A 69542-nucleotide genomic window follows, 5' to 3' on the forward strand; every position below is an offset into this window, starting at 1 on the left:
CCCAGTACGGCAGTTCTTACGTTCTTACCTCCAACACAAGGTGTGACGATGCTGCCCGTGGGAGCCAGCTGAGGTCACTCAATTAGGGTGAACTGCAAACAGAAACGGGGCAGACAAACCCCAAACGCTGGTGGATATTCCAATACTTAGATTTACCAAGCCAGCACAAAACAGCCTCTGTATTACCTCACTGGTTACTCAGAAGTTCAAACAACGCAGTTCCCTTAAAGTGCCCAGCCTCAGGCCTCCATCCAGACACACATGTCAGATATGATGATGATTACTGAAAATCTTCTCTCATCATATAAAAGAAAAGGTTCTTCCAACCCCAAAGGATCAGCCACATACCCAGGTCCAATTATAACTTAGATCTTACCCAGAATACACGCTATAGCCAATTCTTATTAACTAAACTAAAATTTATTAAAAGAGAAAAGAGAGAGAGTGTTGGTTGAAAGATCAATATACATACAGACTTGAATTCAATTATTGAGGTTCAGATACATGGCAGAGATGAGATACATACAGACTTGAATGGCAGAGATGAGATACATACAGACTTGAATTCAATTATTGAGGTTCAGATACATGGCAGAGATTTAGGACTATAACAATGTTTAAAAGGGGACTGGATAAATTCATGGTGGCTAAGTCCATAAATGGCTATTAGCCAGGATGGGTAAGAATGGTGTCCCTAGCCTCTGTTCGTCAGAGGATGGAGATGGATGGCAGGAGAGAGATCACTTGATCATTGCCTGTTAGGTTCACTCCCTCTGGGGCACCTGGCATTGGCCACTGTCGGTAGACAGATACTGGGCTAGATGGACCTTTGGTCTGACCCAGTACGGCCTTTCTTATGTTCTTATGTTATGTTCTTATGAGCTTGTAGTAGCCAAAAGTCCTTTTAGAAATAGTCCATAGGTTATAGTCCAATGTCCATATTCAGGGTGACTCCAGTCAGTGACTGGGGATCTCAATCCTTATGGCTTAAGGTTTCCCCCTCTTGAAACCCAAAGCAGATCTGAGATGAAGAAGGATCGTGTCCCAGGGTTCTTTTGGCCTAAGAAAACAACAATAGGCTTAACTCTCCTTCTCCCAAACATCCTGGCAATTAGCACAGGGTAATTTATCCATTAAACAGTTCAGATACAGGTTACCACAACCTTCAAAGAGACATAGAGACAATAATACTATTTCACTCAAGTGTCTTCCTAAATGTTAATATTCCTTTTTTGATCTTTGAATCAAAACTATAGCAATAGACAAGACTTGTTTGCTTATATTACAAGACCTGAGCAAATATCTACCCTTCTACCTCTAACAATGCCGGGTGCATTTCAAAGCTCTGTTCATTTACAGATCTTCCTAACCAGTCTCTAAAGTTCGGCCAGGGGTCAGTTCAGTCTGTGAGTTAATTAACTCTTTCTGGCCCTGTCACCTTCCAATGAAATATTATATTACACTCATAACGTCACACCCCCAACGCAAAATTGATGCAGGAAGGGATGACACAGACATCGCTGACTGCATCCCAAGAGCTCCCCATCCTGGGTTCTGTCTCACTACAGCTTGTACTGGGTTAGAAGCCGTATCAGTGTATAACAGAAATGGTTTATCAAAGTCCTGGTCCATAACATGATTGAATCTCTTTACAAACTCAAGGTAAATCTTGGTTAGAACAATAGTGGATTGGATCTACTCTTGCAGCATGGTTCCTGTATGTCTTGTGATCTCGCCAAGAGCTAAAGAAAATAGGGGCAGGGCTGGGGGCAGAGGGGGGTCGAGCACCCACCGGCGGGAGCAGAAGTTGGCGCCTATGCTCATGTCCTGTAGAAATAACCTGTGTTCTTGGTTCCCAGAAGCACTGCCATGCATTAAATCACGTTTTGTTGGATTGTGACCATTTAACCAGACAATATGGACGACTGTGACAGTCTCCTGTCTTCCTCATTACTCACCACCCCACCAATCTTTGTGTCACCGGCATATTTACCAGCCAAGATTTTATATCATGATCTAGATTGTTGATAACATTGAAGTGTTGGACCAGGAACGGATCTTTGGGAGACCCCGCTAGAAATGGCCCCGCTCATTGTGAGCAAAGACATTTCGCAACCTCCCAATGAGCCAGTTTTTAATCCATCTAACATGTGCCCTGTTAGTTCCATTTGTAACCCTCCTGCCAGGTGGAGCCAGCAGCAACCAGGGCTGGGTTCAGTATCTGGGGGTTCCTTTCCATCGATCCAACACAGAGCCGGCTCCAGCCCCCACCCAGTGACCTGGCACAATTACACCCCACCCCTGGGCACCTCGAAAGGCCAAACTTCCCCTCTCGCAAGCACAGAGTCTGAGTGTAGGAAAGAAACTTTTAAAGAAAGGAGGGAACTCACCTGACATTAATTAGGGAAAATGCCACATGCAGGATTCATAAACAAACTGTGAGCAGGACGCCCACCCAGAGTGCGTGGGGCAGAGCTTCCGCCTCGTGTTCTTCCGTCCTACAACTGAGCGTTCCTTTTCTGTGCCCCCCTCTGCTCCCTCACCGCTCCCCACTCGCAGGGGCTGTCCTGGGTCAGTGAAGACCCAGGGGTCAGAGGCGCAGCTGGGTGAGTTCCCCTCCCACCCGGGGGAGAAGGCACCTGGCCTGCTCCGGCCTCTTAGCACTTGCCCTGCCGGCCACCCTGCCAGCTGCTGTTCCGCAGGCCAATCCGCTCACTGCTCTGCCAGCCACTCGCTGCTCCACTGCACAGTGTCATCTGCCACTGCCACCTGCCTCTCTGCTGTGACCTCTGTGGGTCGGTCTCTGGAGGTTCCCCCAGCTCTCAGTGACTGTCAGCTCTTAGTGGGGGAACTGCCTTGCTGAACCAGGCTGGGCAGAAACGCTGCTCCCCCCCCCCAAGTGATGTCAGCTCTAGGGAGCACTTAACAAAAGACTCCTCATGGAGCTGCACTTAGCTCTATCTGTGGACAGTGGGGAGGAGCAGGTTAAATTGTGCTTGGGACCCTTAAGTATAGGCCACACCTCTTAGTAGGGACCCCACCCCTCTTACTTTCACAAGGGAGGGGTCTGGCATTCAAGCCCCCGGCTTCGCAGGCTTTTTTCAGTTGAGGGCGACCCCCTCAATCAGGACAGGCTCAGCACAGTTCGGCTGCCCTTTATTCATACAATAAAGGTAACATGGATAACAGCGTTTCACCCCCTGCAGTCAGTACTAAAGAGATTTGTATCCCAACACCAGCCAACGTTGATCACTTTGGGCAGCACCGCTCTGTCTGCTGGATACCGATGCAGAGCGTGTGTGTTCATGTAAATACAGTCTGGTCCTGAAACCTTTCCCCTCCCCAGCTCGCTGTCCGGGGAGAGCTCCGTCAGACCCTGCTTACACCTATCCTGCAAGTTTTTAAATCAAAATATCAGGTGGTACTAAGGCAAATGCCTTGGAGAAATCCAAGTACTCTGTACCTTTATCACACTGTACCTTTAGCAACCAGACCTGTAATCCTGTAAAAAAGGCTTGACAAGCCCTATCTTCCATGAAACCAAGCCGACTGACTGGCATTCATCATATTTTTAGCCTCTATCAAAAAAAAAGTAGAGTTCCAAATGAACCATTCCATTATTCTGCCCAGGACTGACACGAGGCGAACGGATCTGTAGTTCCCTGGGGCGTCCCTTTTACCCCTTTTAAATATTGGAACTACACCAGGAGGCCTCTAGTCCTTTGGAATTGGAGTTTTCCAAGACTTGTTAAAAATTAGCCTTAGTGGTTCTGAGAGCTCCTTGGCCAGTTTCTTTGAGACCCTGGTGTGTAAGCTATGGATTTGAAAGTGTACATGTTAGTTTGAATGTAGAGGGGTTTACTCACCACTGGTGCCCCCCTTCACAGCCTGGCAGGGAGTGCCCGGCTCGCTGCTTCTCACACCCCGTCACAACTAGTGTGGCCCTGCAGTGGTCTCTTTCTTCCCATGATTCAGCCCTGTGGCCGGGTCACATTTAGCCCCACCTGTTCCGGGGTAACAAGTCCCACAGAAACAAATATACGCTCCCTCCACCCAGTCTGTCACCCTCTGTTCTGGGCCCGCTGGCCCATAGACCCTTTTCTCAGGGCTTCGAGTCGTCCACCCCCCGTCTCAGGGACCTTCAGGCCCCCTTCCCCGTGGCTGGCGGCGGAGCCCAGACCTGCCCCCTACACTCGGCTCCAGCCCAGGGATCTAGGCCGGGCAGTCAGGGGTCACCCCACCAGACTCCTTGCTGCCACCTCCCTGCACTTCCTCCTCGCCCTGCAAGAGCCTGGCTGTTCCCCCAGGTCTCCTCACTCCCTGCTCCCCGGCGAGGGACTGCGGAGCTCCCCCGGCAGCCCCCCCCGCTGGGTTTCCTCACTACCTGGCCATGGCCCATCCTCCCGGTGTACCCAGTGGGGTTAACTGGCCTCTCAGGCCCACGTCAGCCTGTGGGGTAGGCACCTCATCACACGTCCCCCGACTTCCATTGGGTGTTTAAACATGTTTTGTTGCTGCTGTCACAGCTCCATTTAAGCAGGATGGTTTTTTGACCAGAGTAACTTCCTGTTTGTGAAATCGTGGCATTTGGGGCATCCGGTGGGATGACCTTGAACAATTCCAGTTCTTGTAACGCTACTGTGGTGGGGCAAGTCCATCCCGTCACAGCTACCCAACTGGAAACACGTGTGCCCAGTCAGCCGTGCCGACAATTGCTTTAAGCTTTGGGAAATTGGCCCTTTAACTGGACAGTGACTGTTGAGTTTCAGTAACTCTGGGAACACTGGGGAAGTCCCAGAAGGAAGCCAATGGTGCTGGGACAGTGTGTCCAGTTCTGCTGCCCACAGTTCAGGAAGGACGTTGATAATTGGAGGGGGTTCAGAGAAGAGCCATGAGATTGAGTAAGCGATTGGAAAACCTGCCTCGCAGTGAGAGACGCAAAGAGCTCCATCTAGTTAACCTAACAAGGAGGAGGTTACGGGGTGACTTGATCAGTCTATCAGCACCTGCATGGGGAACACGTGTTTAATACTGGACCCTGCAGAGGAAGATCTAACACGATCCATTGGGTGGAAGTTGAAGCTAGACACATTCAGACTGGAAATAAGGTGTCCTTTTTTGATAGTGAGAGTCATTAACCATTGGAGCAAGTTACCAAGGGCCGCGGTGGATTCTCCATCACTGACCATGTTTAAATCAAGGTGGGATCTTTTTCTAAGAGATCTGCCAAGAATTATTTGGGGGCAGGTGTCACGGAGTCCCCGGGCGATGCTCTGGAACTGCTCCCCACAAAGCCAGTCAGGACTCTGGGGAGCCTCCTCTCCCTTGGAGCAGACGGTCTTCAGGGCAAGAAGCTCACACGGCTTCACCTCCTGGGTCTCTCCTGGGAGCATTCAGCATATGCCCCTCCATGCGCTTCCCACAGCGAGTCCGCCCCGGCGGGGTCCTGGGGAAGCCAAAGGGTTCTGCACCCCCCACTTTGCAGTTAGACGTGACTCTCGGCCAGCCAGTAAAACAGAGGTTTATTAGCCGACAGGAACACGGTCTAAAACAGAACTTGTAGGTCCAGCGAACGGGACCCCTCCGCCGGGTCCATTTTGGGGCCCAGCGAGGCAGACCCCGTCAGCCCTCCCTTCCAGTCCCCAGCTAGCTCCAAACTCCAACCCCCGTCCAGCCCCTCCTTCTCTGGGCTTTGTCTCTTTCCCGGGCCAGGAGGTCACCTGATCCCTTTGTCTCCAACACCTTCAGTTGGCACCTTTGCAGAGGAGGGGCCCAGGCCATCAGTTGCTAGGAGATAGAGTGTCGGGCATTTATGTGCACTGGCCCTTTGCTCTGCAGCAACCATACACCCTTATCCCACCACCTAGATACTTAAGAACTGCATAGGGGAAACTGAGGAAAACATTAAGAACAGTCCCACTTCGTCACATCTCTCCCCCCTTCGAGACCGAACTGAGCGGGGTCACTGCAGCCAGTGACCTGGGGAAGTTCGAACCCACCAACGTTCCCATGGATGCCCCAGCCTCTTTCCCATTCCTTGGTGGGAGTTACACCAGGCCCTTCCAGTTTCGTGCCCTCCCTTAGTTCGAGTGCGCTTGATGGCACTCGCAGGCCGCATGTGGGAAGGTTTATGTGCCCCGTGCCCTTTTGCCACCCTAATACCCCTGGGGTTCAAACTGGGACTGGGTCTTCTCCCAGCACTTTGGTCTGGAGGGCTGCGATTCGGGCTCTTTTGGTTAAGAGCCCCTATCTTGACCTTGGCCAGCTCTGGGCTTGGGCAGCCGCTCCCCACCTTGTGGCCCAGATACAACACCTCTGTCGTCCCCACCTTACACTTTCCAGCTTTTACCGTCAGTCCCACCTCCTTGAGGCAGCCCAGCACCCTCTTCACCTGGGACACATGTCCCTCCCAGGTCTGGCTAAAGACACACATGTCATCGAGGTACGCCAGGGCCAAGTTCTCCATCCCCTTCAGCTTGTCTAGAATCTCCCCAGGCCTAGGGATGGGGTAGGCATCGGACACGGTGATGGCTTTAAGCTTCCAATAGTCCCCGCAGAACCAGATCATCCTGTCTCCCTTGGGGACCAGCCCCACGGGTGAGGCCCATGGGCTGTTGACTGGCTGGATCACATCTAAAGTCAGCATGTCCTTGACCTCTCTCTTCAGGTTCTGGGCTACTTTCCCAGTGACTCTGAACGGGGAACACCTGATGGGGAGATTGGCTCCCACCTCAGGGAAGAGATCCACCCAGGGGTCTTCCCCCTTCTCCTCCCAATCCTCCCTTTTCAGGTCCAGGGGTCCCCTCACTCTCCTCCCATCCAGCAGCTCGAAAGGGAAGAACCCTGTGGATTCCTGGGGCACCACCAGCTGCCTCCCGATTCCCCACAGTTCTACTTCCCCTTGGGGAGCCCATTCCTGGTACAGGAATCCCTTCTCCCACAGGACTCTGTCCCAGCAGCCTTCCCCAAGGGGGTTTGCAGCGCTGTGGCCAGCAAGTTCCCTCAGATTCTCCAAGGAGGGATCCCTCTGCAGCTCGGTCTGGAATTCAGCTGCTGGGGAAGGGAGTGGGACCTGCTCCCTCTCGCTGGCTGGGCCTGGGGTCACAGTCCCACTTCATCACAGCAGGTCCCTAGCCTGTGCCGTGCAGGGGGTCGGACCGGTCCTAGGGCCTGTGCCGTGCAGGGGGTCGGACCGGTCCTAGGGCCTGTGCCGTGCAGGGGTCAGATCGGTCCTAGGTCCTGTGCCGTGCAGGGGGTCGGACCGGTCCTAGGGCCTGTGCCGTGCAGGGGGTCGGACTAGATGATCACACTGGTCCCTTCTGGCCCTGGACTCCATGAAGCTGAGTATGGAGCGGCAGAGCCGGGAGCAGAAGCAGCATGGCTGGAACAGGGTGCGCAGGGAGACGAGCCCCGTGAGGGGGCAGAGGGGCAGGAGCGGCTGAAGGGAGCCTGGCAGGAGCGGCAGGGCAGGGGGAGGTGTGAATGCCCGGGGGGGGGGGGGGGGGGCGGATACCAAGGCAGGAGCTCAGCTGTGACAACAGCAGCTGGGCGCGGAAACCTTTACAGCCACAGTTTCGGTGCTGAGTGATTTAGGCTCCTGCAGGTCTCAGCGGCAGCCGAGGGGATTTTCTGGATTGCCGGGTGCCTAAGCCTGGGGCTTGTGTGTCTTTGTGGATCTGGGCCCACGCACCTACGTCCAGAGCAGATTTCTGAGAGCAGGCGGCTCCTCAATCTAGCTGCAGACGAAAGCAGAACAAGCCCCAGTGGCTGGAAGATGAAGTGAGACAAAAACCAGACTGGAAATAAGGCACTTAAAAAAAAAGGGAGAGACCCGGGAGGGGAGTTAAGCCATGGAACAGCTCACCCAGGCACGCGGTGGAGGCTCCATCCCATGGGGTTTCAGTGCCGAGTGGGGGTCGCTTTGCAAAGCTCCAGTCCAGCTGAAGCAGAAGCTCCTGGGTGGGCTGCAGGTGCCACTGGGTGAAGTGACTCTGGCCTTGAAATCGACGGGGAGCTGGCATTAGTGCGCCCGCTGGAACGCCAGGGTGGCACAGCTGACAGCCAGTCCAGTGTGGGACGTGCCGTCTCAGTAATGCCCCTTTTCTTTCCAGAGATTGGAGCTCTCAGAGGGACAGCTCTATGGTGCATGGAACAATAAGAGGTGGTGTCATAAGCAGTGTCAGATGGCATTATCGAAAGCCATGGATCTGTGAGAAGGCAGCCAGCCAACCCAGCTCACACGGACTGTGGTTTCCTTGGAGTCCCTGAAGAGACAATCAATGAAAGCCCTGCGGGACACTCCTGTAAGTCTGGATCACCAGCCCCATACTGGGGGCATCCTGGGCGAGGTTCAGGTTTGCAGGGCGGTGTTGGGGGGGCAGGGCACACGGGGGCAGGGGAGTGGTGGGTTTGCAGGGCAGTGCTGGAGGGGCAGGGCACACAGGGGTGGGGGAGTAGTGGGTTTGCAGGGTGGTGCTGGGGGGGTGTCACGGAGTCTGCGGACGATGCTCTGGAACTGCTCCCCACAAAGCCAGTCAGGACTTTGGGGAGCCTCCTCTCCCTTGGAGCAGACGGTCTTCAGGGCAAGAAGCTCACACGGCTTCACCTCCTGGGTCTGACCTTGGAGCATTCAGCATATGCCCCTCCATGCGCTTCCCACAGCGAGTCCGCCCAGGCGGGGTCCTGGGGAAGCCAGAGGGTCCTGCACCCCCACATCACAGTCAGACGTGACTCTCAACCAGCCAGTAAAACAGAGGTTTATTAGACGACAGGAACATGGACTAAAACAGAGCTTGTAGGTACAGAGAACAGGACCCCTCAGCCGGGTCCATTTTGGGGGGCCGTGAGCCAGACACCCCCATCTGCACTCACTCCTCGTCCCCAGCCAGCTCCAAACTGACTCCCCCTCCAGCCCCTCCTCCTCTGGGCTTTGTTCCTTTCCCGGGCCAGGAGGTCACCTGATCTCTTTGATCTCCAACACCTTCAGTTGGCACCTTTGCAAAGGAGGGGCCCAGGTCATTAGTTGCTAGGAGACAGGGTGTCGGCCATTTTCTGTCCAGCCAGCATCACATCTGCCCTCTCGGGCTCTGCAACAATCACAACCCCTTCTCCCACCACCTAGATACTTAAGAACAGCATGGGGGAAACTGAGGCACCCACACAGTATTCAGAGAAAACACTATGAACATTCCCACTTCGTCGCAACAGGTTAGCCGTGGGTTTCGTGGGTTGTGCTGGGGTAACAGGGCAGTGGGGGCCCAGTGAGAGCGCCTGTCCCCCTCCTCACTGGTGCAGATCCAGGCTCCGTACAACTGAGGACGTGTGAGAACGAAAGCACCAGGCAGACTCCAGGGCACCAGTCGGGTAGATTCGCGTCGCCCTCGGCATGTCCCAAATCAGCCGGCGCTGAGGCCCTGTCACGGACTCACCCCCTTCCCCTGGCATTGGAGAGCCACAGGATCAGCCCCCCCCACCACCCTACAGCGCTGCTCCCCGCCCCGGCTGTATGAGGGGCACAGCCCAGGCAGAGCCATTCAAGCCTTCTGGGTCTCAGGCCTGCCCCAGCGCGGGCGGGGGACTGACCCTCCGGCCCAGCTCACCCGGTTTGTTCCCTTACAGCTCCCGCTGCTCCAGGCTCAGCTCCTGCGCCGCCTTCATGCCCTGCTCCCACTGCCGAGGATGCAGCACCCGAGAGCCGGCCCCACCAGCACCGCCCGCTCCACACTCAGCCTTGCCCCCTGCTCCAGCCTGGAGCCCGGCCTCCCCTGGCAGGTGCCAGCTCGCGTGCTGGGCTGGGCGATCGCAGTGAAGGGCTGGGGGCGTCATGCCCAGGAAAAGAGCCGCCCACCCTCAGCTGACAGCCAGCCCCCTTCCCGCACGTGGGGCTGGGTTCCATGGGGGCGAGCGGCCCTGCCGAGCGTGGGCTCCCTGGCAGCTCCACCCGCCCTGCTGCACTAAATGCCCACACAACACGTTCCCCTCCCCCCGCTCCCCGGGGCTTCAGAATCACAACACGCCCCCCACCCCCGCTGCGCTTCAGAGACACAACCCTCCCCCCGCTGGGCAGTGCAGGGGCCGAGCGGCCGGAGGCTGGCGGCGAGCAGCGGGCGTGGGAGGAGGCCGGTGCTGAGGCAGGGGGGCAGAGCAGGCCCAGGTGTGTGGAGGTTTATGACCAAGGAGGGTCACTGAGCGGCGATCCAGGGGGGGTGGGAGCCGGCCGCGTGCCTGGGGCCAGGCTGGAGTGGGAGCGGCGCTGCAGTGGGGCTGGGCTGAGCAGAGGGGGCAGCGCAGGGCCAAGGGGCAGACAGGGCAGTGCCCAAGCCCCATCCCGAAATGCTGGTGCCGGGCTGGAGGCAGGGTGGCCCCAGCGTGCTCCCAGCACAGGACCGGCTCCATCCCTCCCTGGATCTCCCTGGCCCCAGCGGGAGGGCGGCAAGGACCAGCCCCCTCCACAACACCTCCCTTCACACCTCCCATACCGGCCCCACTGCCCGAATGCCTGCCCCCTGCCACCCCCTCCGCCCCGCGCTGCAACCAGGGGCCCCATGGGGCTGGAACAGCCTTCAGTGCTGCTGATACGCTCCGCACCCCCAGAGTCCTGCGCAGTCCTGAGGGCACAGATGGGGAAACCGAGGCACGGCACCGAGGGGCCTCGCTTGAGATGGGCTCTCCTGACTCGCGCTCCCAGGCCCGGCTGTGTCCCTGTCCTGCAACCAGCCAGCTCAGCCTCCCCCCCCCACCCCCCATCGTGCGGCACACACACGGGAAGCTGGGACCGTCACTTTTATTGGAACACCTTAAATAAGCTGCATATATTACTAGCAATTATTAATCATAATAAAAAACAAGAGTTTGCATTCACCAGTGCATCGTGTACATTGGCGGGGAGCCTGGGTGCCGCCCCCGGGCAGGGGCTGGGCAGCTTGGGGACGCAGCTCGGGGGGAGGGGGGGCAGGCCCCAGCCACCATATTGCAAACAGACCTGCCCCACAGGCCACTTCACAGCCGCCACGGAGGGGGCAGGGCCTGAACCAGGAAGTGATGATGTGTGTGTGTGTGGGGGGGTGTATTTATCCCCACTTGCCAGTGACTGGCATCCAGTCTGCTCTGTGCCCGATGGGCTGCAGGCCCTGCCCCCCACCACGGACAGGCGTCACGCTGTCACCCCGGCTCAGCGCCCGGCTCACCCGTTACCTGGCCCCTTACCCGTGTGTGATGGACAGAGGGGAGCCCCTCAGTGCACACTGCTGCCCCCCTCCCCCCCCGGCTTGTGCTCCCATCGCCTCTGAGCGCGGGGGCCGGGGAGCGGACGTGCAGGGACAGGCAGCCAGGGAGGAGCCCCAGGCCCCGGAGTGACCACCTGACTGTACCTACTCGGGGGTCAGCCCCGCTCCTCTCCCCAAAGCCGCAGGCAGGGAGGGCGGGATGGAGGGCCGGCCCAGCCCACCTGCCCCCGCGTGCCTTCCCAGAGACTCCTGGGTGGCACCGCGCCCCGCTGGTCCATCAGCGCCACACCTCACTGTCTGGTCACCGGAGCCCCCAGCATTGAGTGGGGTGCAGAGCCCCTCCACCCAGCCCCGTCCCCACGGTGGGGCATGAACCGGCACCGCTCCCCCGCTCCTAGGGGAAGCGCCACCCCCAACGCGGCCGTGCGCACGAGGCAGCCATGTTATTGCACGTCAGCCCAGCGCGACTCACCCGCCCCTGGTACCACTGCAGGGAGCCAGCCCCGCTCAGAGCCGGCTCCACCTCGCCGCTGGGTCCGTGTCCAGCCTGGAGCCCCCTGCACGAGCCCCCCCCCAACCCCCCCCCCCCCCCCGTCACACTGGGCCAGCCAGGACCTGAGCCCAGGTTGTGCGTGGCCTTGGCAATGGCTGATGGTCTCACCAGCATGGTGAGCGGCCCTGAGGCGGCCCTAGGGGCAGCAAGGTCACCAGGGCAGAACCGGGTCCCGGCGCGGGCGAGGTGTGGGGATTTCGGGGCTCCTGGCCCTGCCCAGCACAGGCCGTGGGGAGAGCCAGAGCCGCGGTGGGGGGGCGTGTCCATCGTCCCGTCTGCCCAGCACTAGGACTGCGCCTCCGGCAGCTTGAGGCTGGGCTCGGGCGGGCGCTTGTCCTGGCAGAGGAGGCTCTTGGACTCGCAGGTGAGGTGCTGGTAGCGGGGCGGGCTGGGCGCGGGCCGATGGCAGACAGAGGCAAAGCTGAAGCTGAAGGGGCCCAGGCAACAGCCGGGGCAGGCCAGCACCTCGTCCTGCTCCCGCCCGGCGCTGGAGGCGTGCCGGGGCAGCGCGCCCGAGTGCTCTGTCCTCTCCAAGGCCCCCATGCGGGGGATGCTGAGCTCCGAGAAGCCGCGCTCCAGGCCGTGGCCCCAGCCGGGCGGGGCACTCACCACCACGCTGTTGTTGTTGAGGGGCAGGCTGTTGGGGGGCCCCGGCGGCCAGGGCTGGGCGCCCGACGCCGAGGTGCTGATGAAGGTGCTGTTGGTGAGCGGCGGGGCAGGCGCCGGTGCCGGCTCGGGGCTGTCGGGGCTGCAGTCCATCTGCTCCACCGCGGGGGGGCTGGGGAGGGGCGAGCGCCCTGCCACCTCCCCCGCCGCCCCCCAGCTCTGAGCGGGGAAGGGGCTGTGAGGCTGGGGGCCCTCCTGGCAGCAGGCGCGGGCCGGCTCCCCCCCCAGCGCCAGGCTCCCGCGGCGGGCCGGCTCAGGGGACGCGGGCAGCGAGCAGCACTTGCGTGTCAGCACCAGGGGGGCGGAGAAGTCGCACTGCGCCTCCACCACGGGCTCGGGCGTGATGGGCGTGCCCAGCTGGTAGGGGGCGGGCGGCGGCAGGGCGAAGGTCAGCGAGATGACCGACTTGCTGGGCGTGTCAAAGAGCTTGATCTTCCCGCCCTTCAGGTCCTCGCGCTGGGAGAAGGGGTTGAGACGCGGCGGCAGCTCCTTGGGGCGGGCTCCCGCGGCGGGCTCCCGGGGCGGCAGCAGGGCCGGGGACCTGGGCGGGAACATGTCCGAGCGGCTGCGGGCGAGGCGGGGGTCGGGCTGGAGGTGCGGCCAGCTCAGATCACGCGGTGGTGGCTGCTCAGGGAGCGCGGGCTCGCTCGCTGCCTCGCCTGGCACAACACAGACAGCGGGTTAGCAGCCCCCTGGCTGGGCCGGGCCCACGGCCTCCAGCCCCTCCTGCCCGTTTGGAGAGCGCCTGGCACAGCGCGTGGCCAGGGGCTCTGGGCACCAGGCGGGAGAACCCCCTGGGCACCCTGCTGCCCTGGCACAGCAGGCCTGCGTCCCGCCAGCCCCATCATCCCCCCTCGTGCCCCGCAGAGTGGGGCTGCCATTTCCGCCTGATCCCACCCCAGGGCTGTGGGGCCTCCCCATTAGTTCAGTGGGGTGAGAGACGGGTCACGTACCCCTCCCGCGGGGGGACAGCCAGCAGGCCGCCCGCGGACCCCTTTGCTGCAGCGCTGTCCAGCAAGCGTCCAGGGGACAGGCTCAGCGGCCGCAGCGCCCAGCTCTGGCCACATGGGGGCAGCACATGCCCTATGGGTCCCTTCACCACCCGCAGAGCCCAGCCCAGTGCCAAGTGGGTCCCCGGGGCGTGCTCTGGGGGGCGCTGCACGACGGACATGCCCGGGGCAGGGGCAGTCACGGTACCGTTCAGCGTGGCCGGGGTCCCGGGCGAGGGCACACTCTCCCCATTGCTCTGCCGGTCAGCGCCGGTGCCCCCCGCTCCCAGCTGGTGCTCCAGGATGCCCTGCAGGCGCTGCGTGATCTCCACGAAGGCGGGTCGGGTCGTCGGCTCCATCTGGGTGGGGGAGTCGCCTCGTCACCAACTCTCTCACCCGCCTGCCCGGCTTCACCGGGGCCCCCACCCCCGGGACTCGGGAGGGGTTGCTGGGCAGGAGCCGGGGCAGCGTCCCCCCGGAGCAGGGGGAGGTCGGTTGCTGGGGGCGAGGGAGGGGAGAACAGGCCGGATTCCGGTGGCTCTGTGGTGCCAGGACCCCCCCATTCGGGGACAGGCTGGCAAGGGGGCAGGGCCTTGGCACCAGGAATCAGAATTTCAGACGAGGGTCCCTGTTTGAGGCAATCACCCAGCTGCCCCGTGTCTTGGTGTGCGGTGTGGGGGGCAGGCCAGGGACCTGCCCGGGGGCAGGGTAGGGAAGAGGGGGACACGTACCCTGCAGCAGTGGAAGGCCAGCTGGAGGAAGGCCCTGCCCGTGTCTTGGTGTGCAGTGTGGGGGGCAGGCCCAGGGACCCAGCCCGGGGGCAGGGTAGGGAAGAGGGGGACACGTACCCTGCAGCAGTGGAAGGCCAGCTGGAGGAAGGTCCTGCCCGTGACTTGGTGTGCGGTGTGGGGGGCAGGCCAGGGACCTGCCCGGGGGCGGGGAGGGGAAGAGGGGGACACGTACCCTGCAGCAGTGGAAGGCCAGCTGGAGAAAGGCCGCAGGGCAGTCGTCTCCCACCATGTTGCAGAAAGCAGCGACGTCCAGCCCAAAATCCTGCTCGGGGAAACGACGGGAGGTCAGCGACCGAGCCTGAATCACGGGGCCCAGGCCAGGCGTCCTGCCCCCCTCCCCGGAGCCCCAGCGCCCCTCTGCATTGAGCTCCTGCCCCAGACCACACCCCAGGAGGATCCCAGCCACAGGTGTCACCGACCACTGGGGGCAGGAAGTGCCCCAAAGCCCTGCCCCACACAGGAGCCGTCCCTGGAGCCGGGGTGCAGGGCCCCGTGTCTCTGGCAGGGAGGGAAGGGGGGTTTCACAGGCCTCTGCACCCCCGTCACGCTCTGGCTCGCCCCCGCCCCACACCTAACCCCGAGGACAGGCCCTCGTCGGCCCAGCCGAGCGTTACCTCAGTGCGGGGCAGGTAGTCCGGATCGGCAGGGACCCGCGCGATGCTCTCGCACAGGATGATGCCGTAGGCAAAGACGTCGGCCTGCGGAGAGGAGCGGGAAGGGGAGGGTTTAGCAGTGGCGCTGAGGGGAACCCGACGGCCCTTCCACCGGGCACCCACGAGCCAGGATATCCCCATGGCTCCCGCCAGGCCCACGGTCCAGCCGGACAGCGCGGCACATCACGGCTTCTGCAACCCTGGCCTCTCCCAGCAGGGGGCATGTGGGGGCGGGGTGGGGCGCTGGCTGGGGGGGGGGGGGCTCCCGGCTACCCCAGTCCCAGCCTCTCCCAGTGGGGGGAGGGGGGGGGGGCGCACTGGCCGGGGGAGTGACATGTTCAGGATGCTCTCCAGGAAACGCTGGAAGGACAGTGTCAGTGACCACACAGCCCCCTCGCCCCCCTCCCGCCCTGACACCCCCCAGCACCTCCCATGCCCCCCACCGCACCTTGACGGCCCCCTCGCCCCCCATGCCCCCCTATGCCTCCCCCCACGCACCTTGCCGGCCCCCTCGCCCCCCCACGCCCTGCTGCCCCCCAGCACCTCCCATGACCCCCGCCCCCCCAACCCCTGCCTGCTGCCCCCCATCTCCTCCCACACACCCTGCCAGCCCCTTCACACACCCCACCCCGCTGCCTCCCAGCACCTCCCTCCCGCCGACCCCCAGGACCCACCATCACACACACATCCCCCCACTCCGCTGGGGCCCTGCCGGCTGCCAGGCTGGCACTGCCCCTGGAAATGGCCACGCCCAGGCGTGGCAAAGGCAATCAGCCCCCAGTGCCCGGCGCAGCCAGGGGACGGCCCCAGGCGCAGGCAGCGAGTTACCTTCTCGTTGTACAGCTCCCCACGCAGCACCTCCGGGGCCATCCAGTACGGCGAGCCCACCACGGCCAGCGGCTCCTTCTGAGCGTCCTCGCTGGGGGGCAGAGCCGCAGGGTTAGCCTGGCCCCCTGCCCAGCCGGGCAACCCCAGCTCCCGCGGGTCTCCTCCCCCAGCTGGGGCAACCCTCAGCTCCCCTCCCCCATCTCCTCCCCCAGCTGGGGCAACCCTCAGCTTCCCCCCCCCATCTCCTCCCCCAGCTGGGGCAACCCTCAGCTCCCCCTCTCCCCCATCTCCTCCCCAGCCGGGCAACCCCAGCTCCCGCGGGTCTCCTCCCCCAGCTGGGGCAACCCTCAGCTCCCCTCCCCCATCTCCTCCCCCAGCTGGGGCAACCCTCAGCTCCTCCCCCTCCCATCTCCTCCCCAGCCGGGCAACCCCAGCTCCCGCGGGTCTCCTCCCCGAGCTGGGGCAACCCTCAGCTTCCACCCCCCATCTCCTCCCCAGCCGGGCAACCCCAGCTCCCGCGGGTCTCCTCCCCGAGCTGGGACAACCCTCAGCTTCCACCCCCCATCTCCTCCCCCAGCTGGGGCAACCCTCAGCTTCCCCCCCCCATCTCCTCCCCCAGCTGGGGCAACCCTCAGCTCCCCCTCTCCCCCATCTCCTCCCCAGCCGGGCAACCCCAGCTCCCGCGGGTCTCCTCCCCCAGCTGGGGCAACCCTCAGCTCCTCCCCCTCCCATCTCCTCCCCAGCCGGGCAACCCCAGCTCCCGCGGGTCTCCTCCCCGAGCTGGGGCAACCCTCAGCTTCCACCCCCCATCTCCTCCCCCAGCTGGGGCAACCCTCAGCTTCCCCCCCCATCTCCTCCCCCAGCTGGGGCAACCCTCAGCTCCCCCTCTCCCCCATCTCCTCCCCAGCCGGGCAACCCCAGCTCCCGCGGGTCTCCTCCCCCAGCTGGGGCAACCCTCAGCTCCTCCCCCTCCCATCTCCTCCCCAGCCGGGCAACCCCAGCTCCCGCGGGTCTCCTCCCCCAGCCGGGCAACCCTCAGCTCCCCCTCCCCCCCATCTCCTCCCCAGCCGGGCAACCCCAGCTCCCGCGGGTCTCCTCCCCCAGCTGGGGCAACCCTCAGCTCCCCCTCTCCCCCATCTCCTCCCCAGCCGGGCAACCCCAGCTCCCGCGGGTCTCCTCCCCCAGCTGGGGCAACCCTCAGCTTCTCCCCCTCCCATCTCCTCCCCCAGCTGGGGCAACCCTCAGCTCCTCCCCCTCCCATCTCCTCCCCAGCCGGGCAACCCCAGCTCCCGCGGGTCTCCTCCCCCAGCTGGGGCAACCCTCAGCTCCTCCCCCTCCCATCTCCTCCCCAGCCGGGCAACCCCAGCTCCTGTGGGTCTCCTCCCCCAGCTGGGGCAACCCTCAGCTCCTCCCCCTCCCATCTCCTCCCCAGCCGGGCAACCCCAGCTCCCGCGGGTCTCCTCCCCCAGCTGGGGCAACCCTCAGCTCCCCCTCCCCCCCATCTCCTCCCCCAGCCAGGGCAACCCCCAGTCCCATGGGTCCCCACCCCAAGCCAGGGGCAGCTCACAGCCCTCCAAAGCCCTTCCCCAAGCCCTCCCCATCCCCCCTCCAGCCAGGGGCAACCCACAGCCCACCCAACTACCCCGATCTCCCTCCCTCAGCCGGCTCTGATCTCCAGGAGGGGGTGGGTGCTGCCCTGCCTTGGGTGTGGGAAGGGTCCAGAGGGGACGGCTGGCCCCTCTGCCTAGGCCTGTTGGGTGACGTGCCCCTCTCCGGGGTGGGGGCAGCTCCCCACTCACCTGTAGGTGGGAATCTTCTCCGCCAGGCCGAAGTCGCCCACCACGGCCGTGTAGCCGTTGTCCTCGCTCTTCACCAGGCAGTTCTGCGAGCCAGAGGAGAGGAGACGTCACGCCGCCCGCCCCGCCTGGCACCTGTCCCATGGCGCACTGCCCCCCACAGGCAATCGAGAGGGCCGCGGGCAGGGGCATTCCCACCCTGCTGTCCCGGGGGAGAGCAGCGAGCATCTGAGGGAGCACAGGGGATCCAGCCAGGCCCTCTCCACGTGTGACGAAGTTGGGGATTTTTGTAGTGTTTTACATGAATAGCGTGTGCGTGCCTCAGTTTCCCTGTGTGGGAGAGGGCTTGCTGTTGCAGAGGGGACCAGGTGTGACCTCGCCTGACAGCCGGGGCCCCCGGACAATGGCCTGGAGATGGGGAACCCTGGCGACTGGTGACTGGGTGACTAAGAGGCCCAGCCCAGGTTGGCCGTCAGCCGGTTCTGGCCAGTGGGAGGACAATGGGCTGCGGGGAGAGGACCCCAGTGACCTGACCAGCCGGTTCCAGCCAGAGGGGCCAGAGGACAGGAGAGGGGAGAGGAGGCCCAGGCCACCCTGTTTACCTGGGACAGAGACAAAGGACAGAGGCGGGACTTGGGGGCCGGTGATATCGGATGCCCAGCTGGAGGTGGGGGGGTGTCTCTGGGCTGGGCTGGGAGGGGAAAGGGCCGGAGCTGGACAGACCTAGATGTGCTGGGCTGCGGGAAGCCAGGCCTGAGGCCTGGAGAGTTTCCTGTGCTGGGGTCAGACGCTCAGTAAACCCTCCTGTGTTACGCTGGCTGAGAGTCACTCTGGGCTAGAGAATGGGGGGGGGGGGGCATTATTCCCTCGGGGTGGAGGCCCCGGGAGCCCAGAGCGAGTGGACTCCCTGAGGGGGCCCACGGCAGAGACAGATGTGCTAAGGCTCAGAGAGGTGCGGCTCCAGGAGGTGGAGGGGCCTGACCCCGAGAGGGAGCGGATCCCCGACAAGGGCTGTCGCACTGAGGGGTCCCCCCAGGGACCGTAGGGGGCTGGGAGCCCGTGACAACGAGCCCTTCATGCCGTCCCGTCAGGGCAGCCCCCAGGCGGCAGAGCGAGGCTCGGGCTCAGCACCTTGCCAGCCCCGGCTCGTCCCAGGGGCCCTGCGGCTTCCACGGGCCGGGCAATGGTGGGGCTGGCTCCCCCGAGACCCTGCGCCATGGGCGAGCGAGTGCTCCGGGGGGCCGGGGAGCGTGGGGGAGGGGCACTGCCCACCTTGGAGGTGAGGTCACGGTGGAAGATGCCCTTGGAGTGCAGGTAGCGCAGGCCGCGGGCGATGTCCAGGGCCAGCCGGACGCGCACGGCCCAGGAGAGCGGCACTGGGCTGTCCAGCAGCTGCTCCAGGTTCCCGCCGTTGATGTACTGCCGGGGAGAGGGGACGGGCAGCGTGCTGTCAACCCCCCCACACCCCCATGGGACCGGTCCCCCGCCTTGCCCTGCCCTGCCCGCCTCCCCGCCGCCTCCCCTATGGGGCCGGTCCCCCCATCCTCCTGCCCTGTCTGCCTCCCCACCGCCTCCCCCAGCCACCCTGCCCTGCCCACCTCCCCTATGGGGCCGGTCCCCCCATCCTCCTGCCCTGTCCACCTCCCCCATCCTCCTGCCCTGTCTGCCTCCCCACCGCCTCCCCCATGGGGCCCGTCCCCCCCATCCTCCTCCTGCCCTGTCCGCCTCCCCGCTGCTGCCCCCATGGGGTCCATCCCCCATCCTCCTGCCCTGTCTGCCTCCCCACTGCCTCCCCCATCCTCCTGCCCTGTCCGCCTCCCCACCGCCTCCCCCAGCCACCCTGCCCTGCCCACCTCCCCACCGCCTCCCCCATGGGGCCGGTCCCCCCATCCTCCTGCCCTGTCCACCTCCCCCATGGGGCCCGTCCCCCCATCCTCCTCCTGCCCTCCCCGCCTCCCCGCCGCTGCCCCCATGGGGCCCGTCCCCCATCCTCTTGCCTTGCCTGCCTCTCCACCGCCTCCCCCATGGGGCCCGTCCCCCCTGCCACCCTGCCCTGCCTGTCTCCTCCATGGGGCCCATCCCCTCCCCTCCCCAGTCCTGCCTTGCCCTGCCCACCTCCCTGCCAGCCCAGTGCCCACCAGCCCCAGCCCATGTGCCCCTGCCAGGGCAGGTATAGCTGCATGGGCCCCAGCGCAGCACCCCTGGGCGACCCCTCTTACCTCGGTGAGTGCGTGCAGCTGCCCCTGGTGCACACAGACCCCCATGAACCTGAGACACAGAGGGGAGCGGGTTAGACCAGCAGCACCGGGGACCTGCCCCCTGGATGGGCCAGATCCCCCCGTGGAGAAGAGAGAGAATCCAGGTGGAGAAGGGACCGGCACCCATGCCAATCCGGGGGAGGAAGCTCACCCCCTAGTTGGAGCCGGCTTCCCCACGCCCTGGGCAGAGGCACACGGGCAGAGCCGAGCTGGGCCGGGCCGGGCCAGGAGGGGCCCCGCTCGGCTGGGAGCAGGGGTCGCAGAAGCCGGCTGCCCCCCTCCGCGGAGGAGGACGGGGCCACCCGGTGGCAGGGGTGTCAGGGGGGTCACTGCGGGCCCCTCACCGGAGGATGTTGGGGTGCGAGAGGCGGTTCATGAGCTGCACCTCCCGCAGCATGTTCCCCCGGTTACTCATCAGCTTGTTCATCTTCAGCACCATGATCTGGCCGGACTGGCGGTGCCGCACCTGGGGAGCAGACAACCAGGAGTAATGGTCTCAAGTTGCAGTGGGGGAGGTCTAGGTTGGATATTAGGAAACACTATTTCACTAGGAGGGTGGTGAAGCACTGGAATGGGTTCCCTAGGGAGGTGGTGGAATCTCCTTCTGTCACGGAGTGTGGGGGGACACAAGGCCCTGCACCCCCGGCTTCCTGCGATTCACCAGGACTCTCAGCCAGCCAGTAAAGCAGAAGGTTTATTTAGACGACAGGAACACAGTCCGAGACAGGTTTTGCAGGCGCAGACAATAGGACCCCCTCAGTTAGGTGCATCTTGGGGTCCCAGGGGCACCACAGCCCCGTTGGGGGGTCAGAGCCCCGTCTGGGCTCCCTCCATTACACCAGCCAGCTCTGAAAACTCTAACTCCCTCCAGCGTCTCTCACTCAGCCTCCCCCCGGCTCCTCCCCCAGCCTTTGTCCAGTTTCCCAGGCAAAGGTGTCACCTGGCCCCAACCCCCTCCTGGGTTCTCACGTTACATGCTCAGGTATCTTCCCTCAAGGCCAGTCTCCCATCCCCCACTGCAGACTGTCCCAGCCAAACTCCCCTGCAACCTTCCCCGTCCAACACTCCCCACTCAGCATTCAAATAACACATTAAGAACAGTCCCAGTTCCTCACACCTTCCTTAGAGGTTTTTAAGGTCCGGCTTGACAAAGCCCTGGCTGGGATGATTTAGCTGGGGATTGGTCCTGCTTTGAGCAGGGGGTTGGACTAGATACCTCCTGAGGTCCCTTCCAACCCTGATAGTCTATGATTCTATGATTGTAAGGGTGGGACCCAGCATGGCCTAGCGGGTAGAGCACAGGACTCGGAGCCAGGACCCCGAGTTCTGAGATGGACCTGCTGGGTCCCACCCTGCCAGGAACCTCAGTTTCCCCATGTGAAGAGGAGAGGAAGGGCTGCAGGCACACTGCGGATGGCCGGCTCTGGGCACGTCAGCACCGTTGTATTAACAAGGCCCCTGAGCAGAGGGCTGAACGGCCCCTGGAGCCCGGCAAGACCCCGGGGCCCAGGGGAAGGAGCCGGGAGCTCAGCACTCGGCCACTGACCAGAACCACTGTCCCAAAGCGCAGCGTCGGCCCTGAGCCGGCAGGCTCAGCACCAGGCCCCGGCGAGCCGGGAGCCCTGCCTGGGGGAGCAGCAGGCAGCAAGGTGCAGGGACTCGGCGCCCAGCCCTGCCAGCCGCAGCAGCGCGGTATATTTAGCCTGCTCTGAGCGGAGGCCACCACGTGATCCACATTACTGGGGCTGCTCCAGGGAATGCCAGAGGGGAGGTGGCTGCCGGGGTCCGTCCTCTCCGCACACACAGAGCCCCCGTCTCTCGCACACAGACCTCGCCGCACGCACACACGGCTGGCACACGCACACACACGCACGGCTGGCACACAAACACACACAGATCCTGCCGCACGTACACACGGCTGGCACACGCATGCACACGGATCCCGCCACACACACACACGGCTGGCACACGAACACACACGGATCCCGCCGCACACATACACGGCTGGCACACACACACACACACACACACACACACACACACGGCCCCCATCTCTCGCACACAGACCCCGCTGCACACACACATGGCTGGCACACGCATGCACACAGAACCCCCGTCTCTCACACACAGACCCCGCTGCACACACACATGGCTGGCACACGCATGCACACAGAACCCCCGTCTCTCACACAGAGACCTCGCCCCATGCACACACATGGAACCCACCACATGCACACATGGCTGGCACATGCACACACACGGAGCCCCCACCGCCATGCACACACAGCTGACACACACATGCACATGGAGCCCCCACTGCCATGCACACGGAACCCCTGTCTCTCGCACACAGACCCTGCTGCACGCACACACAGCTGACACACGCACATGGAACCCCCACCGCCACACACACACGGATCACACATGCACACACAGACCCCCACTGCCACACAAACACAGCTGACACACACATGCACACGGAGTCCCCACCTGCCACACACACACGGCTGACACACACACACACACATGCACAGAGCCCCTCCGCCACACTGGCTCAGACTCTGCCCCGGGGGTTCCAATTCCCTGGGGGGGTCCCTGGGCTCTGGGGGGGGGGTGCTGGGGAGAACAAGGGGCCTTGCCCCATTTCCGGAGAGCAGTGCAGAGCCCCCCCCCCCCCCCAGCCCAGCCGCCTGCCCCGGGGGTTCCAATTCCCTGGGGGGGTCCCTGGGCTCGGGGGGGGGGTGCTGGGGAGAACAAGGGGCCTTGCCCCATTTCCGGAGAGCAGTGCAGAGCCCCCCCCCCCCCCCCCAGCCCAGCCGCCTGCCCCGGGGGTTCCAATTCCCTGGGGGGGTCCCTGGGCTCGGGGGGGGGGGGGTGCTGGGGAGAACAAGGGGCCTTGCCCCATTTCCGGAGAGCAGTGCAGAGCCCCCCCCCAGCCGCCTGCCACGGGGCCCGGCAGCTGACGGAAGAGCCCCTGCCCCCAGGGAGCCGCAGGCGGCTCAGGCATTCCTCAGCGCTGCTGTCAGCGCCCCTATCCTGCCCTTTTTAGTCAATGCTGCTCGGAGTCGCTGGGCTGTGCCAGGCCCCGTCCCGGCCCGTCCCATCCCGCGCGAGGGGCTCTGCTGGGCTCTCGGCAGAGTCTGCCTCCCCCAGTCAGTACCGCAGGGCGCAGGAGCTGGCTGGGGGCAGATGCAGACAGGCCCTGGGCAGTTCCCAAGGGAGGGGCAGGAGGGGGGCAGGCCCCTCGTAGCACACGGCTGCTGTCCTGAGCAGTTGTGCGGCGTTGCTGTGAGCTGTTAGAGAGCTGCCAGGCCTGCCCCAGAGGTGGCTGCATGCCAGTGCTGGGCAAGGGCGCCCCACATACTGGGTGTGCAGCACTTTGGGTGAATGGGGCCAAGGAAATGATAGTTACACCGTGAACCTGCCTCCTTCCGCGGCCTGCCCCCTCCCTCCCCATCCCACAGCACAGGACCCGGCTGGGGGGTCTGGGAGTTGTCGTGCCTGGCCCAGGTGGGGCACCGGGAGGTGCTGGGCCCAGCCAGACTAGGCGCCCCTTCCCCACCGTCGCCGAGCGGGACAGACGTGCGTGGCCATGCTCATGGTGCACGGGGCCTAGGGGAGACGCACCCTTCCCACGGCTGGGGGGGGGGGGGCAGATTCAGGCTACAGTCAGAGCACCCCCCCCCAGGCTGGCGCCCCGCATCGCAAGTCCTGGTGTCTCCCATGGGCCCCCAATGGCCTCGCCTGCCTCTCCATTCGTCCCTCCCCCAGGCCCTGCATTATTCAGCAGCCCCAAGGCCTGGGCGCTCGCGTTTCACCAGTGTGGCCTTCCCAGCCAGCTCCTGGCACCAGTGCCACCGAGGGGCCCGGGCGCTAAGGGCAGTGACCCCCTACGGCGATGCCCCCGCCGCAGCTCCCTGCTTAGCGCCCACTCGCCCACGCTCCTCTGGAGCACCCTGGCCCAAGGGGAGCGGCCAGACAGGGACCCAGGCCTGGCCCAAGGGGATCTCGCCAGCTCCGAGCACCAGGCCTGGCCCCTCCCAGGGCTCGTCCTGCTGCGTGCACCAGAGCTCCCCCGCGGAGCCCCTACTGCTGAGCCTTGCAGCCGGCGAGGTCTCTCCGGAGCCCTAGTCTGGGTCGCTTCCAGCCGGTTCCATAAGGACCCGATTCATTGCACCCCAACAGCAGGCGACCCCCCCCTCCCCCCCGTGTCCCCTGTGCTGGGCCAGGGGCAGCGTTAACCCTTTTGTGCCCACTGAGTAACAATACAACGTAGAGAGGGAAACTGAGGCACACATCAGCTTCATAAAAATACTAAAGAAAATTTTCACTTCATCACATCTCTTCTCCCACAGCACGACCCTGGACCACAGACCCCGGGTGCACCACCCCCCCCAGTCACACCATGCCGTGAGGTCACAAAGGGATCTCACTCAACTGTGCGACTGCACAACAAAATGGCCGGTGAAATTCAATGTTGATAAATGCAAAGTAATGCACATCGGAAACATAATCCCAACTCTACATATAAAATGATGGGGTCTAAATTAGCTGTTACCGCTATAGAAAAATCTTGGAGTCATTGTGGAGAGTTCTCGGAAAACATCCACTCAATGTGCAGCGGCAGCCAAAAAAGCGAACAGAATGTTGGGAATCATTAAGAAAGGGAGAGATAATGAGAAAAATATCATATTGCCTCTATGTAAATCCATGGTATGCCCACACCTTGAATACTGCGTGCAGATGTGGTTGCCCCATCTCAAAAAAGATATATTGGAATTGGAAAAGGTTCAGAAAAGGGCAAAAAAAGGATTAGGGGTATAGAACGGCTTCCATATGAGGAGAGATTAATAAGACTGGGACTTTTCAGCTTGGAAAAGAGATGACTAAGGGGGGATATGCTAAAGGTCTATAAAATCATGACTGGTGTGGAGAAAGTGAATAAGAAAGTGTTATTTACTCCTTCTCATAACACAAGAACTAGGGATCAACAAATGAAATGAATAGGCAGCAGGTTTAAAACAAACAACAGGAAGTATTTCTTCACACAACGCACAGTCAACCTGTGGAACTCCTTGCCAGGGGATGTTGTGAAGGCCAAAATATAACTCAAAGTATAAGTATAATTTTGACCTTGGCCACTCTCTAGGTTGTCTTGCGGTCCCAGACTCTCCACCCCAACAATGTCTCCCCATTAACCACCTCCTTCCGCTCCCACTGGGGGTCAGATGTGCCTGAGCCCAGGAGAGTCCAACAGGGCATGTGGGAGCCCGTCTGCCACCCCCTGTGCCCCCAAGGAGCTGGCTGGGTGGCTGCTTCCCTCCAAACGCTCAGTCGCATCTGTCACCCTCTGAGCCTGGGCTACAGGCTGCCTTGGCTGGGCAGCGGATGAGTTAGCCCCTCCATGGCCATCTGATCTCCTCATCAGACTCCCAGGTGTCCCTCAACTGCTTTCCGCAGCCCACACTTCACTTCACCTCACACCCCCAGCTGGGAAAATGCCGCCCAGAGCCCTGTGGAGAGGCGGGAAGTCCATATCCTTCCGAGGCGTTCATCGCTAGGTGATTTGCTGTGTCTTCTCAGCTGCCCCACTGATGTGGGGCTTAAGGCGCAGACAGCTCGGTAACACTCGCACCTGTGTCTCAGCCTGCCCTGGGAGCACACAGACCTTTCCTCCCCCTGGGGAACAGTGCAGCACATAGGGGAAACTGAGGCACAGTGTCACATCCTGGGGCTTTTACACACCCCAAAACCTTTTCCTACGAGCCTCAGATGGGAGTTCAAACTTCAGCAGCAGCTTTTCAGACTGTTCATCGTCCCTAGTATCAACTCCGTCCACCTGGCTGTACGCCTCGATAGCTCTGGGGCCAAGCAAGGGGTGAGACATGGAGCCGGTCCGCAGGGCCAACCAGGGTCAGATCACAGGCCTTCCCACAGGCAGCGAGGTAGGAATCGATAGCCTCTTCCTTTCAACTGAGGCAACAATTTGGGATCTAGGCTCCCTGCAGAACTGGCATCTGCAGGGCCTTTCCCCACTTACCCTACTGCTCCTGCACTTCTCCGTCTCCAGGTCATGCTTCCGCGGCTTCCCACGGGCTGCTAGTCTCTGTTGCTCTAACTGAAGCTCCTTCGCTTTCAGCTCCAGCTCCCAGCGCTTCAGATCTATCGATGGGATCCCAGCAAACCCTGCTGGATGGGAACCGGGGCTTGAGGATGCCCGGCTGCTGCCTCCGTCGCTCTCGGACCCTCTTGGAACCCACGTGGGTCTGGACACCGATCACCCTTCTCCAGCCGTGCACTCCGCGGCACCCGTCGAACGTCCCAACGTTTAACCATCGCACAGGTTCGCGAGGTGCTTCTTCGGGAGGTGGTTACACGCCATTTTCTTGCTGGTGCCTTTGACTAGCCTTGTTACTAGTGTTGCATGCCACTTACTGCAAAATACTACAGGTGCATTCAGCATCCCACCTCTCCCACCACCTGTCCCGGACCCACAGGATCGGTGCTAAACTCCCAGCTCTGGAACGGTCTCTAGGAGGAACCCTTCAGTGTGTCAGATCCCTTAGAGATCTCACTCCTCAGGGTCAGCCATGCAGCCTCACCACCTCCTGAGACTGAGCCTCTGGGCCTGCAGCCCCCCTGCTCCACCCCGTGAGCTCTGTTCAGCGAGTCCCACTGAGACAGACCCCAATGGAGACCTGTCCACTCCGCAGGGATTAATGCACCTCGCCCAGCATCTGCAGTGACGCTCACCCAGCGCTGCCAGAACAGTCGGGTCTGTCAGTCACCTGGACACAGCACAGGGAGCCCTTAGGGTAGCCCAGAGAACTGACGGTTGGAGCATTGTCTAGTCTGGCCAGCCCAGCGCCCAGTCACGCTGTAGTGACTCCATGTTCAGGCTGTGACGAACTGGGACTGTTCTTACTGTGGTCTTTGAATGCTGAGTGGGGAGTGTGGGCTGGGAAGGCAGGGGAGGTTGGCTAGGACAGTCTGCATTGGGGGATGGGAGACTGGCCATGAGGGAAGATACCTGAGCATGTAACGTGAGAACCCAGGAAGGTGTTAGAGGCCAGGTGACACCTTTGCCCGGGAAACTGAACAAAGGGTGGGGGGAGAGTTTTCAGAGCTGGCTGGTGGAATGGCTGGGAGGCAGACGGGGCTCTGACCTCCCAAGGGGGCTGTGGTGCCCTGGGACCCCAAGACGCACCTAACTGGGGGGGGGTCCTGTTGTCTGTGCCTGCAAGACCCGTCTTGGACTGTGTTCCTGTCGTCTAAATAAACCTTCTGCTTTACTGGCTGGCTGAGAGTCCTGGTGAATTGCAGGAAGCCGGGGGTGCCGGGCCCGGTGTCCCCCCCACACTCCGTGACACAGGCTCTGGGTCTCTCGCCACCTGATCCCCTTGGCCAGTTCCCAGGTGAGAGCCCAGATTCCCCCATCCCCCACCTCAAACCTCGGTGCTTTGCTCTCGAGCTGGGGTCTGAGCTCCACTTCCCCGCGGAGAGAGGGGAAATCCCCCCCCCCCTCCGGGTCCTGGGGGGCTGGTGTCACTGCCCTGGTGACTGGGTTCTCCACTGGCTGTGGGCTCCTCCATTGGTGCGGGGAGCCTCGGCCAGGCCTTTTTCATGGCCCCTCCAGCTCAGACACTGGGCGACAGTCAGAGTGTGTCTCGGAGCCTGCCTGAGAGCAAACAGTAGGGCCGTTCCCATGTTCGTTTGAAGGCCAGTATCAGGGCCTGTTGCACCAACAGGGACTAGGACGTCCGGCTCCGTGTACTTATCTGGGATCTCGATTCGTTGGCGAAGGTGGTTTAATCCCCTCAGGGTCCGTTAACGATTCTGGACCCGCCGACCTGGCAGCGGGAGAGGCCTGGACGTGGCGGGGCAGAGACAAGCCTGGATGCAGAAAGACCCCTGGGGCTGCGGGCATAGGCGCTTTACACAGGAGAGTGACAGAGGGTGGGGACGGGGCTATGGCCCAGCGGCCCCCTTCCCAGCATCCAGGGCACGGCAGCTGGAGGGAGCCCGTGGGCACAGCCTGGCACCCTGCCGAGTCTGGGCAGTCAGGCCGGGGCTGGAAGTACCAGCCTGCTGGGTTCCCGTCAAGCAGCGGGCGCATTCCCCCCCCCCATCACTCCTGGCAGATGGGCCACAGGGGCTGCCCCGCAGGGAGGGGACGACCCCGCGCCGGGCAGGCGCAGCAGAGAGGCACAAGCACAACTGCCCTGGCACACACGCGCCAGCTAAAGCCCATCGGCACGAGAGGCAGGAGCAGATTCTGCTGCCATCCCCCAGCACAGGGCGCAGCAGCGCTCCCAGGCCCAGTCAGCACCAGGCACCGTTGTGCCGGGAGCTGCACGCACACGCACGCACAAACCTGTATACACACGCATGCACACACAAATCTGTATACACAGGCACGCACAAACCCGTATATGCACACGCACGCACACACACGTATACACATGCACGCACAAACCCAGACGCACACGCACGCACATGCACACACAAACACGTATACACACGCATGCACACGCACAAACAAATCCGTATACACACACACGCACGCGCCCTGGCCCGCTGTTCACAGCAGTGCACTCTGGGGGTGTGCAAGCCCCTCCCCATCGGGCTGGGGACTGGGATGCACGCCCAGGTGCCAGGCCTGCGAGAGCCCTGCTCACCAGCAGGGGACGTCCCAGCCCCCCTGCACCCCACCAGGAGCAGCAAGGCCCCCGTAGTGCGCAGCCAGCCGAGGTGCCAGCAGGCGAGAGCGGGCAGTGCAGACGGGCCCAGGCGCCCCGATGCCCAGGGGAGCCCGGCAGCCGGGGCAGGGAGCAGGATCCCACCTGGGTCGGGAAGGGCCCAGGGACAAGCGGGCAGCCTCCTGCCATGGGGGAGGGGTGAGCTCCTCCGGCCTCATTCCCTCTAATATGCCTCCTCCCATGGTAATTGGCCAGGAGAGATGGAGACTAAACCCCTTGTACAGGGGCAGGGAGAGGGGAGGTGGCCCCCAAGCGCTGCAGGACTGGGGGAGGGTGGAGGCTGTCATGCGACAGGGCCCCCCAGGAGGAGCTGTCTGAAAAGGCGGGGGGCAGATGAGACACTCGCCTTGCATTGTGGGCAGGACCCCCGGGATCCCTGCATATCTCTGGGCCCAGCCAGCCCAGGGCAGCAGGACAGAGCAGGCGTGTGGGGCCATCTCCAAGGGGTCAGCCAGCCGGGCACAGACCCCTCCTTGCCCCAAATTCCTCCCATGGGCCGGCCCAGGCCTGCCCCATCTCCTGCCAAGGTCACTCACCCCCCAGGCCTGCCCCCTAAACCTTCCCAAACACCCCCCTCCGCACCCTGGGGGCCCATGAGGCAGGGAACAGGCAGGGGAGATCCCAACTTTGTGTCAATCCCTGCCCCCCCACGTCACTGGATCCCCATAACAGGATCCCACAGCGGGGGGGAGGGGCAGGGGGGACACCGTGGGGGGGCGGAGCACATGGCTGCCATGCTAATGGCCAGGAGCCAGCCCCGGTGGCAGAGGCAGTGCCTGGATTCCCACTGATTGGGCAGGGGCTGCGAGGGACAGACAGAACCTGCGCCCCCCACCCCATTCGGCTGCCAGAGGGCTGGGCGAGCCCATCACCCCAGAGCCAAGGCACCCCCAGCCCGCTGAGAGCAGCTTCACCCTGCCTCCTGGGCCCTCTCCCCAACTGCCTCCCTGCAGCACGCACCCCAACGCAGCCCTCCTTGTAAGCCAATATTTAAGGAATAATTCGCTCCCTGCCAACCAATCATAAATTCCCACCCATGATCTGGTAACCCTCATGGAATGGTATAATAAAAACACTAGCCAAATCTTAAAACCCTTGCAAAATACCAATGTGTATGCCTGGGAAGGGAAACACCACAGAAATCCCAAACCACTGTGAAATAGGGGTTAAAATAAAGGGTCCCTATGAAAATACCACCTGAAGCTCCAGCTACCCACAATTACCATATCAATAAAATAAGCCTGTTAAACCAGGGACAACACTAACCGTTATTGTGGGGTACTGCCCAATACCCCGTAGTGAACTGAACTTCTGGTTCCCGAACACATGCACCAAAAAATAAACCAAAAACTCTGCATTCAAAAAAGGTACCGCAATTAAAATAAAAACCCAAAGTTCTTTGTAACTCAAAGTGATCCAGGAAAAGTCTTGTTAAATCCACTATTAATAGATATAAAAATTAGTATAAATTAAACTCAGTTAAACGTGTCTAAATTGTTCCCCCTCCTCCCTTCCTATTGTAACGGCCTAAATAAAAGCACATCAACAATCCAATGGCCGAGCAAAACAAAATGTAGTAAACACCATAGTAAAAAAAGTTAAATTTGAAGCAAAAATTAGAAATACTGTAACCCTGGAGGTAATAACAAATAAGTTAAGTTCCTTGTCACAGCTGCAGGATCGTCTCATTCACAAGCAGGCAAATACTACTATGAATTTGGTACAAATATGTCTAAAAAACCTAAAAGCAACATAAAATCTGTGGCGGTGGCTAAACACCACCTCTTAGCTGCTGGATAAACAAAAAATGAAATTAGGAAATAAAACTGCCTTGGGCATAGAAGGTACTAAAATGGGACAGCGACTCCCCCAGGGACAGAGACAGCCCCGTGCCCTGCCCAGCCCTCCCAGGCCAGGGGAGTAGGGCCCGCTGGACTCCCTGCAGACCCTCTGCGACAGCTCCCCCAGCATGGAGAGGTACCAGCTGGGCCCCCATACGATGCCCCCCCCAGTGCATTGTTCCCTGGCCCCTCCCTCTGCTGGGACCTCCACCATGGTAACCCCCAGGAGAAGGCACCCCCAGGCACCCCGGGAACCCACTGAGAGGAGGCAGCTCCTGCCCCTCCAACATTACAACAGAGGAGACCCCCCACCCGTCCACACAGCACCCCACGTCGAGCACTGCTTCCCAGCCGGCTGCCTGAGGGGCTGCCCGAGCCCTACCCTGGGGAGACCAGCTCCCCCCCCATCCCTGCTCCCCCCCGGGCCCCCAAGCAACCCCTGTCCATGCAGCTCCCGCGCGCCCAGCGGCCTGCCCAGGCGACCTGAGCCTGGATCGGCACATCACTACCGTTCCCTGCCCAGCGCCCCCAGCATGACCCCTACCCCCAGCCTGCGGGCGCCCCGGGCCAGTGCTGAAGGGGTTAAGGCTGCCTACGTGCAGCCAGCCTCCCACACACGCTGCAGTCGGCGGCTGGCGCCCTGCTCGGCTGTGCCGGGAGCGTGGGGCGCGGCCACGGCACCCCCCGGCCTGGGCTCGGCTCCAGGGAACAGCCAGGGTTCGGGTGCCCCGGGGGCCCCCCATTCCCTGCACCTGCCACTGGCATTGGGGCACCTCCTTTGCCTGGCACCCCACCTCACTAACAGCTCCAGCTGGGCCCCACACCCGCTGGGCCCCCGAGCCGCTGCTCCCCAGGACCGTGGGGGCACCTCACCCGCCAGGGCCCACCCCAGCATGGCAGGAAACCCCAGGGCCATCTCTGGGTCCTGCAACTCCAGCTCCCTCCCCCACTTCCCCATGGGGGTGTGTGGCCGTGTGCAGAAACAAAGTTCCCCCAGCTGCGTGTTCACTCCCCAGCAGGTTCTGCCAGCCCCGGCCAGGCACGACCAGGGTCTAATGCACCTCAGCCCCGGGACAGCCTCCCGCAGGGACAGCCCCGCGAGATGGGAGCCGCGGGCAGAGCCCTTGTAGGCAGGCCGCCTGGTCCCCTGCAGCCCAGAGCACGGGGGGAGCAGAGAGAAGCTACGCCACCCGCCCTCGCCTCCCCGTGCGCTGGCACCGTGCCCTGGAATCCCGGCACATTCCCCAGAGCTGAGCTCAGCCGGGCAGCCACACGCGGCCCTGCTCTGGGTGACGGGCAGGCGGCCTGCTCCTACCCACCACCCACAGGGCTGGACGGGCCCTTCTGCTCCTCCCTATGTGACACCCGCCTGGCACCCAGTGCCCCCGGCCTGGCACCCCGTGACTCCCCCCATGCCCTGCCCACAGCACTGGCCGCCTGCTGTCGTTAATCCAGCACTGAGACCCCAGCACCGGGCCCCTGGCACACGCTAGCTCCGAGATCCATCCCCCGCCACGCCACCCGCGACCCCGGCCCGGGCACCAGGGAGCTGAGCTTAGAAATGATTAACGAGCACGTTAATGAGAGCGAGCAGACGGCACAGCCCCATGAGCCACAGCCTGCCCCCCCCCGCCCCCCCGACAGAGCCCAGCAAGGTGCCATCCCAGCAGGGTTCAACAGCCTAGGCACGAGCCTGGGGGCCAGGCTCTGTCTCCCGCTCTGCGCCCTGGGCCTGTCCCTGCCTCAGCCCCTCCTCCTGCAAGACGGGGACAGTCCTGCCCGCGCGGCGCCAGGAGACCTGCTCCAGCAGCCGGCGATTCCAGGGAACCCGCCCACTCGCCATGGACACACGCAGGGCGCTCCCAGGCACAGGGGGCAGGTCTCTGGGGGCCTGGCTCTCCACCCCAGGCTGATCCCGCCTGCTAGGACCGAGTCTGAGAGTGGGATCCCCGTCAGCAGCCACAGCCTGCCCCTCCCTCACCAGCCTTCTTCGCTCACACGTCTCCGTGCCTGGGCTCACCACTGCCCGGGGCCCGTCGGTGCCCTCCCATCCCCATGGCTACCAGCCGCTTGCCATGATCCAGGTTAGCCTCTCTGGGCTCTGGCATTCAGCTCCTCCTCTGGGCACGGCCAGGCTCTGGGGACCGGAACTCCCCCAGCTGTGCTGTGCCCTCCGGCCCTCGCTGGGTCCCAGAGCATGGCCCATGGGGTTCTGCAACGTGGCAGGTAGCAGTTAGCTGCAGCATGGACCTGTGGCTGCACAACCACACGTCCCAGCAGGCATAGCTCCTGACCCTAATGGCCAGTGTGACGAAGTGGGGGATTTTTTTGTTTTTGGTGGGTTTTCAATGGTTTGCACGCGGAGGGGGTGGGACTCAGTTTCCCTGGGTGTTACTGGTTTAATGAGGTGAGGGGAGAGGGAGTTTGTTGTTACAGAGGACCGGAGAGGGAACTTGGGAACCCAGCCAATGCCCTGGAGAATGGATACCCCAGCGACCGGTGACCTGGCGACCTGGTGATCCAGAGGCCCAGCTCAGGAGTTGCAGCCGGTTCTGGCCAGTGGGCGGACAATGGGCTGCAGAGTGAGGACCCAGTGACCTAACCAGCCGGTTCCAGCCAGAGGACAGAAGCGAGGAGAGGAGGCCCCAGTTTACGACCCTGTTTCCCTGGAGAGAAGACAATGGACAGAGGCGGGGCCTGGGGCCGGTGATCTCAGATGCCCAGCTGGGAGCAGGGGGGCTCTGGGCTGGAGAGGGGGAGCAGACAGAGCCCACCTGGATGCAGAGAGACTGGGATGTGCTGGGCTGAGGGAGGCCAGGCCTGAGGCCCTGAGAGTTTCCTGTGCTGTGTTCAACTCTCAATAAACCCTCCTGTTTTATGCTGGCTGAGAGTCACTCCGGTCTAGAGAACAGGGCTGCATCAACCCCTTTGGGGGTGGAGGCCCCAGGGGTCCAGAGCGAGTGGACTCCCTGCAGGGGCCCATGGCAGAGACAGACGTGCTAAGGCTCAGAGAGGTGCGGCTCCAGGAGGTGGAGGGGCCTAACCCCGAGAGAGAGTGAACCCCCGAGAAGGGCTGTCTCACTGAAAGGGGCACCCCCCACGGACCGCACGGGGCCACGAGTGGGCACAATCTGTAAGTCCGTGACAGCCAGCACTCCTTATGTGCTTAGGCATGGGGGCCAGTCTACACCTCTGGCTCTAGGCATGTTACCAACACGGGCGAAAACCCCATCCAGGTTCAGTGGCGATGCAATTCGAAATAAAAAAGCAATATCTAACAAATGGAAATAAGGGGAACAGAATGGGGAACGGGAATGGGGGCAAGTAGATTGCAACTGATATAAATGAGAAGTTATACAGAATAGAAAATTGATAAAGGAAGCTAAAGACATCAGGGAAAATATCCATGGCTAGCTGGGCCAAGGACAATAAAAAGGAGAGGTTTTTTTAGGTATGTCAGGAATAAAAGAAACCCTAGCAACAGCATAGGCCCATTACTAGATGGAGCTGGCAAAGTTTTTCACAATGATGCAGAAAATGCAGAAGCATTCAAAAATATTTCTGTTCTGTATTTGGAAAGAAGCCGGATGATATACTCTTATCACACAAAAACGAAGTACCATCTAGTCCAATAGTAACTGAGGATGATGTTAGACAACATCTATTAGGGATAAACATTTTTAAATCAGCAGGTCTTGGTAACTAGCACTCAAGAGTCCTAAAAGAGTTGGTCTGCTAATGATAATTTTTTAATCAATCCTGGAATATTGGGGAAAATCCAGAACACTGGAAACGTGCTAATGTTGCGTCAATATTCAAAAAGGTCAAGCAGGATGACCCGGGTAACAATAGGCTGCTTAGCCTGACATCAATCCCAGACAAAATAATGGAAAAACTGATATGGGATTCAAGTGACAAAGAACGGAAGGACAGGAAAATAGGGTTTATGGAAACAGGTCTTGTCTAACATATCTGATTTCATCCTTTGATGAGATTCCAAGTGAGTTAACGAAGGTAACGGCGCAGATGGAACAAACTGTTGGAAGGTGTGTGACACTCTGGTTAAAACGAGCACTGAACACTAGCAATAAGGCACATGCTAAATAGCTTAAGGACTGGCTAACTGATGGATCTCAAGCAGTGGTCACTGATGGGGAATTGCTGAATGAGGGTGTTTCCAGTGGGATTGGTTCTATGCCTGACACTAGTCACTGTAAGAGGTGGCCTGGCCAAGTGGCTAGAAGCCTGGAATAGTGCATTGGGCTGGGTCTCAGGAAACCTGGGTTCTATCCTGAGCTTGGCCCCTGGCCTGCTGGGTGACCTGGGACAAGTCGCTTCCCTGCCCTGTGCCTCGATTTCTCCACCTGTAAAACTGGAGACTGATCCTGCCTCCTTTGTGCAGCGCTTTGAGAGCTACTGAGGAAAACGTCAGGGATGATTTTTGTCATCAGCAATCTCGGGGTATCTGTGGAGAGCAGCCAGACGGGCGGTGCAGCAAGTAATGAGGACAGGGTGACACCCAGAGCGATCTGGCTCACTCGCTAAGCTGGGCCCATTCAAACAACACCGGATTTAAAACAGCCAAATGCAAACAATGACTCGGAAAAGGATCCGGGGCTCACGCTGGGCAAGTAACCGATCAAGTGCTCCCAGCGCGATGCTGTGCTGCAAAGGGCTAATGTGACCGGGGGGTGTATAAACAGGGGAGCAGGCGCAGGGGGGGATTTTACTTCTGTACACAGCGCTGGTGAGACCAGTGCTGGATCCTGCTTCCAGCTCTGGTGGCCACAGTATTAAAAAGACGTTGAAAACTTGGAGAGGTGCAGAGAAGAGACAAAAATTATTCCAGGCCTGGTGAAAACGACGAGCGAGAGACAAAGAGCTGGAAGCTGAGGCCAAAGAAATGCATCTTAGAAACAAGACCCAAATGTGTGCCAGGGAGGTGGTTCCCGCTGGCAGACTGCCAAGGGACTCTCCGGCTCGTGCCACTGATCCACACCGCAGCCCTCCTGGAGGGGGCTTTGGTGAAAGCAGGGACTGGGCTCAGCACAGGGGCGGGTAATGGGCTGTGCTAAGCAGGAGGTCAGGTCCCCTCTGGCCAGCGCCCCCGGATCCCACTAACACCTGCCTGGCCCTGGCTGGGCCCTGAGCTGGATCCCTCGACTGGCCCAGGTATGCAGCCCACACATGACTGTGCCTGGGGGGCTCTGGCAGGGAGAGGTTCCCCCCCGCACACAGCATAGGGCCCAGCCAGGCCACGGGGGAGCACGCGGCTCACGCACCCAGGCCCACGCCGAGTCCCTGCGCGACCAAAGCCAGGTGCTGGAGCAGCCTCCCCACTGCACAATGAATGGCGACCGGCCGCCCTTCCCCCGCCGCCCCAAACAGCGCCCCCCCAACCCCAACTGTGCCCTTCCCCCGCCGCTGCCTACCCTAACCCCCTGTCCTTCCCCCACCGCCCCAACCCCAACTGTGCCCTTCCCCCGCCGCTGCCAACCTAACCCCCTGCCCTTCCCCTGCCGCCCCAACCCCAACTGTGCCCTTCCCCCGCCGCTGCCAACCTAACCCCCTGGCCTTCCCCCGCCGCTGCCCACCCTAACCCCCTGTTCTTCCCCCACCGACCCAACCCCAACTGTGCCCTTCCCCCGCCGCTGCCCACCCTAACCCCCTGTCATTCTCCCACCGCCCCAACCCCAACTGTGCCCTTCCCCCGCCGCTGCCAACCTAACCCCCTGCCCTTCCCCCGCCGCCCCAACCATGCCCTTCCCCCGCCACTGCCAACCTAAGCCCTGCCCTTCCCCCGCCGCCCCAACCATGCCCTTCCCCCGCCACTGCCAACCTGACCCCTGCCCTTCCCCCACCGCTGCCTACCCTAACCCCCTGTCCTTCCCCCACTGCCCCAACCCCAACTGTGCCCTTCCCCCGCCGCTGCCAACCTAACCCCCTGCCCTTCCCCCGCCGCCCCAACCATGCCCTTCCCCTGCCACTGCCAACCTAACCCCTGCCCTTCCCCCGCCGCTGCCTACCCTAACCCCCTGTTCTTCCCCCACCGACCCAACCCCAACTGTGCCCTTCCCCCGCCGCTGCCAACCTAACCCCCTGCCCTTCCCCTGCCACCCCAACCCCAACTGTGCCCTTCCCCCGCCGCTGCCAACCTAACCCCCTGCCCTTCCCCTGCCACCCCAACCCCAACTGTGCCCTTCCCCCGCCGCTGCCAACCTAACCCCCTGCCCTTCCCCCGCCGCCCCAACCATGCCCTTCCCCTGCCACTGCCAACCTAACCCCTGCCCTTCCCCTGCCGCCCCAACCACGCCCTTCCCCCGCCACTGCCCACCCTAACCCCCTGCCCTTCCCCGCTGCCCCAACCACGCCCTTCCCCCGCCACTGCAAACAGCGCCCTTCCCCCGCCGCCCCAACCGCGCCCTTCCCCCGCTGCTGCCCACCCTAACCCCCTGCCCTTCCCCTGCTGCCCCAACCACGCCCTTCCCCCGCCACTGCCCACCCTAACCCCCGCCCTTCCCCCGCCGCTGCCCACCCTAACCCCCTGCCCTTCCCCCACCGCTGCCCACCCTAACCCCCTGTCCTTCCCCGCTGCCCCAACCACGCCCTTCCCCCGCCACTGCAAACAGCGCCTTTCCCCCGCCGCCCCAACCCCAACTGCGCCCTTCCCTCGCCGCTGCCCATCCCAACACGCTGCTTTTCCCCTTCCACCGCCACCCCACCCCCACTCCGCTCTTCCCCTGCCACTACCCACCCCAACCCTTTTCCAGTGCCCGCTCCCTCCATGTCCCCGTGTGGGGAAATCACTAGCGGGGACAAACTCAGCCACGCAAATGGCTCCCCCGCGGGCTGGGGGCAGCACCAGCAAGGTGGGAGAGGCACCTGGTCTGGCCGAGCAGATGGGGGTGCAGGGGGCGCAGGGCGCGGGGATCCCGCTGGCTGGGGGTGCAGGGTGCCTGGATCCTGCCGGCTGGGGGTGCAGGGGGCGGGGATCCTGCTGGCTGGGGGCGCAGGGCGAGGGGATCCCGCCGGCTGGGGGCGCAGGGCGAGGGGATCCCGCCGGCTGGGGCGCAGGGATCCCGCCGGCTGGGGGTGCGGGGATCCTGCCGGCTGGGGGCGCGGGGATCCCGCCGGCTGGGGGCGCGGGGATCCCGCCGGCTGGGGGCACAGGGGGCGGGGATCCTGCCGGCTGGCAGGAGAGTCGTTATTAGATGGAGCCGTATTCCCTGAGCGGCCAACCGCCCGCCTGGCTGTTATAAATGCCACCCTCAGCCTGCCTGGGCCAGCCTCTCGCAGGGACGGCCAGCGTCACCAAGACAGCTGCTCCCAAGGCAGCCAGCCCTCCTGCTGGGCCCAAGGAGAGGGGCAGGGCCCCAGGGCTTCCACCTCTGACAGCACCTCCCGGGGGGGGAGAGGGGGGGGGGCGCAGGCCAGACCCAGATCCCTGCAAACCAGGCCCAAGTGCCAAGGCCACGGCAGGAGGCCGGGGCAGGGGGACCTCAAAAGGGCTCTTCCAGGCATGGAGATAGCGAGCTCCGCGGGACCCAGGCTAACCCTGCGCCACCCAGGAGTGCTGCCAATGGGGGGTGAAGCTCACGCTGTCATGCTGGGCAGCACCCACAAGCACCCTGGGGAGCCCCTCTCAGCTCTGCACCCCCCAGAAGGACCCCGGGGATGAAGCTGCATGGGGGGGTGGAGGGTGTTACCCGCCCACGGCCTGTGGGCACCTCCAACACCTCGTGCCTTACGCTGCCAAAACAGCCCGGGCGCGCTCGCACTCGCACGCACCTCTGCCGAGGGAGGGGCAGAGAAGGAGCCTCCCCCACCCAGCAGCCCCTCCGCACACCACAACAGCCGCTGTGAAAACAAGCAGCGCCCTGTGGCGGTGAGACAGGCTGTGCTGAGAGCGCAGGCCGGACCCCGCCGCTCCCTCCTCCAGAAACACCTTCGCTGGCAACAAACCGGTGCCACAACCCGGCTGCCTGCAGCCCACGAACCCCGCGGCAGGCACGACCCCAGCCCCACAGCCCCTGGCGCGATGGGCTCTGGAACCACGAGGCAGGGCCCGATTCTCTGTGAGACACCCCTGCAGGCCCCGGCGCAGACCCATCACCAGAGCCGGCGTCACGTCAGGGCACCCCGGCACCCTGTTCACCAGCCTTCCCCTGTACCCCAGGCAGGCAGACGGAAAGGCCAGCCCCCTGCCCGCAACTGGCCCCACCACCGCGCTCAACAGCGGGTGGGACCCAGGTCATGGATGGGCCCAGCACCCCCATCCCGCTCTGCCCAACGCCACCCGGGCCCACAGCTGCCATACAGAGGTGCAAAGACGTCGCTCTTCCCTGACCTGCCCCACAGCGTTACAAGGGACCCCCTGTCCCCCCCCTTGGCCCATGGGCTCTGCTCACACCCAGAGCTCCCTGCCCTGCCGTGGCTTCCCACTGTCCCTACAGCTCCCAGCCTGTAAACAGCCTGGACACGCCCCCCCGCCCGCGACACACAATCCTGTGCTCCGGCCCCAGCTGCCAGCCCTCTGCCCTAGGAGTCCCAACACCCACGCACACCCACACGCACACACTGCCCCTGTGCCCTGGGAGCCCACGGCAGGGGCCCCCACAGCTCAGCCCACTGCAGCCCCCGCCCCTGGGGCTGGGCAGACACACACACTGCCCCTCTGCCCTGGGAGTCCCGACACCCATGCACACCCGTGCGCACACTCAGGAGCTCAGCAAAGGAGGGGTTCTGAAGCACCTGAGACCCAAGGGGACGGGACACCCCAGCTAACAAAGCCCCCTCTTCGTGCCCAGGCACTGTGGTGAGGCCCAGCACCGGCTTTACAAAGAGCGTGAGGTGTCCGGCGTGTCCCAGAGCCCCGAGGTGAGGTTACCCTGGGTTCGCAGAGGGGACGCGCTGCCCACAGCGGAGCTGCCGGATCCGGGTCCCTGCGCCAGGGACCCTGGGCTCCCGGGTTTGGGTGGGGGAGGGGGAAGCCACAATCCTGGAGACGAGGTGCAGGGTTCAGGGTTCCCCTGACCACGCTGACCTGCCTTACTGATCTCTGCACCTGGCCGAATCCCAGGGCCAAGGCCCAAAGACCGGGGGCAAGCAGGAGCCTGGGGGAAGCTGTGCCAGGGACCTGGGAGAGGCAGTAGGGTGTCCCCACAATAGCCCAATGGCCGGCGCCCCCGGGCACCCAGCCCCGACGGCCAGCGCCCATTGGTACCCACCCTCCCATCTTCTAGGCCCTGGCCTGCAGCCCAGCCCACGCGCCCATGGCCCAAAGGAACTGGAGGAACGGCTCTAACAGGTCGCTGAGCAGGCCCTCTCCATCCCCAGCCAGAGGCCTTGAGCCAGGGGCATAGGACAAGGAAGAGGCAACTGCCACAGGGCAACCATGGTACCCGCCCCGTGTGCGGTCCCCACACTGCCCAGTCTCCCACCCCTCCAAGGCACCATCCCCACGGTCCCTCCCATCCCCACGCACCTGCCCCTTTGAAGCGCAAGTCCCCACAGAGCCCTATGCACATGCCCATCCCCATGGCACCCAGTCCCACCTTGCCCCTCCGAGGCGCCCAACCCACACATCTGCCCGGTCCCTGAAGTACCCGTCCCCATCCCATGCTGCCCGTCCCCACATGCCCATCTTGTGCTGCCTGTCCCCAGGTGCCCATCCCCACGTGCCCGTCCCTGTCCTGCCCTGACTGTCCCCAAGTGCCCATCCCCATGTGCCCGTCCCTGTCCTGCCCTGACTGTCCCCAGGTGCCTATCCCCGTCCCGCGCTGCCCATCCCCACGTGCCCATCCCCACGTGCCCGTCCCTGTCCTGCCCTGACTGTCCCCAAGTGCCTATCCCCGTCCCACGCTGCCCATCCCCAGGTGCCTGTCCCCGTCCCACACTGCCCGTCCCCACATGCCCATCCTGCCCTACCCTGTCCTCAGGTGCCCATCCCTGTCCTGCCCTGCCCGTCCCCAGGTGCCTGTCCCTATCCAGTACTGCCCGTCTCCACATGCCTGTCCTGCCCGTCCCCAGGTGCCCATTCCCGTCCCGCACTGCCCATTCCCACATGCCCATCCCACACTGTCTGTCCCCAGGTGCCCATCCCCTTCCTGCACTGCCCGTCCCCAGGTACCCGTCCCCATCCCGCACTACCCGTCCCCATCCCGCACTGCCCGTCCCCAGGTGCCCGTCCCCAGGTACCTGTCCCCATCCCGCACTGCCCGTCCCTGTCCCACCCTGCCCGTCCCCAGGTACCCGTCCCCATCCCGCACTGCCCGTCCCCAGGTACCTGTCCCCATCCCGCACTGCCCGTCCCCGTCCTGCCTGTCCCCAGGTACCTGTCCCCATCCCGCACTGCCCATCCCCATCCCGCACTGCCCGTCCCCAGGTGCCCGTCCCCAGGTACCTGTCCCCATCCCGCACTGCCCGTCCCCGTCCCACCCTGCCCGTCCCCAGGTACCCGTCCCCATCCCGCACTGCCCGTCCCCAGGTACCTGTCCCCATCCCGCACTGCCCGTCCCCGTCCTGCCCGTCCCCAGGTACCTGTCCCCATCCCGCACTGCCCGTCCCCAGGTACCTGTCCCCATCCCGCACTGCCCGTCCCCGTCCTGCCCGTCCCCAGGTACCTGTCCCCATCCCGCACTGCCCGTCCCCAGGTACCCGTCCCCATCCTGCCCTGCCCATCCCCAGGTACCTGTCCCCATCCTGCACTGCCCGTCCCCAGGTACCCGTCCCCATCCTGCCCTGCCCGTCTCCAGGTACCCGTCCCCATCCCGCACTGCCCATCCCCAGGTGCCCATGCCCGTACCTTGAAGACCTCGGAGAAGAAGCCGGCTCCGATCTTCTCGCAGTAGAAGTCGTCGATGCGGGCCAGGGTGGAGACAGCGCTGCGCAGGGCCCGGTACGAGGAGGGCCGGAGGCGCCCACAGCCCTGCCAGGTGGCCGGAGGCTCCCCGTCACCCTCGTCCAGACGGTCCACCCGCAGGGAGAGCCCGGGCCGCCGGCTCAGCTTCTCCCAGTCCATGTCGGGCGCGCTGAGCACCCTCAGCGCCATTCACATAGTGCCCGCTCGGCCCCCTGCCCGGGCACAGCCCCCTCGCCCCCAGCTGGGAGCCCAGTGTCCTGCGTGGGCGCGGGCGCAGCCAGGGTGCAGGGGCCTTCAGGGGCCCCAGGGCCAGGGGGGCTCCAGGGCAGGGGGGCTCCAGGGCCAGGGGGGCTCCAGGGGACCTTGGCACCAGGCTCAGGGGCAGGGGCAGCCCCAGGGGAGGGGTGGGGATGGGGGGGTCATGCCCTGGGGTGGGGCCGGGGGGGTGCAGCAGGCCCGGGGCAATGGCCGGAATGGGGCGGGGAGCGGCCGGGGCGGGGGATCGGGAACAGGGCGCGCCGGCGGGGGCAGCCCCGGGGCGCAGCGGGGCTCGGGCTCGCCAGGGGCCCGGCCGGGCTCGGCTCCGCCGCTCCGTGTCTCCGCTTCTCTGCGGCTCCGAGCGCGGCCCTGAGAGCGGAGCGGACCGGAGAGGCGGAGCCGGGGCGGGGCGAGCCCTTAACCCCTTGGGTACCAGCCTCCCCGGCCGCGCCTGCCGCACTCCCCGGCTCCCTCCCGGCCGCGCTCCCCGGCTCCTGCCCCGTTCCCCGGCCTCGCTCCCCGGCTCCCTCCCGGCCCCTGCCGCGTTCCCCGGCTCCTGCCCCGGCCCCTGCCCCGCTCCCCGGCCCCTGCCCCGTTCCCCGGCTCCTGCCCCGGCCCCTGCCCCGCTCCCCGGCTCCTGCCCCGTTCCCCGGTTCCTGCCCCGCTCCTCGGCTCCCTCCCGGCCCCGGCCCCGGCCCCTGCTCCGGTCCAGCCTCTGACCTGACCAGCCGCACAGCCTGCAAAGGGCCACACGGACCGGGCAGGGCACAGGCAACATCCCAGCGCCTGCCCGGGAAGGGGCTCCCCGGGGCGTGTGGGGCCCTGCCCCGCAGTACACCTAGCGCCTGCCTGGGCAGGGTCCCATGTGTTTAATGTTTAGCTATTAAGACAGAAAATGCCATCAAGCCCCCGTATAAACCCCGGTTCCCCACCCCGTGCACACTGCGGCACGCCTGGCCACCCCAGCCCCCCAACGTTACATTGAATTGAAAAGGTTCAGAGAAGGGCGACAGAAATGGCCCGTCGGCATGGGGGTGTCTCCACTACAGGCCTGGACGGGTCTTAGACCTGCCCTCAGGTCCCAGCCCCCCAAACCCGGCCGCCAGCCCCCGCCACGTCCCATCGGCCTCGCTCCATCACCCAGGACTCTGTGCTCTGCTTCTGCACCGGCCTCAGTGGCCTCCCATGCACGGCTCCAGCCATTTACACGTGGCCCCGGAGCCCATGGGCTAAGCAGACCCAGAGCGAGGAGGGTGACTGGACTCGGTGCTTTGGCAACGCCAGCCCAGCGACCCCCGGCCCAGCCGGCACCGCTGCCATGTCCTCCCGCAAGGCCGCGTGCTCCGGCCAGGGCCATGTGCGGCGGGAGTTGAGGCTGGCGCACACAAGAGGCTGCCGGGCCGTGGTGCTGCCAAGGCAGAGATTCTCCCAGCACCGCGCTGGCAGCTTGCTCTGGGGAGGTGAGGGACGGGGCCCAGATCCCCCCACAATGAACCCACTGTGACGAAGGGGGATGGTCTGTACATAAGAACATAAGAACGGCCAGACTGGGTCAGACCAAAGGTCCATCCAGCCCAGTATCCTGTCTACCGACAGTGGCCAATGCCAGGTGCCCCAGAGGGAGTGAACCTAACAGGCAATGATCAAGTGATCTCTCTCCTGCCATCCATCTCCACCCTCTGACAAACAGAGGCTAGGGACACCATTCCTTACCCATCCTGGCTAATAGCCATTCATGGACTTCACCTCCATGAATTTATCCAGTTCTCTTTTAAACCCTGTAATGGTCTGTAATGTCTGTATGACTCCTAGGTGTGCCTCAGTTTCCCACTGCACTTTGCGTTGTTACTCAGTGGGGGGGGGGGGGTTTGTCCGCTCCAGGGGCAGCGCAGAACAGGAGGGGGGTGTCCCGGGGCTGTCTGGGTCACAGTGCAGAGGGTTGTTAAGGAGCTGGCTGCACCCCGTGGTGATGCTGGATCCCAGCAAGGCCGTGGGACCCCCAGTGCCCAGCACATGGACACCCAGGGACCCCCGGCCAAGGGGCAGGAGGTGCCCCCAGCTCTCAGCAGGGAAGCTGGGCAGATCCCCGCTCGAGGACAAAGGGCTGAGACCGGCCAGGCAGGGGGTACAGAGCGGGCTCCTGGAGGGAGCTGGCTGCTGGCTCCTGCGACTGACCTGCCGAGGGGGCCAGAGGGGGCCAGCGCCTGAGCTGGGGGCCCCCCAGCCTGGCTGGGGAGCTGCTCTGCTCGGCCAGGTGGACGATGCTTCAGCCTGCAGGTCTCTGGGCTGAGCTCAGGGCTGCCCATGGGGGCTCCAGGTGCTGCAGACCCCGGCTGGGGGCGTCGGTCCCTGCGGAGGGGCCACGTCTCGCCCAGGGGCTGGCTGGGTGGGACTCGCTGGGCAGGGCCTGAGGTGGAGCAGGAGGCTGGAGCCCAGGGGCTCAGACTCGGAGGCGATGGGGCTGCAGGGCTGGGGGAAGGAAGAACATAAGAACGGCCAGACTGGGTCAGAACAAAGGTCCATCTAGCCCAGTGTCCTGTCTGCTGACAGTGGCCAGTGCGAGGTGCCCCTGAGGGAATGAACAGAACAGGGAAACATCAAGTGATCCATCCCCTGTCGCCCATTCCCAGAGCAGGGCCCTGGGGGGGCCTGGCCCACTGAAGGGATCCTCCAAGGGGCTGTTTACAAGCTGGGGCTCAGCACACGTCTTGGGGATCCATGACACCTAGATAGAGCGGGGAGGGGACAGGACTCCTGGACTCTATCCCCAGCTCTGGGAGGGGAGTGGGGCCTAGTGGTTAGAGCAGGGACCTGGGAGCCAGGACTCCTGGGTTCTCTCCCTGGCTCTGCCACTGACTCAGCATGTGATCTTAGGCAGGTCACGTCCCTTCTCCGAGGCTCGGTTTTCCTGTCTAGTGACAGCGCCCCCTCCTAGGGAGTGGGTGAGGTGTACGGAAGGGCGAACTCTTGTTATTTGCCAGGGAAGCTGTGAACTGGGCAAACCGGGCATGTGCCTGGGCGGCTCTGCCCATGCCCGTCCCACAGGGGCTGCCTGGCCCCTTCACGAGCAAATAACAGCAGCTCCGTCCTGTGGCTCGGAGCCACCGGTGCCTGAGCCTGGCTGGGAGACTGATGGCAGGTGCCAGGGGAAGGGGCTGCCATGGGCCCTGCTTACCCAGGCAGGCTGGGTGCCCAGCCACCTTTCCCTGCCACCCGAGCCCCGTGTTCTCCATCCTGCTGCCACAGTGTGTGTGTGTCGGCGGGACATAGACAGAGGCAGCTCCGCAGGGCTCGGTGCCTTCAACAGCCTGATCACCCGCCACGCCGTGGGGAGCAGGGTTCCTGAGATCCTGCCCAAGCAGACACTTGAGGGGGGCAGCTCTGCCCTTCCACTCAGGGGGCAGAGGGTCCTTCTCCTCCTGCCCGGGCTCAGCCCCAGCCCTGGGCGACGCCTGTGCAGCCTGCCCCATCCAGAGGGAGTGAGCTCCTCTGCTGTGGGTGGGGAAAGGTGCTGTGGGAGTGGATGCCCTTGGGGGTAGGCAGCATGGGTAGGAGGATAGGAGCAAACACTGTCCCAGCCCAGGGAGGGGCATTCCTGCCCTTCAACCCCTTCTCATGGTGCCCCCTGGACACGCCAACCGCTGGCCTCCTGCAGATTCATGCATGCTCCGAAACGTGGCCCCATGCACTCTGTCTAGGCGCTACCCAGCCCCGTCCCATAGCATCGGAGCGCCTAGCGGCCCACGCAGGTCCCAGCCGCGCTGCCTCTCCCAGCAGCCAGCGCCCGCTGCCCGGCTGTGCCGCCAGGATGGGAGAGCCGGGAGCATGCGGCTCACCTCAGTGCTGCCCGCTCCGGCTCCTGCCCACCCAAGTGCTACCCTGGCTCTGCCACTGACTCACCACGTGGCTCTGGGCAAGTCCCTCCCCAGCCTCACTTTCCCCTCTGCGAATGGGGTGACAGCCCTGCGCCCTGTGCTCTGAGACCGGGGCATGAGAAGGGCTAGGTGCTAATTACCGATGGGTGTCTCCCCGCCCCGCCCTGCTGCTCCCACTAGCTACATCCTGCATGCTGGGGCGAGGGCTCTGTAACAGCCCTGGGGGTGTGGGGCCGTGAGTGGGGGACTCGTTGCCAGAGGGCACGGAGCTCTGTACTGGCTGGCAGGGCTGCATGTGGCGCAGCAGGGGGACTGAGGGGGCCCCAGGAGCCCAGTCTGGCCCAGCGCTCACGGGAACGGCAGCCCAGCACACACCTGTATCCCGCGCCGTCCCCCTGCCCCAGCTCCTTGCAGCCCTGGTGGGGGTTGACCCCCAGTAACGCCTCTCTGTCTGCCTGCTCACACTGCCCCGCGCCCCAGCGTCTGTGCCGGGGCTGCCCATGCAGAATAGCTCAGGGAAAGCCAGGACCAAGCAGGCTGCGCCCCACCCTCTCTGCAGCCAACCATGGGGGGGGGGGGAACCCTGGGACGGGAGCCTCTGCCCTGCACAGGCACAAAGAAAACTCACCTCGGCCCTGTACCCAGCTGGTTGTTGGATTTGTGCTTGGGCCCCCGGCCTGCGCTAAACCCGCTCGGCCTCCAGCCAGCCCTTCGGGGGTGCCCCGTCACACGACCCCAGCGGACTCAGCACTGGCCCTACGCCCCAATCCACCCGCCACACACGGGGGGGGGCACCAGGGGGAGCCCCCCTGCCACCGCCTGGCCTGCCTGTGCTCCGGGCTCGCAGCCTGGCACATCAGCACCTTGCCCGCTTCCTGGGGCAGCAAAACGGCTGACGTGACTGGCCCTGAGGCCCTGGACCTTTCTGCTCTGCCGCTGGCTCCACCAGCCCCGCGGTGTCAGGCCAGGCGAATGGCTCGCAGGGGGCTGTTTGGGAAGAGGCCACGGCTGCGAATACCTGTGAGCCCCCTTTCCATGGAGGGGGCAGGGCAGGTCCTCAGGGGCCCTCTGCTGCAGTGGGCAGCGAGGGGGGGCTGGAGCCCTTTGCCCAGGTTTAGAACAGACTGCTGGGAGCAGCCCTCAGGCCACGGGGGATGGGCCAGATCGCCTGATGGGGTGTCTCCCGACTTCAGCGACTCTGATCAGTCAACCATGGAGGTGGGGTGGTCGTAGCTGTGGCCGGCTGGTCCTGGCTCTCTCAGCGCCGCCTTGGCAGGCTGGCCTGGCTGCACGGACGCCCTCGGACCAAGGCCGGTCCCGAGAGCCCGAGGTGCTGCTGGGCCAGGCCTGCTCATCGGGGCTCAGGGTTAGGGCAAGCCCGGGTTCTCATGGTGCCCCTTGCATCGCTCGCTGGCGCAGAGGATGTGCAGGGGGCAATCACTCCGAATCCGCCTGGTCCGGCACGGGTCCCTGGCTGCTCCCGGCACCGCTCAGAGCCCAGAGACAGCCCTGCCCGGCGGGTGCAGGGACTGGCATCGCGTGCGATAGCAGGAGATAAGAGCGGCTCAATGTGCAGGAGGCTCATTAACCATGCGTGTGACAGCAGCCTGCTGGCCAGATGGCACAGATCAGCCGAGCACGGCGATGCCCGAGTGACTGATAACGAACCCGGGCTGATAACGAAGGCCCTGGAGCTCCCAGCCACTCCCCGTCTGCCTGGCCTGGCAGCTGGAGCGCTGCAGGGAGCCGCTCGCTGGCACGGGGTGAGGCTGAGCCAGGAACCGAACCTTTGCAGAAGCTCCCAGCTAGACGGGCGGGGTGAGACTGCAGATCCCAGCATGCAGCGGGGCCAGGCGGCTCAGAGCTGGCTGAGGCTTTGCATGCCGGGGCCTGTAGTCTCCATGGGTCCCCCATCCCAGAGCAGCCTTGGGCCCCTGCTTTAGCTGGAGTTTAGTGAAGCTGGGACCTTCTCCCTAGCCAGGACCCCTCATGCTGCTCCGGCTCCTGGGCCCTTGCCTGGCACGTACGGCAGCAGAGGGGCTCAGATGGGAAGAAATGTGCCAGGGACAAACCTCCAAATACAGCAGGAGACCAGACACCACAATGTGGGGGATGCCAAGGGGAAGTTGGGAGGGGGCCCTGGAGGCTGCTGGGGAGATAGGGGGCCCTGGGGTGGGGTGGGATCTGGGGGCTGCCGGAGAGATAGGGGTCCCTGAGGTGGGATCTGGGGGCTGCTGGGGAGATAGGGGTCTCTGGGGTGGGGTGGGATCTGGGGGTTGCCGGGGAGACGGGGTCTCTGGGGTGGGGTGGGATCTGGGGGTTGCCGGGGAGATAGGGTCTCTGGGATGGGATCTGGGGGTTGCCGGGGAGATGGGGTCTCTGGGATGGGATCTGGGGGCTGCCGGGGAGATAGGGGTCCCTGAGGTGGGATCTGGGGGCTGCTGGGGAGGGGGGGTGAGCTTTCTTGGGATGGGCCCGGGTGCTGCTCACATTCTGGTGAATTGCAGGTTGTTTTCTTCTGAGACAGGTGAGAGAAAACAGTCAAGTGCAACCCCCCTCCCCCTCCACTCCTTTGGGGGGCCCTGCCCTGGGGGTAAGTGAGAAACCCCCTTGTGTGCCCAGGGGGGGCCTGCCTGTGGTGTCCGTGTGACCCCGGAGCCTGGCAGTGCCTGGCTGGATAGGGCATTGCTCCCCTGTGGGCGCAGAGGGGGCTGGGGCAGCGCTCAGCCTGCATCTCCCCTGCCCTAAACACCGGGCTGGGTCAGGGATCTCAGTTGTTCCCAGTGAGACAGGTGACAGGTCTCACATCTGCCCGCATTCACCAGGTCACAGAGCTCTGCAGATGTTCACCATGCTAGGATCCCTCAGTGACCAGGAAACAGCTAGTTCTGAGCTCTGGGCAGACCCCCCCCCCCCCCTCCGACCCTCCCATAGCAGATGTGATGCACCAGCCAGGGCCTGTCTGCGTGGCAGGTACCCAGGTGCTGAGCCCAGGAGCAGCCCAGATGGGAGGGGGGGCCAAGGAGCGAGCTCTGGGGCGAGACAAGGCACCGGGCATGCAGAGGGGGCTACTCCAGGCATAGGGGCCCCGGGGAGTTGTTGCCAGCTGGGCTCAGGGGCAGAGTGAAGGTGAGTGGCACCGACGGCAGGAGCCGAGAGCAGGGCAAGGCTGAGTGATGCACAGGCTCAGGGACGGGAGGTTACAGCAGGAGAGGAAGCCGATCTCACCTGTTTGCCCTTCACTAGCCAGGCAGCCCCAGGCTCAGACGAGGGCGGGAGCTGGGGCAGCCTGGCTGTGGGGGGATCCTTTCCGTGGGTCTGTGCTGAGCCCCCACGAGCTGCCAGCTTCTTGGCCCAGGAGAAAGCCCCTAGGAAATGGTGCATTTCACCTCATTACTCCTAGCTCCGTCCCCTCCCCTGGCTGGGGGTGTTAACCCAGCACCGCGGGGTCTGGGGGGGGCACGGAGAGCGGTGCCTCACCCCCTCCTGTGGGGCAGAGGTGGTGTCATGTGGGCAGGGCACTTTGGGGGATATTGCTAAGGAACGACCACAAACGGAGGCAGCGTTAGCATAAGGCACCCAGCCCCTACACTGCCCACAGCCGCTGCTTCCTATGCCAGGAAGGGGGCACAGAGCCTAGGGGCGCAGCGGGGAGACCTGCTGGGCTTATCCCCCCAGCTCCCGGAGAGCGCCCCACTGACCAACACAGAGCCCCGAAGGTCGGGCCCATCCCGCTCAGACGCTGCAGAGCTGAGTGGGGGACGGGCTGGACGGGGGCACGGCGCAGGAGGCCACTGGCTCTGTCGCTGCTCACAGCCAATACTGGCACTGCCCTTTATTGCTTCTCCCGGCCTGGCAAATCCCATTTAGAGCTTAATAAGCGACAGCGCGGCTCGCTGACATTTCTCATCCTCTTCTGCTGCTCCAAGCGCCGAGGCAGCCCCCAGCTGCCGGAGGATCAGAACCAGCCTGCCCGGGAGAGCCTTTGCTGCAATAGCCGAGCCCCAGGCTGACTGCTAGGAGCATCCCTTCCCCTCCACCTGGCCGGGTGTGCCTGGGTCCCACAGCCTGGCCAGACAGGGAGACCCTCTGGGAATGGGGGGGACGCTGGTCTCTCCAGGGTCTCTCTGACACTGAGGCCAGAGAGCCGTTCGCTGCACGGAGCAGGCAGGCTATAAATGGGGAAGGAAAAAGGTTCAAACAGCACCCGTGTTCCCAGCTCCCCAGGAAGGCGTGGGCCGTGTGGGGCGCTGGGTGAGAGAACAGCCTGGCGCCACCCATGGCCGGAGCCCCCAGCCCTGCGGCACAGTCGCTGTGTCTGAGCTAGCGCAGGGGGCCCCTAGTGTAGACAGGATGCCAGTGCTCTCCCCGCTGTGCTGCCTCTCGCTGCCTAGCAGCGGGGCCTGTCTCCCTCTGCGTCTGTGCAGCGCCTGGCGCAACAGGGCCCTGCTCCTAGCTGGGGCTCCAAGGCCTCCCTGACATGAATAAATAACCAGACTAGCCGTGGCCTAGTTTCTCTCCTGTCCTATTTCAGGGTGTCAGTTACCCCGCCCTGCTGATCCCTGGCTCCTGGGCGGGCGGGTTCCACTGGCTCTGGACAAACAGGTCCCCGACATCTCCCAGAGGAAATTAGCAGCCAAGCAGGCCAGGGGCTTTTACACATGTGTGTGTGTGTGTGTGCGAGCCAGTGCTCATGGTGAGCCAAGTGTGTCACTGGCTGCAGGGCAGGGGAGCGGCCCGTGACAGATACCCAGGCAAAGGGGTGCTGGGGCCCCTGGCAGGGCAGGATTGTTACCTCTGCCTTTCAGCAGCACCCCCAGGCCCTGAGCAGGACCGAGGCCCTGCTGTATGGGCACCTCGGCACAGGGTCAGTGCTCGGCCCCAGCTTTGGAAGGGTCTGTAGGAGGAGCCTGTCAGTTGGCCAGACCCCCTATGGGCTTCGCGCTTCGTCCAGGGTCAGCCACGCGGCCTCTCCGCCTCCTGAGACTGGACCTCTGGGCCTGCAGCCCCCTTGCATCACCCCGTGAGCTCTGTTCAGTGAGTCTCACTGAGACAGACCCTGATGGAGACTTGTCCACTCCTCAGGGATTAATGCACCTCGCCCAGCATCTGCAGTGACCCTCACCCAGCGCTGCCGGAACAGTCGGGTCTGTCAGTCACCTGGACACAGCACAGGGAGCCCTTAGGGGAGCCCAGAGAACTGACGGTTGGAGCATTGTCCAGTCTGGCCAGCCCAGCGCCCAGCCACGCTGTAGGGAACCCTTGGGTCAAGCTCTGTCTGATCTCATAGATCAGACTCCAGGTGAGAGCCCGACCCCTCCCAGCTGCCAGCTCTGATCATAGAAAATCAGGGTTGGAAGGGACCTCAGGAGATCATCTAGTCCAACCCCCTGCTCAAAGCAGGACCAACCCCCAGACAGATTTTCCCCCCAGGTCCCTAAATGGCCCCCTCAAGGATTGAACTCACAACCCTGGGTTTAACAGGCCAATGCTCAAACCACTGAGCTATCCCTCCCCCACCTCATACCTCCCCAGTCCTTTGATCTCAAGCTGGGGATTGTTCAGTTTCCCTAAGGAGGGGGGGACAGTCCATATCCCCTGGGTCCTTGGTTGCTAGGCGCCAATGTCCTGTTGATTGGAGTTGCCCTCTCTTCTCAGATCCTCCACTGATGTGGAGATTAAGGCCCAGACAGCTCGGGGACACCCACACCTATGTGTGTCAGCCTGCCCAGAGAACAAGCAGTCCCCTTCCACCCACCAGGTAACAATGCAGCATATAGGGAAACTGAGGCACAACAGGCCTGTAGCAGGGTGGTTACCCACTCCTGCCCTGAGGGGTTTAAAAGAGCCCAGGAGAGGGCGGTGGCTGGAGCAAGCAGTTCCCAGGCTGATTGGGGAAACAGCTACAGCTGTGGCCATGCCCCAATCAGGGCCCAGCTGGCCCTATAAGAGGGTAGTGGGCCAGGAGCAGACAGTCTCTCTCTGTCTCTAAAGAGGGAAGGGTCTGGGTGCTTAGGAGCTCACAGGGTACCTAGAGTGGGGGCAGGGCTGGGGGAAGGTCAGAGGAGCTGGGGAGCTTTGGCCTGGAAACCCCCCAGGCTGCAGGCCTTGCTAAAGGCCCAGAAGGGTACTGGGGTTGCAGGAGGCAGCCCAAGGGTAGGCAGAGACAGCAGGTCCAACCCCCCCTTGCCTGTGATGAGTGGCTTGTACACTGCAGTTGGCCCCAGTGAAGGGGGGCTAGATGGTGACTGGCCGTAGCCTGATACTGAGGTGAAGTGGGGATAGTGGGTGGGGAGACCCAGAAACTGTGGGGCTACTGCCAGGGGGCAGCCCCCAAGGGAAAGGGGCACTGGGGTCCAAGAGGGACACTGGGGCCAGCGACAGGTGAGACACTGGCTGGCAGAGGGCGCTCTGGAGGCTGTGAGCTAATTCCCTGGACGGCCAGCAGGAGGCGCCGCAGAGGTGAGCATCGCCATAAAATATTACAGACTTTGTCACGCCCTGCCCATGGAGCGCCCTGTGGAGGAATAGGCCCCACACTCCTCTGCCCCACAGAGTGATTGCAGCTGTTCCTAGCAGGGGGGAGTGCAGGGAAGGTGGGAGGAAGGCGAGTGCCTCTGGGGAGGGGGTGCTGGGCTCTAGCTGCCCCAAGAGCTCCCACCTGTGCCTTCCCTCAGCCAGCAGGTGTGGGTCTTTGCTTGGCCAGCCAGCATGGCTCTGACCTCCAGCCAGCAAGGGGGGCCCTGTTGGCAGAACAGGGGGGTGGGCTGGCCTGATGGAGGCCCCCCCAGCAAGGACGTCTGTGTGAGCCAGGCCAGCCCAGCCGGGGGCTGGCATGACCAGCTGACCCCAGAGGGACCCCTGGAGCTCAGCCAGCCATGTCCTCCAGTGAAGTGGGGCACATGTCCTGCAGGATGCCCTGCGTGGCTGCTGTGGCCATGATTCCCGGTCACGCCGTGTGTCTCGGCTGCAGGGTCAATGGTGGCTGAGTGAGAGGCCCCACCCCTTCTGCCTGAGGCCCCACCCCCTGCCCACCAGAGCCCCAAGCGGGGCCACAGCCTGGGTTAGGGGCGGCTCCGCCTCCCTGGCCTTCTGGACCCACCGCCCAGGCTTAAGCCCCAGTCTAGTGTCGTTAGAGGCTGAAGGCGTGTGGCTGCAGCCGGCAGGGGGTGGCTGACTTTGGCTGCTCCCGGGACAAGCCCCAGCCCCGGGTCCAGTCCGTGCAGGCCCTGCCCTTAGCGCTGAGCTCCGAGGGTCCCTGGCGTTTGATTATTTCTCACACACAGGCCGGCTCTGCCAGTGACACCAAACCAGCGCCCCTGCCAGCCAGGGGGACCAGATGTCCCGATTTTACAGGGGCTGGCCTGTTATTTTGGGGTAACAGGCGCTTATTACTCCCCACCCCGTCCTGATTTTTCACACTTTCAATCTGGTTACCCTCCTGCCAACCCCCCCACCGCCCTGGAGCAGGGGCGAACAAGCAACCCAGCCCCAGCCTGCCTGGCCCCAGCCCCTTGGCTCAGGCTCCTCCCAGCATGCTCTGCTGGGCCAGATTCCTGCAGGCTCGGCCGAGGGGGGCATGGGGTGAAGCCCACCGTCGAAGGGCCCTCATGGCAGTGCCCTGCCGGCAGCCTCCCCTCTGCTAGGGTGACCAGGTGTCCGCTTGTTGACTGGAACGCCCGGTCGAAAAGGGATCCTGGCGGCTCCGGTCAGCACCACTGACCTGGCTGTTAAAGGTCGGGTTGGTGGTGCTGCTGGGCTAAGACAGACTAGTCCCTACCTGTCCTGGCTCCACGCTGCACCCCGGAAGTGGCCAGCAGGTCTGGCTCCTAGGCAGGGGGGCCACGGGGCTCTGCGTGCTGCCCCTGCCCCAAGCACCAGCTCCGCACTTCAAATGGCCGGGAACCAGCCAATAGGAGCTGGGGGGGCCTGCAGGCAAGAGCAGCATGCGGAGCCTCCTGCCCCCCGCCCCTGCCCTCTCCTACTAGTGCCGGACCTGCTGGCCACTTCTGGGGTTCACACAACAGGGTGTCAGGACAGGCAGGCAGCCGGCCTTAGCCCCCCTGCTGCGTCGCTGGCTGGGAGCGGCCTGCGGTAACCCCGCGCCCCAACCCCCTGCCCCAGCCCTGAGCCCCCCCAAATCTGGAGCCTCCTCCTGCACCCCAACCCCCTCACCCCTAGCCCAGAGCCTGCACCCCCTCCCACACCCCAACCCCCTGCCTCAACCCACAGCCCCCTCCCACATTCCAAATCCCTCGGCCCTGCACCCCAGAGCCCTCATCCCCCTCCTGCACCCCAAACCCCTCATCCCCAGCCCAGAGCCTGCACCCCCAGCTGGAGCCCTCACCCCCTCCTGCACCCGAAACCTCTGATCCCCTGCCCCAGCCCACTGAAAGTGGGTGAGGGTGGGGGAGAGTGAGCGATAGAGGGAGGGGGAATGTAGTGAGCAGGGGGTGGGACCTCAGGGAAGGGGCGGAGCAGGGGGGGACCCCAGGAAAGGGGCGGGGCTAGGGTGTTCGGTTTTGTGTGATGAGGAAGTTGGGAGCCCTTCCCCTCTCCGACACTCAGGGGCTGTGGGTGGGACTGGCGCTGTTGCTTAGGGCTACCATATGTCCGGATTTCCCCGGACATGTCCGGCTTTTCGGTCTATAAATAGCCCTCCGGGGGGGATTTTTAAAAATCTAAAAATGTCCGGGATTTCCCCCGGTCGGCTATTTATAGACAGAAAAGCGGCAGCCAAGGGCCGCTGGGCACCCAAAGCCCCTTCCCGGCTCCCCCCATCCCCTGCAGCCTTACCACGCTGTCCGGCCCCGCAGCTGTCTTCCCCCTCCTCCACTCCCCTGAACGCTCCGCCCCCTGCTCCGCCCCCTCCCCTGCTTCCCGCGAATCAGATCTTCGCGGGAAGTCTGAAAAGAAGCAGGGGCAGGCGGGAGGCAGGGGGCGGGGGGGGGGGGGGGGCGCGAGGAGGAGAGCTCCCCCGTGTCCTCTTTTTTGCTTGTGGAAATATGGTAACCCTACTGTTGCTGCGTGGCCCAGGGAGGGGCGGCTGCCAGCAGGCAGGGCCTTGGCATCAGCGCAGTGGCAGAGGCCTGATTTCTCCCCTCTTTGCCGTCCTGCCCTGGGCTCGCCATGTGGACACAGGCCCGGCTGTGCGAGGAACGCAGGGCACTGTGGGGCTGCGCTGTAGGACATCAGAGCCCCCTCGCCGCTGGGGGTGAAGGTGATTGACAGCTGGCATTTGGCCCGGATGCCTTGGTTCATGCCCTGGCTCTGACAACAAGAGCCCCAAGGCCTGTAATGCCCTGAGTGCTCCCGCTCCCGCCTTGAGGCCCAGTCCCAGCAGTGGTGCCTGGGCCAGTCCCAGAGACCCCTGCGTGAGCGGGGGGGGGGGGGGGGGTGTCACTGCTCTAACCTGGCCTGGGCAGGGGGGTGACAGACCTGCCCGGAGGGTGCTGAGCGCAGCGGGCACATGTGTGTCAGTGCCAGGCGGCGCTGGTCTGGCTGCTGCTGGCCGTGCCGTGCAGCTCCCCAGCTCCGCTGCCCCCACTCCGGCCCGCTTGGGAAGCAGCTGCTTGGCTTTTCCTTCCCTATTTGATCCAGACCTTTGCGGGCACCGGGTATTTTGGGCACTTCCCTCTTCCCACTTACCGTGGCTGGCGACTGGGAGCTTGGCCAGGCTGAGACGCGAAAAGGGGAAACGCCAGGCGGGGAGAGAGGACTCGCCCCTAGCCCTGTCTCGTTGCAGCAGCCCGGTGCCGGGGGAGAGGCGCCTCTCCAGTCCAGGCCCCTGTGGCTGTGTTCCTGCCTGGCCCGGGATAGACTGATGCGCGGCCGCGCCGTTTAGAGGGAACTTAGGTGGGCACCACCCTGCTAACCCCCCTGCTCGGGGCAATTGATACCCCAACTCTTCACTGACCCCCCCCTCCATAGAGCAGAGGGCAGCAGCAATGACCCCCAGGCCCACCATCTGGCACAGATCCAGCACCCTGCCCCCCCTCCTCGAGCCAGCACCCTCTGGCACCCACTGCTCCCAGGGCTTGGCGCCTTGCTTGGGGCGGGAGGGGCAGCAGACTCGGGCTATTCCAGGCCAAGGGCCAGAGCTCACGCCAAAGGCGTGGAGCCCCCAGAGCCTTCCCCGCATATGCCCAGGGTCTGGAGTGACTGCATGCCTCGTGGATTGGGGGCACCCCTGGGCACAGGTCAGTGGGAAACGCGGCGTAGGCAGCCATGGCAGGGGGGCTCAACTGGATGTGGGGAGAGATGGAGCCAGAGAGTGAACCAGGGCAAGGCGCAGGGCTCCCGTCCCGAGGCTGCAGGCAGAGGTCCACCCTGACGGTCACTCGCCCAGGGTATGGGAGCTGGACAAGCAGCTGCCCCCACTCCACAGCTTGTCCCCCAGGTGCTGGAGGAGTTGGGACCCGTATGTCACGTCCACGCTGCCCCCTCCCCAAAGCTGTCAGACCCGCTGCAGGCCCTGGGATGTGGTGCTGGGCAGGCTAGGGTTGCCAGTTTTGGTTGGACATATTCCTGGAGGTTTCATCACATGACATAGCCTTTAATTCAAGGTTAATCTTTAATTCCTGGAGACTCAGGACAATCCTGGAGGGTTGGCAACCCTGTGGGCAGCAGGCAGATGGGGGAGGGGGTCCCCAGGCCTCGGAGCTGGGTTCACCCTGGCCCTTGGGAGAGGGCGGAGCTGGGCCAGGCCAGGGCCACACTCAGGCCTGGTCTACACTACCTGCCTGAATCGGCGGGTAGAAATCGACCTCTCGGGGATCGATTTATCGCGTCCCGTCAGGACGCGACAATCGATCCCCGAATCGACGCTCTTACTCCACCAGGGAAGGTGGGAGTAAGAGCCGTCGACGGAAAGCCGCGGAGGTCGATTTTGCCGCCGTCCTCACAGCGGGGTAAGTCGGCTGCGATACGTCGAATTCAGCTACGCTATTCGCGTAGCTGAATTTGCGTATCTTAAATCTACCCCCCCCCCCCCGTAGTGTAGATGTAGCCTCAGTGTTAGACCAGGCAAGCCAGACTGGGGGCTGGGGGAGTCAGTGCCGGCTGCCCAGGGTGAGGGTCACAGCCTGGGAGAAAAACCATTCACCCCCCAGCCCCGCAGAGGCTGGCACTGGCTGGGGTCCCTGCTGGGGAGGGGAGACACACGCCGAGGCCTCTTGTGCCCCTTGTGTCACGGGCAGGAACCCGTCCATAGCAGAGGCTGTTCCCGCGGCTGGAACCAAAGCCGGGCGCGGCTCTAGCCGGTGAGCCAAACGGGAGGGAGTCGGCGCTGTGTCAAACTGGTCACGGCTGGGAGCCCCTGCCCCTGGCCGGGCCGTGCTGAGCCGGGCTGGGAGCCGCTACAGATCTCACAGCTCCACCCTCCCAGGCCTAGCTGGGGTCACGTGTCCGAGAGCAGAGTGCGATGTGCAGCCTGCGCTGGGAACTAGCATGCGAACTGCTCACAGGCCAGTCGGAAACCCCATTCTGCAGCCCCGGCTTCCCCAAACCCAGCATTGGGCGAGCTTCCCCATGCGTCCCCAGTGCCCAGCCAGTGCTGGGAACTTCCCTCTTCTCACTCTCGGTTTTGTTGCAACCGATTTCTGTTAAATCTTGTGCCGCATGGGCTGGTGAGAGGGTGTGTGCTGGGGGGCTCCAGTGCAAGGGGTGGGGGGCGCAGCCAGGGTGGGGTAGGGCTTCGGCACAAGGGGACATAGGGTGGGCCACTGCGGGTGCCCAGGGTTGCCGAAGGCTGCAGCTGTGTGAACCAGCAGCGGGCTCTGAATAACCAGCTGCCATCCTGTCCCCAGGACAGGGGCTGTCACTGCCCCAGGCCAGACATAAAACAACCCCGCACAAAGCAAAGGGGGGGCACAGCTGAAAACAGCTTCGCGGCTCAGCCCCAGCGTTGGGGCCAGCAGTGCAGCCGGCTCTCCCGGCCGGGCCCCTGCACACAGCCAGAGATCGGCCACGAGGCTTTTCCAGAGTAAAAGTCAAGATGTTCAGAACGTGGAGCACGTACAATCCCTGGGTGACCCTGGCCCCAGAGCCCTGGGACGGAGACGCCGGCTCTCCCGACAACATGGCACCACCAAGCGCCGGGGAGGGGGTCCTTGTCCCCGGTGGGACACAGCGCCACAGGGAGGGTTGGCGGGTCTGTGGCTGTTGGTGCCCAGCGCTCTGCCAGAGCCCCGTGGGTGCCAGCAGCAGCCCTAGGCCTGGCCGCCTTTGCTCCCTGCCTAGCCCGTGGCAGGAGGCAGCCGCCCGGGGAGGGGACGTGGCCCGTGGGTCCGGAGAGACACCTGGTGGGCGATGAGGAGACGACATGCTATGACCGTGCCCCCCCGCTCTACCCCTTTACAGCGGGCCTGGCCCTGCACCCGCCCCCGGGCAGCCTGTGGGAAAGGTTCACCCACCAGGGACCGGTGCCGCCCCTGGGGAAGGGCCTGGGGAGATGTCCGGGGCCCCCAGTGGCAATAACAAACTGTGGAGCTCCCCTAAGCCAGCGCTGCTCTCGGGGCCAGAGGGGCGACCCCGCTGAGGGGGACGTGCCAGGCGGGGCCTGTCGGTGTTCAGAGGCTCAGAGCCGGGCAGGAGGAGGAAGAGGAGGGCAGCACCGCAGCAGATGGGGCCGAGCGAGGCCCTCTCAGGGAGGCCTGGCTCCCGCACACGCAGAACCCGGCTGCTTCCCCAGCTCCTGGGCAGCTCTGCTCACCTCCCAGGCCAGCAAAGATTGGTTGGTGGCTCTGTTATAGGGCACCCCCCATTGGAGCACCCTCCTGGCGCAGGCAGATAACACAACTGGCCTGCCTCAGTTAAGAGCATAAGAACGGCCAGACTGGGTCAGACCAAGGGTACATCTAGCCCAGTACCATGTCTTCCAACAGTGGCCAGTGCCAGGTGCCCCAGAGGGAATGAACAGAACAGGGAATCGTCAAGTGATCCATCCCCTGTTGCCCATTCCCAGCTCTTGGCAAACAGAGGCTAGGGACACCATCCCTGGCCATCCTGGCTAATAGCCATTGATGGACCTGTCCTCCATGAACTTATCTAGTTCTTTTTTGAATCCGGTTATAGACTTGGCCTTCACAACATCCTCTGGCAAAGAGTTCCACAGGTTGACTGTGCGTTGTGTGAAGAAATACTTCCTTTTGTTTGTTTTAAACCTGCTGGCTATTAGAACATAAGAACGGCCGTACCGGGTCAGACCAAAGGTCCATCTAGCCCAGTATCCTGTTTACCGACAGTGGCCAATGCCAGGTGCCCCAGAGGGAGTGAACCTAACAGGCAATGATCAAGTGATCTCTCTCCTGCCATCCATCTGCATCCTCTGACAGACAGAGGCTAGGGACACCATTCCTTACCCATCTTGGCTAATAGCCATTAATGGACTTAACCACCATGAATTTATCCAGTTCTCTTTTAAACGCTGTTATAGTCCTAGCCTTCACAACCTCCTCAGGTAAGGAGTTCCACAGGTTGACTGTGCGCTGCGTGAAGAAGAACTTCCTTTTATTTGTTTTAAACCTGCTGCCTATTAATTTCATTTGGTGACCCCTAGTTCTTGTATTATGGGAATAAGTAAATAACTTTTCCTTATCCACTTTCTCCACACCACTCATGATTTGATAAACCTCTATCATATCCCCCCTAAGTCTCCTCTTTTCCAAGCTGAAAAGTCCTAGCCTCTTTAATCTCTCCTCATATGGGACCCGTTCCAAACCCCTAATCATTTTAGTTGCCCTTTTCTGAACCTTTTCTAGTGCCAGTATATCTTTTTTGAGATGAGGAGACCACATCTGTACGCAGTATTCGAGATGTGGGCGTACCATCGATTTATATAAGGGCAATAATATATTCTCCGTCTTATTCTCTATCCCCTTTTTAATGATTCCTAACATCCTGTTTGCTTTTTTGACCACCTCTGCACACTGCGTGGACATCTTCAGAAAACTATCCACGATGACTCCAAGATCTTTTTCCTGACTTGTTGTAGGTAAATTAGCCCCCATCATATTGTATGGCTAGTTGGGGTTATTTTTTCCAATGTGCATTACTTTACATTTATCCACATTAAATTTCATTTGCCATTTTGTTGCCCAATCACTTAGTTTTGTGAGATCTTTTTGAAGTTCTTCACAGTCTGCTTTGGTCTTAACTATCTTGAGCAGTTTAGTATTGTGACAAACTGGGACTGTTCTTACTGTGGTCTGTGAATGCTGACGGGAGTGTGGCTGGGATAGTCTGCATTGGGGGATGGGAGACTGACCGATGGAGAATACCTGAGCATGTAACATGAGAACCCAGGAAGGGGTTAGAGGTGAGGTGACACCTTTGCCCGGGAAAATGAACAAAGGCTGTGGGAGGGGTCACGGAAGGAAGGGTTTCGGGAGCTGGCTGGTGATATGGCTGGGAGGCAGACGGGGCTCTGACCTCCCAAGGGGGCTGGGGTGCCTTGGGACCCCAAGATGGACCTAACTGAGGGGGGTCCTGTTGTCTGTGCCTGCAAGACCTGTCTTGGACCGTGTTCCTGTCATCTAAATAAATCTTCTGCTTTACTGGCTGGCTGAGAGTCATGGTGAATCGCAGGAAGCCGGGGGTGCAGGGCCCTGTGTCCCACCACACTCCGTGACAACTGGTGGCAGAGGTGGGATCTACTGCACCCAGTGGACGGCGCTTCCTGCAGTAAGTGACTGGGGAGCAGTAAAACGAAGAGGGATCGACTGGGACCAGGTGGGCTGAAGAGTCAGAGAGAGACGGTTCAGGGGGCGATTGACCCCCTGGGAGTGTGTGACCAGAGAGAAGGACTGTTGCAGTAACAGGGTCCCCCGGGGGATCGCAGCGAGCGGTCCTGGGGCGGAGGAGTCTGCAGCTAGACCCTGGCAGAGAGGTGGTGACCTGAAGAAGGGCTGGCACACTAGGGGTCCCCCTGGAACGGTGGAAAGCGGAGAGCACAGGCCGGCGAGTGGCCAGCAGGAGGATGTATGCTAAACGCCTTAAGAGCGACCTGGTGGAGCTGTGCAGGCAGAGGGGGCTGCGCATTGGGAGGTCCACCAAAGAACAGCTCATTGCCCAGCTGGAGGAGAGGGATCGCTTGGATGAACTGAGCCCTGTCCCTGAGGGCAGCCGCCCGGCGGATGCAGCGTGAGCCCCGGGGCCTGACATGGCTGGGAGGGGTCAGACTGCTGCCGAGGACATCCCGAGACCCTGCCTACCTATACCTAGGGGAGGGGTTGGGGGAAGCCCAGCGAATACCGAGGGCGCCCTGACCCCGGTGGCCAGCAGGGGATCGTCCCGGCGGAGCTCCCCGTCCCGGGAGCCGATGCGAATGGAATATGACAGGGAGCTGAGAATGAAAGAGCTCGAGTTAAGGCAGCAAGAACTGAAGCAGGAGCAGGAAGAGAAGGAGAAACAACGTCAGCATGAGGAGAACCAGCGTCAGCATGAGCGGGAAGAGAAAGAGAAACAAGGTCAGCATGAGCGGGAAGAGAAGCAGAACCAGCATCAGCATGAGCTGGAACTGGCCAGGCTGAGGAGCAGTGGGGCCTCGGCTGCAGTGAGTGAGGGGGGACCCAAGACTGCGAAGAGCTTTGATAAGTGCTTCCTGGCCCAGCGTAAGGAGGGGGAGGACATGGATACCTTCCTGACGGCCTTTGAGAATACCTGCGAGCTGCTCCAGGTTGACCCTGCAGAGAGGCTCCAGTTTCTCATCCCCTCACTGGACCCCACAGCCAGGGAGGTGTACAGCCGACTGAAAGGGGCGGAGACAGGGGACTACGAACTGTTCAAAAAGGCCCTGCTCCGCGAGTTTGGGCTGACCCCTGAGACGTACCGGAAAAGGTTCCGGAGTCAGCGTAAAACCCGTGAGGTCACATACCTACAACTGGCCAACCGGGCGCAGGCGTATGCCCGCAAGTGGACAGCTGGGGCCCAAATTATAGAGGAGCTGCTTGACCTATTCGTACTGGAGCACGTATATGAGCAGTGCCCATCCAACCTGAGGCGATGGTTGATGGACCAAAAGCCAGAGAACCCACAGCACGCAGGCCAGTTGGCCGACGAGTTTGTGAACAGTCGGGCAGGGGATAACAGGGAGGAGTCCCAAAGGAACAGGCCCGCCACAACGCAGAGAGAGGGTCACCATGGGACCTCCCAGCAGGGAAATATGGAGAACCCCCACCAAAGGGGAATGTCCAGCATCAGGTCCATTCGACCCGCTCGAGGGGACCCACGGGACATGGGCTGCTATCACTGTGGCGAAAGAGGCCACATACAGGCCCAGTGCCTCAGGCTCAGGGACAGACCGAGCGAACCCAACCCCCAGAGGGTTGACTGGGTAGAGACCCTGCCGGACGAGGGGAAGACGGCCCAGGCAAGGGGGGCTGACAGCTTCCCAACGGCTCAGGAGAGAGGAGGGCTCCAGGCCAGCTCCTCTGGGGGGCTGGATGCTCCAGACTCAGGGTTTTTGGTCTATACGGTGGGTGCGGGGCTATCCCTCCGGAGAGAGTACCTTGTTCCCCTGGAGGTGGATGGGAGGAAGGTCAATGGATACTGGGATACGGGCGCAGAGGTCACGCTGGCCCGGCCCGAGGTGGTGGCCCCAGATCGGGTGGTGCCCGACACCTACCTGACCCTGACGGGGGTGGGTGGGACCCCAGTCAAGGTGCCTGTGGCGAGGGTATACCTGAAGTGGGGGGCCAAGGAGGGCCCCAAGGACGTGGGGGTACACCCATATTTGCCCACTGAGGTGTTGATGGGGGGGGGATGTGGAGGACTGGCCAAGCAACCCCCAGGGTGCCCTAGTTGTGACCCGCAGTCAGAGCCGGCGAGGGGCACTGTGCCCTGACCTTGGGGAGGGGGCCTTGCCCGAGGCGCAGGACCCTAACCTGGTGGGGAGGGAACACCCAGGGACAAGGCTCAGGGAGGCTGCGGCCTCAGACCCAGCCGGCAAGAAAGAGCAGGTGCCCATCCCTGTCCCAGCTGCTGAGTTCCAGGCCGAGGTGCAGAAAGATCCCTCCTTGCGGAAGATAAGGGACCTGGCCGACCTCGGTGCGGTACAGACCATGGGGAGAGGTGGCCGGAAAAGGTTCCTGTGGGAGAAGGGGTTCCTGTACCAAGAATGGGCTCCCCCAGGGAAAATGGAGTCGGGGGGATCAGGAGGCAGCTGGTGGTACCCCAGAAGTATTGCCGCCAGGTGCTGTACCGGGCCCACGACACCCCCCTCTCAGGGCACCAGGGAACCTGGCGTACCCAGCAGAGGCTGCTACGGAGCTTTTACTGGCCTGGGGTCTTTGTTACTGTCCGACAGTACTGCCGATCCTGTGACCCCTGTCAGAGGGGGAAGAAGGCCTGGGACAAGGGGAAAACGGCTTTAGGACCCTTGCCCAGCATAGAGGAGCCTTTCCAGAGGGTGGCCAAGGTTAAAAGGGGGGCTCTGAACCAAGAGAGCCCGAATCACCGACCTTCCGACTGGAACGCTGGGAGAAGACCCCAGCCCAGTTGGAACCCCAGGGGTATTGGGGTGGGGAAAGGGCACAGGCCACATAAACCTTCCCACATGCGAACTACGAGTGCCATCGAGCACCCCCGACCTGGGGGGGGGGGCATGAAACTGGAGGGGCCTGGTGTAATTCTCACCAAGGAATTGGAGGGATGCTGGGGCATCCACGGGAACGGGGGTAGGTTCGAACTTCCCCGGGTCACTGGCTAAAGTGACCCCGCTCAGTTCGGTCTTGAAGGGGGGAGAGATGTGACAAACTGGGACTGTTCTTACTGTGGTCTGTGAATGCTGACGGGAGTGTGGCTAGGATAGTCTGCATTGGGGGATGGGAGACTTACCGATGGAGAATACCTGAGCATGTAACATGAGAACCCAGGAAGGGGTTAGAGGTGAGGTGACACCTTTGCCCGGGAAAATGAACAAAGGCTGTGGGAGGGGTCACGGAAGGAAGGGTTTCGGGAGCTGGCTGGTGATATGGCTGGGAGGCAGACGGGGCTCTGACCTCGCAAGGGGGCTGGGGTGCCTTGGGACCCCAAGATGGACCTAACTGAGGGGGGTCCTGTTGTCTGTGCCTGCAAGACCTGTCTTGGACCGTGTTCCTGTCATTTAAATAAACCTTCTGCTTTACTGGCTGGCTGAGAGTCATGGTGAATCGCAGGAAACTGGGGGTGCAGGGCCTTGTGTCCCCCCACACTCCGTGACCAGTATCATCTGCAAACTTTGCCACCTCACTGTTTACCCCTTTCTCCAGATCATTTATGAATAAGTTGAATAGGATTGGTCCGAGGACTGACCCTTGGGGAACACCACTAGTTACCCTTTCCATTCTGAGAATTTACCATTAATTCCTACCCTTTGTTCCCTGTCTTTTAACCAGTTCTCAATCCATGAAAGGACCTTCCCTTTTATCCCATGACAGCTTAATTTACATAAGAGTCTTTGGTGAGGGACCTTGTCAAAGGCTTTCTGGAAATCTAAGTACACTATGTCCACTGGATCCCCCTTGTCCACATGTTTGTTGACCCCTTCAAAGAACTCTAATAGATTAGTAAGACACGATTTCCCTTTACAGAAACCATGTTGACTATTGCTCAACAGTTTGTTTTTCTCTATGTGTCTAACAATTTTATTCTTAACTATTGTTTCGACTAATTTGCCCGGTACCGACGTTAGACTTACCGGTCTGTAATTGCCGGGATCACCTCTAGAGCCCTTTTTAAATATTGCCATTACATTAGCTAACTTCCAGTCATTGGGTACAGAAGCTGATTTAAAGGACAGGTTACAAATCTTAGTTAATAGTTCCGCAACGTCACATTTGAGTTCTTTCAGAACTCTTGGGTGAATGCCATCTGGTCCCGGTGACTTGTTACTGTTAAGTTTATCAATTAATTCCAAAACCTCCTCTAGTGACACTTCAATCTGTGACAGTTCCTCAGATTTGTCACCTACAAAAGCCGGCTCAGGTTTGGGAATCTCCCTAACATCCTCAGCCGTGAAGACTGAAGCAAAGAATCCATTTAGTTTCTCCGCAGTGACTTTATTGTCTTTAAGTGCTCCTTTTGTATCTCGATCATCAAGGGACCCCACTGGCTGTTTAGCAGGCTTCCTGCTTCTGATGTACTTAAAAAACATTTTGTTATTACCTTTGGAGTTTTTGGCTAGCCGTTCTTCAAACTCCTCTTTGGCTTTTCTTATTACATTCTTGCACTTAATTTGGCAGCGTTTATGCTCCTTTCTATTTGCCTCACTAGGATTTGACTTCCACTTTTTAAAGGAAGTCTTTTTATCTCTCACTGCTTCTTTTACATGGTTGTTAAGCCACGGTGGCTCTTTTTTAGTTCTTTTACTGTGTTTCTTAATTTGGGGAATACATTGAAGTTGGGCCTCTATTATGGTGTCTTTAAAAAGCGCCCATGCAGCTTGCAGGGATTTCACTTTAGTCACTTTACCTTTTAACTTCTGTTTAACCAACCCCCTCATTTTTGCATAGTTCCCCCTTTTGAAGTTAAATGCCACAGTGTTGGGCTGTTGAGATGTTCTTCCCACCACAGGGATGTTGAATGCAATTGTATTATGGTCACTATTTCCAAGCGGTCCTGTTATAGTTACCTCTTGGACCAGCTCCTGCGCTCCACTCAGGATTAAATCTAGAGTCGCCTCTCCCCTTGTGGGTTCCCGTACCAGCTGCTCCAGGAAGCAGTCATTTAAAGTATCGAGAAATTTTACCTCTGCATTTCGTCCTGAGGTGAAATGTTCCCAGTCAATATGGGGATAATTGAAATCCCCCACTATTATTGGGTTCTTAATTTTGATAGCCTCTCTAATTTCCCTTAGCATTTCATCATCACTATCACTGTCCTGGTCAGGTGGTCGATAATAGATCCCTACTGTTATATTCTTATTAGAGCATGAAATTTCTATCCATAGAGATTCTATGGAACATGTGGATTCATTTAAGATTTTTACTTCATTTGATTCTACATTTTCTTTCACATATAGTGCCACTCCCCCCCCCCCCCCCCCCCCCCGCACGACCTGTTCTGTCCTTCCGATATATTTTGTACCCCGGAATGATTGTGTCCCATTGATTGTCCTCACTCCACCAGGTTTCTGTGATGCCTATTATACCAATATCCTCCTTTAACACGAGGCACTCTAGTTCACCCGTCTTATTATTTAGACTTCTAGCATTTGTGTACAAGCACTTTAAAAACTTGCCACTGTTTATTTGTCTGCCCTTTTCTGATGTGTCGGATTCTTTTTTATGTGAATGTTTCTCATCTGATCTGGCCCTTACATTATCCTCTTCCATCCTCTGCTCCTGACTGTAACCTGGAGATTCTCTATCATTAGACTCTCCCCTAAGAGAAGTCTGTGTCCGATCCACATGCTCCTCTGCAGCAGTCGGCTTTCCCCCATCTCCTAGTTTAAAAACTGCTCTACAACCTTTTTAATGTTTAGTGCCAGCAGTCTGGTTCCACTTTGGTTTAGGTGGAGCCCATCTCTCCTGTATAGGCTCCTGTGACGAAGTGGGACTGTTCTTAATGTTTCCTCTGAATACTGTGTGGGTGCCTCAGTTTCCCCTATGCATTTCTTAAGTCTCTAGGTGGTGGGGAAAGGCCAGTGTGCATAAATCACTGACACTCTGTCTCCCTGGCAACAAATGGCCTGGGCCCCTTCCCCCCCTGCAAGGAAATAGCTAAATTTAAATTAATGGAGATATCCTGTCTCCTAGAACTGGAAGGGACCTTGAAAGGTCATTGAGTCCAGCCCCCTGCCTTCACTAGCAGGACCAAGTACTGATTTTGCCCCAGATCCCTAAGTGGCCCCCTCAAGGATTGAACTCACAACCCTGGGTTTAGCAGGCCAATGCTCAAACCACTGAGCTATCCCTCCCCCCCCCAAAGGTGAACAAAGAGATCAGGTGACCTCCTGGCCCAGGAAAGAGACAAAGCCGAGAGAAGGAGGGGCTGGAGGGGGTTTGAGAGTTGGCGATAGCTGGGGACTGGAAGGGAGGGCAGACGGGGGTCTGCCTCGCTGGGCCCCAGAATGGACCCGGCAGAGGGGTCCCGTTCGCTGGACCTACAAGCTCTGTTTTAGACCATGTTCCTGTAATCTAATAAACCTCTGTTTTACTGGCTGGCTGAGAGTCACGCCTGACTGCGAAGTGAGGGGTGCAGAACCCTCTGGCTTCCCCAGGACGGGCGGCTCGCTGTGGGAAGCGCACGGACGGGCATATGCTGAATGCTCCCAGGAGAGACCCAGGAGGTGAAGCCGTGTGAGCTTCTTGCCCTGAAGACGGTCTGCTCCGAGGGAGAGGAGGCTCCCCAAAGTCCTGACTGGCTTTGCAGGGGAGTGTGGCTAGGACGGTCTGCATTGGGGGATGGGAGACTGGCCTTGGGGGAAGATACCTGAGCATGTAACATGAGAACCCAGGAAGGGGGTTGGAGGCCAGGTGACACCTCTGCCCGGGAAACTGGACAAAGGCTGGGGGAGGAACCGGGGAGAGGCTGGGGGAGAGACGCTGGAGGGAGTGAGAGTTTTCAGGAGCTGGGTGGTGTAATGGAGGGGAGCCCAGATGGGGCTCTGACCCCCCAATGGGGCTGTGGTGCCCCTGGGACCCCAAGATGGACCTAACTGGGGGGGTCCTGTTGTCTGTACCTGCAAGACCTATCTTGGACTGTGTTCCTGTCGTCTAAATAAACCTGCTGCTTTACTGGCTGGCTGAGAGTCATGGTGAATCGCAGGAAGCCGGGGGTGCAGGGCCTTGTGTCCCCCCACACTCCGTGACAAGGGGATAGCTAAAGGTGTTGGAGAACAAAGAGATCAGGTGGCCTCCTGGCCCAGGAAAGAGGCAAAGGCCAGAAAGGAGGGGCTGGAGAGGTTCAGTCTTGGGCTGGCTGGGGAATTGTAGGGAACCCCGAGGTTGGGGGCTAAGTTCCCTACTACCCAGAAGGACCTGACTTAGGGTGTCCTGTTTATGCCGACAAGCTCTGGTGTGGACTGTGTTCCTGTCATCTAATAAACCTTCTGTTCTAATGCCTGGTTGAGAGTCACGGTGAATCGCAGGAAGCCAGGGGTGCAGGGCCTTGTCTCCCCCACACCCCGTGACAACTGGTGGTAGAGGTGGGATCTACTGCACCCCATGGACGGCGCTTCCTGCAGTAAGTGACTGGGGAGCAGTAAAACGAAGGGGGATTGACGGGGACCAGGCGTGCTGAAGAATCAGCGAGGGACGGTTTCAGGGGGCGGTTAATCCCTGGGAGTGTGTGACCAGCGAGAAGGACTTTTGCAGTAACAGGGTCCCCTGGGGGATCACAGCGAGTGGTCCCAGGGGCGGAGGAGGCTGCAGCTCGACCCTGGCAGAGAGGTGGTGACCTCGAGAAGGGCTGGCACACTAGGGGTCTTTCTGGAAACTGTGGGGAGCGGTGGGCACACAGGCCTGTGAGTGGCCAGCAGGAAGATGTATGCCAAGCGGCTTAAGAGCGACCTGGTGGAGCTGTGCAAGCAGAGGGGGCTGCGCAGTGGGAGGCTCACCAAAGAACAGCTCATTGCCCAGCTGGAGGAGGGAGATCGCTGGAATGAACCGATCCCTGTCTCTGAGGGAAGCAGCCCGGCAGATGCAGCGCAGGCACCAGTGTCTGTCCCAGCTGGGAGTGGTCAGCCGGCTGCTGAGGGCTTCCCGAGACCCCTCCTTCCTATGCCTAGGGGAAGGGTGGGGAGGAGCCCAGCGAATACCAAGGGCACCGTGACCCCCCCGGCCAGCAGAGGATCCTCCCGGGGCCCCCCATCCCTGGAGCTGAGACGGCTGGAATGGGAGAAGGAGCTAAAACTGAAAGATCTGGAGTTGAGGCAGCAGGAACTGATGGAAGAGCAAGCAGAACGAGAAAGACAGAGACAGCATGAACTGGAGCTGGCAAGGCTGAGGAGCAGCGAGCCCCCGGGTGCAGTGAGTGATAGGGGATCCAGGACTGCATGGAGATTTGATAAGGGCGTCCTGGCCCGGCGTAAGGAAGAGGAGGACATAGATGACTTCCTGAATGCCTTTGAGACGGCCTGCGAGCTGCACAGGGTTGACCCTGCAGACAGGCTCCAGTTTCTCACCCCCTGACTGGACCCCAAAGCCGTGGCGATGTACAGTCGAATGAAAGGGGCGGAGAGAGGGGACTATGAACTGTTCAAACAGTCCCACTTCGTCACAGGAGGGTAACGTAATTAATGCCAAGCAACAGGGGGTGGTAGAGGATAGAGCCTGTGCACCTAACTTGATCTCTTTTTCATGAGATTATTTGGTAGCTAACGGTACCAGTGGTACCTTAGACTTCTGTAGGGCATTTGACTTGGTACCACATGTCACAGAGTCCCCGGGCGATGCTCTGGAACTGCTCCCCACAAAGCCAGTCAGGACTTTGGGGAGCCTCCTCTCTGTGAGCAGACTGTCTCCAGGGCAAGAAGCTCACACGGCTTCACCTCCTGGGTCTGACCTTGGAGCATTCAGCACATGCCCCTCCGTGCGCTTCCCACAGCGAGTCCGCCCCAGCGGGGTCCTGGGGAAGCCAGAGGTCCTGCACCCCCCCACTTCGCAATCAGACGTGACTCTCAACCAGCCAGTAAAACAGAGGTTTATTAGATGACAGGAACATGGTCTAAACCAGAGCTTGTAGGTACAGAGAACAGGACCCCTCAGCTGGGTCCATTTTGGGGGGCAGTGAGCCAGACAAGCACATGTGCACTCACTCCACATCCCCAGCGAGCCCCAAATTGACTCACCCTCCAGCCCCTCCTCCTCTGGGCTTTGTCCCTTCCCCGGGCCAGGAGGTCACCTGATTCCTTTGTTTTCCAACACCTTTAGCTATCTCCTTGCAGGGGGGAAGGGCCCAGGTCATTAGTTGCCAGGAGACAGAGTGTCGGCCACATATGCACACCGGCCCTCCGCTCTGCAACAATTACACCCCCTTATCCCACCACCTAGAGACTTAAGAAATGCATAGGAGAATGAGGCACCCCTACAGTATTCAGAGGAAACATTAAGAACAGTCCCACTTCGTCACACCACACGACATATTGATTAAGAAACTAGAACGCTACAAAATGAACGCGGCACACATGAAATGGATTAAAAACTGGCTAACTGACTGGTGTCAAAATGTATGCAGTGTTGTAGCTGTTGGTCTCAGGATATTAGAGAG

At 62.0% G+C, this 69542-nt stretch overlaps 1 protein-coding gene across 1 annotated transcript; it reads right to left on the reverse strand.

The window, feature by feature from the left end:
- Positions 1 to 12063: 12063 nt before the first annotated feature.
- Positions 12064 to 41409, reverse strand: TESK1 (testis associated actin remodelling kinase 1). Its single transcript, XM_065406714.1, has 10 exons — positions 41164 to 41409; positions 20104 to 20225; positions 19721 to 19769; positions 18774 to 18920; positions 17505 to 17587; positions 15706 to 15796; positions 14839 to 14922; positions 14397 to 14486; positions 13642 to 13792; positions 12064 to 13103 (listed from the first exon to the last, which is right to left on the reverse strand). The coding sequence occupies exons 1-10, from the start codon at positions 41407 to 41409 to the stop codon at positions 12064 to 12066; spliced, it is 2103 nt and encodes a 700-aa protein (XP_065262786.1).
- Positions 41410 to 69542: the final 28133 nt, after the last annotated feature.

Source organism: Emys orbicularis, chromosome 6, assembly GCF_028017835.1.
Source record: "Emys orbicularis isolate rEmyOrb1 chromosome 6, rEmyOrb1.hap1, whole genome shotgun sequence".
Classification (NCBI taxonomy): Eukaryota; Metazoa; Chordata; order Testudines; family Emydidae; genus Emys; species Emys orbicularis.

Bases quoted from the DNA above. Each gene is read 5' to 3' on its own strand.
- TESK1 (XM_065406714.1), bottom strand. From the start codon at position 41,409: ATGGCGCTGAGGGTGCTCAGCGCGCCCGACATGGACTGGGAGAAGCTG. The intron at 20,226-41,163 runs GTACGGGCATGG...TCTGCTCCCCAG, and splicing joins TCTTCTCCGAGGTCTTCAAG to GTGCGGCACCGCCAGTCCGG. The intron at 18,921-19,720 runs GTAAGAGGGGTC...TCTCCCCGGCAG, and splicing joins AGCTGCACGCACTCACCGAG to TACATCAACGGCGGGAACCT.